This window comes from Salmo salar, unplaced genomic scaffold, assembly GCF_905237065.1.
Source record: "Salmo salar unplaced genomic scaffold, Ssal_v3.1, whole genome shotgun sequence".
Classification (NCBI taxonomy): Eukaryota; Metazoa; Chordata; class Actinopteri; order Salmoniformes; family Salmonidae; genus Salmo; species Salmo salar.
The window spans coordinates 63,296-129,028 of record NW_025550056.1 but is presented as its reverse complement, the minus strand read 5'-3'; the positions used below and the strand labels follow the sequence as shown (position 1 = coordinate 129,028).

General features: G+C 40.6%; 1 protein-coding gene across 1 annotated transcript; it reads left to right on the top strand.

Annotated features, from left to right (window-relative positions):
- Window positions 1-12,917: 12,917 nt before the first annotated feature.
- On the top strand, window positions 12,918-32,742 carry LOC106574951 (gastrula zinc finger protein XlCGF17.1-like). Its single transcript, XM_045713640.1, has 3 exons — window positions 12,918-13,005; window positions 29,912-30,160; window positions 30,672-32,742. The coding sequence occupies exons 2-3, from the start codon at window positions 30,058-30,060 to the stop codon at window positions 31,685-31,687; spliced, it is 1,119 nt and encodes a 372-aa protein (XP_045569596.1). The 5' UTR covers window positions 12,918-13,005; window positions 29,912-30,057; the 3' UTR covers window positions 31,688-32,742.
- The last annotated feature ends 32,991 nt before the right edge of the window (window positions 32,743-65,733 follow it).

Here is a 65,733-nt window from a genome sequence, read left to right as displayed (position 1 = left end):
TGAAAATACCAAAAAATGTGGAATTTTGTGACTGTACTATTTAGTGTCATTGTTTTATAGATACCATAGTGAGAAAGGATTCATTTCGCAACACCTACGTTTTCCACTAGATGTCAACGCATCTTTATAAAGTTGTTTGAAGGCCTATGATAAACAGAGAGCAAATTAGAATGCAATAAGTTGATATGTCATCACTTCATTTTTTAAGTACTTATAAATCTGAGAAGCGTGGAGTTTGTTTATTATTGTTTATCTAGACATAGGATAGGTTGTGTGAAAATGAGCACTGATGTTTAACGTTAAAAATGGACTAAAACATTAATGCTAAACAACGCTGATATATGAACGAACGTAAATAGATTATTTACTAGGTTTTTTAGCTGCTGCATTTTACAACCCCACCTCACGCTTTTATAATGAACGCTAACTATCATGTTATTTGACACAAATTATAAATCCTTGTCAAAGAAACCATTTGTTCGGATCTGGGAATTTTCGGCAGTGCCTTCTGATGACAACCAGTAAGGGATATTTTTACAATGTTATTATCGATATTAGATGATGCTAACTGTATAGCATAGCTTATTATAGCACCCGCTTATTGTGCTGTGATTTCCAAGTTATTTTGAGATCTAGCCATTCGTGGTAAATTACGAGATGATAATATATTATTCTATTTTGAATGACAATATTACATTTCACCAATGTTTCGAATATAATTTTGTTATGTTTCACCGGAAGCGATTTTCAGAAAGAAAAAATCTGAATTTCCGCTCTTTACCAAATGCTGTTGTTTTTTATAAATATGAACTTGATGTGGAACAAAAAATACTAAGCTGCATTATAACGCCGCCAATGTCCTAGGAGTGTCATCTAATTGAGATTGACGGTTATTAGTGCATAATTCTAGCTGGTTTTCTGCTTTTGGTGACGCCTGACCTTGAAATCATGAAAATGGATGTTTGTACTTTTGGGCTATGTACTGTCCCAACATAATCTAACTTTATGTGCTTTTCCGTAAAGCCTCTTTGAAAATCGAACAATGGGGTTAGATTAAGGAGATGTTCTCTTTTTAAATTGTGTAAAATAGTTGATTGTTTGAGAAATTGAAATTATTAGATTTTGATGTTTTGAATTTCCCCAGCCTTGTGTAGTAATCCCTTTAAAGGGGTTCATTGCTAACCCCAGCCCCGCCAGGTTTTAAACAACATTGGCTTAGGGAGAGGTGGAATCCACACAATTATTTTACTGGAGGAAAATAGAGTGTCATTCTTTTTGATTTCAGTCAAGGGGAGGGTTTAGTATTTTTACATTTGTTCAGGGGTGGGGTATCGCGGTGTAATCAATCAAATGTCACATTGCTCAGGGTTTTGAGGAATTAGTTGCTTATTATCTCATGATGCCCCTCGTCCCTGATTCTCTGCTGGGTCCGCTTATTATATCAAGTGTGCCAAGTGTGGTTTTAATGAAATGATTGTTAAGTTGCCAAGCACGAATAGCAGTAGAAACTCAAAGATAGACATAACTAAGTAAAAGCACAAACCGATGTATTCAACCCAACTGGATACGTGCCAGCTGCAAATACCAACATACAAGTCACACAATTTATTTACACCTGCCAACGTCTCTATTGCTAAGAGGACCTAAGTCTAGTTCTTCGTAATTGGCATTATCATACCTGCCTTGCCACTGAGTCCGGAGAGCAGCATTGGGGTGGTCTGGATTCGACGTGTAACACAGCTTTTCCAGTTCCTGACAATATTAGCAATCTTAACCGCGTAATGAGTCGAATTGGCCTAGAAGCGGTCCCTCTTCCAGGGGGCCGAATCGATCGAATCGGCCCGAATCGGGTTACGGATTCGGCCCGTAATCAAAATGAATGATGCTGAAGTATCGTGCACAAGCACATCAGGCTGTTCCTATCTACACGGAATTGAGCAGCTCTGCTGAATTCTTACCAGAATCCCCCCGGAAGCGGCCCGGTCGAAATTTAAATAAATGTATCACAAAATTACCCGACAGTAATTTTAACATATTACTATTATATATTTATGCATACAAATTATACCCATCCAGCCAAAAATTACTATTATGCATACAAATTATACCCATCCACCCCCCAAAAATTACATCAGAGGGAAACGCTGTATGGGACAAGAACATCCTGGCCGGCCAAACCTCCCCTAACTCAGACGACGCTGCCGCCCAATCATGGTCGCCTCATGGGTCTCCTGGTCACGGGCCGGGCACCGGCACATCGAACTTTTTATTTTTTTATTTATTTATTATACAGTAACATGTGCCACACATAAACATAACAGCCAGAGGGATTCCAAAGAGAATTGAGAATAATTTTTTTTTTTATAAAACTATTCCACATTATAACAAATCAAACACAGACATATAGAAGCGAATACATTTTTTTTGGACTTTGTTTTGTATACGTTTTAAAAGACTCTAAATAGTTTTCCACATCAGATAAAAAAATTAAGAAAGGGGGCTTTTTCTTCATAAATTTTGATTTGTGTATGAAACATTTTCCTAATAAAATAAAGAGATTTACATGACATACTCACGTTCAATTGTGGAATCAGTGTAGTATTAAAAAAAATATGTAGCAAACTTAGAAATTTACTAATGGTTGTATGCAATTTGAGGCCAAGGATAAAATCTTAGTTTTAGCATCAGTCCAGAACACTTCTACTATATAAACAATTACAGAAGAAGTATTCAATAGATTCAGTTTCTATTTCACAAAAACTGCATTCACTGGTAACATCAAGTATGTATTTAGAAATCAAACTATTACACGGATAGAATCTACTGGATTATCTTAAAGGAGATCTCCTTCACTTTATTGGTCACCATAAATTTGTGTGGAGTGAGCCAAGCACGGCGCCAGTTTACATCAAACGATGAAGCCCAACAAAATATCGCAGAGGGAATAGACTTCCTGCTGAAAATATCCCTTAATAAACGATTGTTGAATTTCGTATCTAGTAGACCACAATGCCATTCACCTGAACATTGCTTACAATCGGAGATATTCCAAAATATGTATTATTCTGAAGTAAAGTTTTTATCCCACTAGGTATAGCTTTAATAACAGTGTCATATTCCTTGCTTGAAACCTCAAAGTTGTATCTTTCCATAAATTCTCTCCGTTAAATAGATTCCCACTATTATCAACTAATTGGCTGACATGAACAATGTTTTTCGAGAACCATTTATAGGTTAAACAACATCTTGTTTCTATGTAATATCAACCCATTGTTCCATATAAAACATTTCTGAGGTGAAAAGTTGTGTTTATACAACAAAGCCCAGCACATTAAAAAAAACCTGCTTGTGAAAATCCGCCAGTTTCACAGGAAGTTTACCCACAATATATGGACATTGTAGTAAAAATTAAGCCCTCCAAACTTCTGAAAAAACAAAATGAGGTATAATATTCCAGAAACTATGAGGATTTTTTATGTACCTTTTAATCCAGTTAACCTTGATATCTGATTAAAGAGAGTGAAATCTAAGACATTTAGACCGCCATCACAAACCCCTGTTGGTGATAACATCTCTTTTATCTTATGTGGCTTGTTTTCCATATGAAGTTGTACAAAAGCCATCTAAGGTTACAGCAAGTGGATTTGGGAATGTCAATAGATGAAAAAAGATAGGATGCACGAGATAGCCCCTCAGCTTTGGATAAAAGCACCCTTCCTTGAAGACTTAAATCCCTCCCTAACCATGAGGATAATTTTTTGACAGATTCAGTTACAGGGTTCAAATTAAGATCATTCATAGCCTTAAGATTTTTGGTGATCTTAACACCAAGGTAGGTTACAGTATCTTTTCAGAGATGTTACAATCTGCTGGATTGACAGCTCCTTTCCAAAACAAACATCTCACATTTGGAAAGATTTAAAACCAAACCTGAGATTTTGGAGAACTGCCTTCACGATATCCAATGCTAATCTAGCTTGAGACACATTTTTCAAAAAAAGTGAGGTGTCATCCGCGTTGGGATATCTTGATCTCTCTGGCCTGGAATGTAATGCCTTCAAATGGACTTTCTTATTAACTAATGAGCATAGCATTTGAGATACTAACAAAAATAAAAAGGTGAAATTGGACAACCTTGTCGTATTCCTTTGTAAATGTTAAACCTCGAGGATGTTCCATGACAGAGTTTGATACAGCTATTGCCACCATTATACAGAGTTCTAATAGCATCAACAACAAAAAATAAAAAATTCAAATGCTTAAGACAATCAAAGATAAAATTGTGATTTACTGTATCAAATGCTTTCTGAAAATCCAAAAATAGGATAACAGGGAAGTCATCTAATAGATCACAATACTCAACCAAGTCTAACATTAGCCTGAGATTATTAGATATATGGCGACCCTTTCACAAACCCTGTTTGACATTCATCAATCAGATCATTTAAGCAAGACTTTAACCTTTTAGCAAAGATTAAGGCTATAATTTTGTAGTCGTTATTTAGGAGTGTGATTGGACGCCAATTATCAATACTTAGGATATCCTTGTGTGGTTTAGGTATAAGAGTAATAACCCCTTGCTTCAGAGAGGCAGGTAGTTCTCCCTTCTTTATAGCCTCCTTAAAGGTTTCCCAAGTAAAACATGTGCTATTTCTTCAAAGAAGGTTTTGTAAAATTCAGAGGTTAATCCATCACAACCTGGAGATTTGTTCTTTTTTAACTGAGCAACCCCGTACTGGATGTCCATAATGGATAAATCTTGGCAACAAGACTGATTGAGTTCTTCACTAATCGAATTAACATTCTCTATAGAATCAAGGAGATCCTTAGAGTCACTCAAATTGTTATCTAAGGAGTAAAGATTCTCATAAAATGTTGTGGTAAAGTCTGATAACAACTCTCTATCCTCAGTGGTAACCCCATTAATCTTAAGTTTCCGAAGTGTGTTGAGTTCCCCTCTCCTCTTCTCCAAATTAAAAAGTATCTACTGTTCTTTTCACCTTTTTCAAGCCATTGTTTTCTAGATCTTATGAAAGCACCTCTAGCCTTTTCCTCATACAATGTATCTAGTTGATTCTGTAAATCATTCAATTTAGCTTTCTCATTAAGATCAAGATGCTCAATCTCTGTGATATCGGCAATTGTTTTAGAGAGTTCAGCTGACCTCACATCTCCTTCTTAAAGCAAGCCGTTTTCCACAAGTAATACAGGCTGAACGGATTTTAAATTTCAGCAGTTCCCAATATTTCCCATATTCTGCATTAGATGTAGCTAAACTCTAGTAAACAGAAATTTGATTCTTAATCACATTTTTTAAATCATCATGCAATAACAATGAGTTATTTAATTTCCAGTAACCACCACTGTATTTCTTACCATCATTACTGCATATTCTTACAGTCAACCATATGACTTTATGATCCATCAGGACTGCAGGCAGTATTTTTACCTCTACAGTGTTGGGCTCAAGACTAGAGGTTATCGCCCACAAATCAATTCTTGATTGTAAGGAACGATCTCTATTACTCCATGTGTATTGTATCTCTCCAGGGTTTTTTTACTCTCCATATGTCAATTGAGTCCAGGCTTGGCAGAAATTCACCAACTTGTTCACACCAATGTTAGGCCTATGAGGCAATCTATCAGTCTCATTAGAATAAACCATTTAAAATTTCCACCAACTATAATCCGACTGGATGGATATTTTCTCAGAAGACTTAAGAATTTCTTCAATTTCCTCTAGAAGTAAGTTATTTGGAGGACTAGAACAGTATCCATATACATTACACAACACAGATAATCTGTCCATGTGGTTGATCACCGCTACTAGCCAATGTCCATTGGAGTCCATTTGAGTAAACAAAAATTTCCCTTTGAAAGTGTGCTAAAATTGCAACCCCAGCTGAATGATTTGTCCCATGGGCCAAAAAAAATGTCACTGCCCCACTGATTTTTCCAATAATTATAGTCTTCTTTGCATGAATGTGTTTCTTGAACGAATACAAGATCTGCGTTGCAGTCCTTACAAAACAGAAAAAAGCTTTTCTCTTCAACAGGTTTCGTATCCCCCTGGCATTGATTGACATAAACTTCAAGTCCATATCTATAGAATAGAAAGAAAAATCCTATGCAATCTCAACTTTACCCTCTCTATAAAAAGTTGCTTCATATATGTTTAACAGAAGTCTTAACTTGTAAAATAGTAACACCATGTTTCAAAAGTAGAACGTTCAGTTTGAAGTGGAAGGAGCTACCTTGTAAACCCTACCGACAGAACAAATCACCCTGGTCGTATTTCTTTACCATTGGCGAAAAAGGCTCTGATTCCCCTGTAGTATCCACCCTTTCTTTGATTTCGGGCCTGTTGTACGAGAGGCCACAATTTTGCCTTTGCTGCCTTGTCTGCTGCAGTCAAGTCCTCACCGAATCTAAGTTTTCTTTCTTTCAGAAAGGCGCTTTCCTTTGCTTTCTTCCAAACTGCATCTCTCGCTGTGCGAAAAGCAAACTGGATGATGATCGATCGGCTGACGATGACATCTTGTTTCTTCCCAATACGATAAGCGACATCCACAGCCATATCCATATATCCATTGGGAAGTCCGGTGCCACACGGTTACAGATGTCTCTTACTAAGCGCTTCATATTCTCATCCTGGTCCTCGGGGACACCATAAAGCTGTAGCCCCCACCTTCTCCGGTATCGCTCTGCTTCCGATAAGCGCTCTTGCATGTCTGCGATGGTCTTCTCCTGAGCAGTGCATTTCTCAGAAGTAGCAGTGTTTGCAAGTTTAAACTCTTCGATACTCTCGTATGCATGATTCAGAGAGGTCTCGAGGTCAACTATTTTTTATGTGTTTTCGCGTATCATTTTCTTCAGACCATCGGCTCTTTCGTTTATCTTTGCAGAGACAGCATCGATTATGTTGATCTGTAGTTCGCGCAAAGACAATTCTTTCTGTGACTTTTTGGGTGCAGGACTATTGACTGCATTTTCAGAATCAACCGAATGTCCAGAATCCTCCATTTCTTCTCCCGAGGAGTCAGGTGGCGGTTTTTCTCCAATGTATGAGTGCTCAGCTAGCAACTGCCTTCTCCTCCCTTTGTTTTTTTCGCACATTTTTTCCTTCCATTTCTCAAAGTTTCAGATCAAATTAGCGGTCAACTAAGCGTTGTTCTCTATTGTGTTCACTATAAGCCAAGTTCCGTTACATTTAAGTAAGTTTGAGAGGGATAAAAGTTAAGGTTACTCGGAGCAAGCTGAAATCTCGTCTGCACTCGGCCGCCATCTTCTCGGCCCCCACTGGCATCGAACTAGCATCTGTAGCAATGCAGTTTGCACTGCGACTGCTGCGTATGGAACGCCGTTTGGGTCTTAAAGCACGTGGTCAAAATGCGATATTGTTAATGCTGCATGTGTAAAGTAAGCAGGTGCAGACGCTAAATTAACTTCTTCACCCGCTAAATTAACGCCTACACACGTCAAATAAGCGCGTGCAAATGTGCTAAATAAACAGCTGCAAGCGGTCCTGCACAAGTCGAATTAACGCCTACAGCTGCTAAATATACACTTACACACGCTAACTTAATGCGTTCTTTAATATGCTAATTTTATTAGCCAATTTCCCTAGCTACTCCTTTCAACCAGATTACACAGTTTGAAGGAACTTCCTTTTCCACTGCATTGCAAGCAGGGTATGAACCTTTACAAGGTAACAGTTTTGTCTTTGAAAATTGTTGTTACTGAATCATACAGTTTATCAGCTAGTTTACAGTGGAAGGATCTGTTTCTCATCACTGGCTATAAAATTCAGCTAACATTAAAATATGGACAACAGGATAACTACTGTAGGGTAACGTAGTGTCTAAATTTCCATACATTCTTCTCTACCACAGATTTCCACAAGGTCTCAGACTCCAGCATGGGAAATGCTTACTAGAAAGAAACATATGCCGACAGAGACAGAGTTGTTGATTTCCATTGTTATTTGTAACATTAAAAAGGAGGACACAAAGACAATCCCGTTTTTCTAAATGAACTACAGGGCTTTGGAAAGTATTTAGACCCCTTTGACTTTTTCCATATTTTGTTACTTTATAGCCTTATTCTAAAATGTATTAAATAAAACGTTTTCCTCAGCAATCTACACACAATACTCCATAATACCAAAGAAAACAGGCTTTTAGAAATGTTTGTAAAAAAACACAAATTTAAACAGAAATACCTTATTTACATAAGTATTCAGACCCTTTGCTATGAGACTCGAAATTGAGCTCAGGTGCATCTTGTTTCCATTGATTATCCTTGAGATGTTTATACAACTTGATTGGAGTCCACCTGTGGTAAATTCAATTGATTGGACATGATTTGGAAAGGCACACACCTGTCTATATAAGGTCCCACATTTGACAGTGCATGTCAAAGGAAAAACCAAGCCATGAGGTCAAAGGAATTGTCCGTAGATCTCCATGAAAGGAAATGTTCACAAGCTGGTAAAATGGCGGCGACACTCGGTCTGCATCAACAAACTTCATCCTCAGAGAGAGACAATTTTTCGGTTGCACTACTGTGTTGTGTTTTTGAAGTAATACAGTGAATACAAGGAAGGTCATTAAGGAAAATAGCACATGGTGCTGCCTAAAACTAACTGGAACCTTGTACTAAATGGTTTTTGAGTCATTTATGCATTTCTCTACTACAGGTTAAGTATTAGCTCAAAAGTATTGTGGAGCTCCTGCACCTAAATATAAACAGTATCAGCACCCACAGTAGATGTCAGAGAGATTCTTGATGAAAACCTGCTCCAGAGCGCACTCAGGACTTCAGACTGGGGTGAAGGTTCACCTTCCAACAGGACAACGACCCTAAACACACAGCCAAGACAGCGCAGGAGTGGCTTCTGGACAAGTCTCATAATGTCCTTGAGTGGCCCAGCCGGAGCCCGGCCACTGCTCGGAGCCTGGTTCCTGTCAAGGTTTCTTCCTAGGTTCCTTCCTTCTAGGGAGTTTTTACTAGCCACTGTGCTTCTGCATTGCTTGCTCTTTGGGGTTATAGTCTCGGTACCTCCACCCTCAGCGGAGTCAACGAACACCGGAAACATCTGTTTTTCAGGGAAAAGGCAGAGAGGAAGCCAAAGCCTGAAAACCGTAAGCTTGTGGTGTTTCTTCTACGCCTGATACGTTAAGTTAGGGTATCTGTAGAACACTTTGTGACAACTGCAGATGTAAAAAGGGCTTTATAAAATACATTTGATTGACATGTATATCACACCAACTGACTTGTTCTTCTAATGTTGTTGAGACCATGTTGAGACATTCTCTACATCCAGAGAGCAACAACAGGAAGATCCCAGAGCTAAGAGGTCTCACCACTGCCAACATTGAGATTTTCCCAATTCTATCAAAGCCAAAAATACACACAGGAGGGAATCTGTATCCCTGCTCTGACTGTGGGAAGAGCTGCAAAATAGCAAGGGATCTGACAGTTCATAATTCAACACTAGAGAGAAGCCCTACTCCTGATCTGACTGTGGGAATATTTTCTCACAGCAGAGCAACTTAAGAACATTCCAACATGACTGTTGGAAGAGTTTCTCTCAACATGGCCACTTAGAAAACACTAACATACAGTGAGAGAAAAAGTATTTGATCCCCTGCTGATTTTGTACGTTTGCCCACTGACAAAGAAATGATCAGTCTATAATTTTAATGGTAGGTTTATTTGAACAGTGAGAGACAGAATAACAACAAAAAATCCAGAAAAACGCATGTCAAAATGTTATAAATTGATTTGCATTTTAATGAGGGAAATAAGTATTTGACCCCCTCTCAATCAGAAAGATTTCTGAGCTCCCAGGTGTCTTTTATACAGGTAACGAGCTGAGATTAGGAGCACACTCTTAAAGGGGAGTGCTCCTAATCTCAGTTTGTTACCTGTATAAAAGACACCTGTCCACAGAAGCAATCAATCAATCAATCAGATTCCAAACTCTCCACCATGGCCAAGACCAAAGAGCCCTCCAAGGATGTCAGGGACAAGATTGTAGACCTACACAAGGCTGGAATGGGCTACAAGACCATCGCCAAGTAGCTTGGTGAGAAGGTGACAACAGTTGGTGCGATTATTCGCAAATGGAAGAAACACAAAAGAACTGTCAATCTAGCCAGTCTCCAGACCTTAATCCCATAGAAAATCTGTGGAGGGGAGCTGAAGGTTCGAGTTGTCAAACATCAGCCTCGAAACCTTAATGACTTGGAGAAGATCTGCAAAGAGGAGTGGGACAAAATCCCTCCTGAGATGTGTGCAAACCTGGTGGCCAACTACAAGAAACCTCTGACCTCTGTGATTGCCAACAAGGGTTTTGCCACTAAGTACTAAGTCATGTTTTGCAGAGGAGTCAAATACTTATTTCCCTCATTAAAATGCTAATCAATTTATAACATTTTTAACATGCGTTTTTCTGGATTTTTTTGTTGTTATTCTGTCTCTCACTGTTCAAATAAACCTACCATTAAAATTATAGACTGATCATTTCTTTGTCAGTGGGCAAACGTACAAAATCAGCAGGGGATCAAATACTTTTTCCCCTTACTGTATGTCACAATGATTCATCAATACGTATGCTATGATGCTAGTTGTCTCGCGCACCTATGGTGCTGGTCATAAAAAAAAGCTAGCTAACTCATGGATGCAAACAATGTTCTTCCCCAAAAACATCGCAAACCGACATAATCTGTTTCGGTAGCTATATAGTTAGCTAGCTAGCTATATAGCTAGTGTTGTGGAATATTGAATCAAATATTTCACAGATACTGGAACTTGTAAATTCAATTAGACTTTATAACAAAAGTAACAAAGCCGAGCAATTCCATGGAAGAACCAACTTCTCTTGCCACAAACCTCAGGCTTTATAGGTTCACACTTTCAGATAATACACATGGTCACTCCCCTCTATGTAGATGATTAACACCCCTTGACCTCTTGCCACCATTATCTTTCTGTCTCAATTCTGTCTTGTTTACCGATTCATACACAAATGCATGTGTCTGTCCCATGATACTCATGGGTTTACAGAATGGCTCTCCCCAAGCCTATAATGGCACAGACATACATATACAATACAATCTCATGTCTCAACGCAAGTCATAGAACCAGGTAATTACTTCCTCATGCCTATAACAACAGCACGGCATACATTTTCCGCTTACATTCTTGTTTTTTCATGTGTAGTGATTAACTCCATGCTGACCCAGTCTGTACATTCTCCTGAGCTCAGCCTTTATTTTGCTTACACATGTCTATTAATTAACCCTATGTTTTCTGTCTCAATACTGCTGGAAGAACAGTCTAGATACTGGAAAATCAACCATTGTCATTAATTTTCACCTACACTAGGTGTCATCTAAAATAACCCTAATTTATAAGACAGTTCTTATTTGATTAATGGTGGTCGGGATCCATCTATGTGAAACTAGCCACAATAAGGATTAGCCACAACAGTGGAATTTGCGGTTAGCCTTCAAATCCTCGATTTCGGCGATGTCATCTACAAAATAGCTTCCAATACTCTACTCAGCAAACTGGATGCAATCTATCACAGTGCCATCCGTTTTGTTACCAAATCACCTTATGCCACCCACCACTGCGACCTGTATGCTTTAGTCAGCTGGCCTCGCTACATATTCGTCGCCAGACCCACTGGTTCCAGGTCATCTATAAGTCTATGCTTGGTAAAGCTCCACCTTATCTCAGTTCACTGGTCGCGATAACAACACTCACCCGTAGCACACGTTCCAGCAGGTACATCTCACTGGTCATCCCCAAAGCCAACACCCCATTTGGTCGCCTTTCCTTCCAGTTCTCTGCTGCCAGTGACTGGAACGAATTGCAAAACTCGCTGAAGTTGGAGACTTTTATTTCCCTCACCAACTTTAAACATCAGCTATCTGAGCAGCTAACCGATCGCTGCAGCTGTACATAGCCCACCTGTACATTGCCCACCCTATCTACCTACCTCATCCCCTTACTGTTTTTATTTTATTTACTTTTCTGCTCTTTTGCACACCAGTATCTCTACATGCACATCATCATCTGCTCATTTATCACTCCAGTGTTAATCTGCTAAATTGAAGTTATTCGCTCCTATGGCCTATTTATTGCCTACCTCCTCATGCCTTTTGCACACACTGTATATAGACTTTCTTTTTCTACTGTATCATTGACTTGTTTATTGTGTTATTGGCTTGTTTATTGTTTACTCCATGTGTAACTCTGTGTTGTTGTCTGTGTCACACTGCTTTGCTTTATCTTGGCCAGGTCGCAATTGTAAATGAGAACTTGTTCTCAACTTGTCTACCTGGTTAAATAAAGGTGAAATTAAAAAAAGTAAAAGTAGGGCATAATTCTACTATTTGTATTCATTTGCATCACTATCAATGGCATACTTTTATTTTGAAAACAAATCGCAAATTCCACTTTTGTGCCTAATCCTTATCGTGGCTAGCTTCACAACACATAACCCGGTCCTGTCGAGCCTCACTAGCCAGATGAAGCTAGCTAGCTGGCTGCTTATAATGGAAGCTTTGGGCAACAGGGTTAAGTAGCTGGCTAGCTGTTTATGTTCATGAACTGAAGTTCAATTTCAATAGGCGAACAACAAGTGGCATCCTAGCTAATACTTACTCACAAGGATTGCTAAGAATAATGAAAATGACTGCAGTTTCTACTGGTCATTGTTTTCAGGCTGGTTGTATTGGTGCTAGCTAGGTACCAAGCTAAAGCTAGCTACCCAAGAAGTTGCGGTCGAACAAATGAAGCTTCATTACCAACGCGGTGTTGTAAACACATAGTTCGTGGCCAGTGTTTGCTTGTTTGCCTACTTTTTGTACAGCTTTGACAGTGCTACTGTATCTTTTTGACAAGCAAAGACCCAAACGGCCTTCCATAAACGCCGTTCCATAGAAATCCTGGTTGAGAATGAAACGACTGAACAAGGAAACAGCACAGCAAGTAAGTGAAGAAATTGGTTTTGATTATGTTTCACTGGTAATGGGGACATACGTAAATGCCAACAGTAACTTTTTGGTGCGTGTGTGTAACCTTTATTTAACTAGGCAAGTCGGTTAATAACAAATTCTTATTTACAATGATGGCCTACCCGGGCAAACCCGGACGACGCTGGGCCAGTTGTGTGCCGCCCAATCACGGCCTGATGTGATACAGCCTGGATTCGAACCAGGGACTGTAGTGACGCCTCTTGCACTGAGATGCTGTGCCTTAGACGTGTGTGTGTGTGTGTGTGTGTGTGTGTGTGTGTGTGTGTGAACTATTTAACTGTACTAGAATGCATAAAAGGCCGCAAAAATTTTCAGTATCGGTATCTGTTTTTTTTTTTGTCAAGGAAAATATCGGATATCAGTATTGGCAAAAAATGTCATATCGGTGCATCACTGCTACTGACACTTGCATGGTTTGACACCAGTATTGCCAGCATTTGTTTTATTCACTGGGTTATCTGGAGTGATCAGAGAGTAGACTAAAGAAGTGAAGTAGACAAACTGCCAGTGTTTTACAGTTCTATGAAATGAGCCTGTGTAGTTACTAACCCTTGTGATAGTGAGAGGAGGATGATATGAAATGAGTCTGTGTAGTTACTAACCCTTGTGATAGTGAGAGGAGGATGATATGAAATGAGTCTGTGTAGTTACTAACCCTTGTGATAGTGAGTGGAGGATGATATGAAATGAGTCTGTGTAGTTACTAACCCTTGTGATAGTGAGAGGAGGATGATATGAAATGAGTCTGTGTAGTTACTAACCCTTGTGATAGTGAGTGGAGGATGATATGAAATGAGTCTGTATAGTTACTAACCCTTGTGATAGTGAGTGGAGGATGATATGAAATGAGTCTGTGTAGTTACTAACCCTTGTGATAGTGAGTGGAGGATGATATGAAATGAGTCTGTGTAGTTACTAACCCTTGTGATAGTGAGTGGAGGATGATATAGGTCATAATTTTCATGACTTATGAGATACTTTTAGAATAGTTTTATTCCCCTTTTGCATTAGTGTTGGGCCAGTAACCGAAAGGTTGTTGGATTGAATCCCCGAGCTGACAAGGTAAAAATATGTAATTCTGCCCCTTGAGATATTTCTACTACTTGAGTGTTGTCAACCTGTGGTAAATTCAATTGATTGGACATGATTTGGAAAGGCACACACCTGTCTATATAAGGTCCCACATTTGACAGTGCATGTCCGAGCAAAAACCAAGCCATGAAGTCGACGGAATTGTCCGTAGATCTCCATGAAAGGACTAATTCACAAACTGGTAAAATGGCGGCGCCCACTCGGTCTGCGTCAACGGACTTCAGTGCAGGCAGAGAGAGAGAGAGAATTTTCATGGTTGCAGTACTGTTTTTATCGGTTTATCGGTTATCAGTTTTCTACATGTGTAATAACATTCAGACACCATTCTCTGTAGAGCTCCATAAAAGGATTATGTCAAGGCACAGATCTGGGGGAGGGTGGGAAAACATTAATGCAGTGTTTATTTTATTTTTTATTTAACCTTTACTTAACTAGGCAAATTGGTTAAGAACAAATAATTGTTTACAATGACGGCTTAACCCGGACTACACTGGGCCAATTGTGCGCCGCTAGTTTAGGGATTAGTGGTATTGGGGTAGAAGTCATCTCAGACATATAGCGCAGTACTGAGCTCTCAGCACATTCCTCCAGGCAATGATACAAGGTGCCTAAATGTGTGTTACATTTAACACACAGGTCTGGGGAATTAGGGGCAAATTTGTGGAGCTTAACAAGGGTGATATATGTTCTCATTATCCAATTGTATTGCAACAATCTCAGGGGGGTGTTTGTCTGTATCTGAGCTCTACAGCATATCATACCCCAGTCCTCTGCTGAAATGTATATGATATATATACCCCATTACACTGTACATATCCAAAAGTGGACCTAGAAGTTTGTCCTTAAATATCTACTAAATATCTATTGGGAGCCCATCTGGACCTGCCTCTTTACCTCCCTTCATATTGAAAATAGCATCAGATATTTCAACACCATCCAATTCCTTTTCCAGATCCAATTTAGTGTCTTCTGAAATAGAGGAAACATCAAGACCTGATTAGTTCTCAGGAGATTGAGTTGTAAAGTGTGTTGTAGTAGGAAGCAAATGTTTGGTTTATTTCTACAGGATCCATTGATAATTGTCCTGTTAATTATGAATTGCATTAATGGCTCTGGCTGAATTGAACTTCTTAATGCGCCAGGCCAGCAATATACCAGGTTTTTCACCTTGAACATAGGACTGTTTCAGCCTAGTTAAGCTGTTTGCAGCGTTTGAGATGGAAAGTTCTTCATACTGAGCTTTTTTTTTATATATACTTTTTTTTTATTGAGGAACACAAAGAAAGTACCAATACAGTAAAACAACAACAAAAAGATCTGGCAGTTACAGTGCACATCATACCTTCATCATATTAGTTACATTGACATCTTTGAATTAGAGCTTTTCCAAGTACAAAACCTATTTTTCCCCAGTATTCCTGACCTCTCTCCTCTTGTGTTCTTAAAGCAAAGGTCATACGCTCCATGTGGTTTACTGATTTTACAATGACTATCCATTGTGTCACTGTGGGAGGGTCTTTTTGTAGCCATTTCCCAGTGATAGCCTTTTTACTGGCTGCCAGAAGGACCTTCAAGAGGTACTTTTCTCTATTGTGTAAGTTATCAGGTATTTCACCCAAGTACAAAGAAATTAATGTTTGTTCTATGTCAAATCCCATTATTTTCCCAATGTTAGATCTTATTTCTCCCCAGTAGGTTTCGATTGCGGGGCAGGTTCAAAAGATGAGTGATATATCGAAACTTATAACATTCTTCCAATAGAATTCTCTCCATGACCTTGAGATGGAGTTTTATTGAGTCTCTAATATGTTCAACCATGTTTCATCAGTTATTTCAATGTTAAGTTCCACCTCCCATTTCTTTTTAATCTAGTTTGTAGAATGTTTATTTGAGGATTGAATACCCAAGTAGAGATTTGAAATAGTTTTCTTGTCACTCCCCAAGTTGTATGCGTTAGTGAATACTTGGATTCATTTTTGAGGTGCTCGAGGGTCAATCGCTTTTATCTCCCTTCAGAAATAGTGTCGAACTTGTAGGTATCTGTAAAAAATCTTGTTTATCCAAGCCATGTTTTTTTTACTTAGGTCCTGGAAGTTATCTAGGTCCCCATTCCTTATAATTGTACTGAATGATGTGATGCCTTTCTGCATCCGTTGTTTAAATCTGCTGTCCTGAGTTGCAGGGATGAAGCTGGGGTCGTATGCAGGCCAACTCAGCAGTTTGATCTCTGTCTAAATTATTTTGCTTAACTACCCTAAACCATGTGTTCAGAGAGAAATTAATCCACTGATTTTGTCTATTGTATATTTCTATTACCATGTCCATATTTTGTCCTCTCTGTCAAAGTAGCCTCAATGTCTTTCCATTTGGATTCGGATTCTGAATTGCACCAACACACCAGAGGGTTCAATTGGGCTGACACAAAATAATCTTTTAGGTTTGGTAAGGCCACACCCCCACAGTTGTTTGGTAATTGTAATGTTGTATATATAATTGTTGGTCTCCTACTGTTCCAGATAAACCTTGATATCCGTTTATCCCTAAACTGTTTAGGTGGGATTTCTATGGGCAGTGATTGGAACAAATACAGTAACCTCGGCAGGATGTTCATTTTGATTGTTTCAATTCTACTACTAAGATCTAAGGGAAGTGAATTCCACCTGTCTAGGTCATCATATATTTTCTTGATGATGTGATCATAATTCATGCAATAAAGTTTGGGTGTATTGTGGGAGAGTTTCAGTCATCTGGTGATTCTCAGTAACTATACTGTTCTCTTTGAAGCAGAAAGAAGAATCGATACAAGGTAAAATATTAAACATGTGTAAGCAGAATGAAGGCTGAGCCCATTTGAATGTACAGAGCTGGATCAATATCGAGTTAACCATTAGACATATAAAAAACAGTAAGCAGAATCCGTGTGGATGAGGCAAGGTAGATCAACACAGACGTGACTGTTCTGGGCCATATCTGATCTTGTGAAGGCTACTGGACATGGGTTAATCATACATAGACAACATCGGCCTGAACTTGTGAAGCCCTTTGGACAGGAACATTAGCTAATCAGTGATAGGCACCAGTAGGAGTATGCATGTCACGCCACAAATAGAATCTATGCCCCAATGTCTGAGCCAATAAGAGAATGGAAACTAAGCAAGACAACAAGATTCATAAAGTGGAGTGATGTTATGTAAGGGTCAGACTGTATAAAAGCCAAGTACTAAGAATGAAGAGTCAGTTCTTCCATGGAATTGCTCGGCTTTGTTACTTTTGTAATAAAGTCTATTTGAATTCACAAGCTCCGGTATCTGAGAAGTATTTGATTCAATATTTTCCACAACAGTATCTTTTGGTAGATATAATCCAAGATATTTAATGGATGAAGAGGTCCAGTGGAAGTTATACCTACTCTTCAGCTCTTCCTGTGGGGTATAATTATATACTAGAGCTTGGGTCTTGTGTACGTTAAGCACATACCCTGAAAATGTTTGTAAAACATCCATCAATCTAGGTACAGCCTGGGTCTTTAAGGAATAACAGAACGTCATCAGCATACATGCATATCTTATGTTCACTGCCTCTTATTGTTATTCCCTCTAAAGTTGGGTCCTGTCTTATTGCCTGTGCTAATGGTTCGAGGTACAAGGAGAAGAGCGTGGGTGAAATACTACAGCCTTGTCTTGTTCCTCGCTCGTGACAAATGTCCATTTATCTTTATTCTAGCGGTCGGACCTGAATACAGTGTTTTGATGCACTGTATCACTTCTTTGTTGAAACCAAATCTTTCCATAACTTGGAATAGGTAATCCCATCCCACTGAATCAAATGCTTTTTCTGCATCTAGACTGATTAATATTGCACTTGTCTTATTCTGAGTAATGTGGTCCATGACATGTAGTGTTCTCCTTATATTGTCCTGTGTCTGCCTATTTTGTATGAAACCAGTTTGATCTCCGTCAATCAACACCATATGAACTGGAAATGCAATTGGTTTTTGATTGAAATAATACAGTGAAGACAAGGTTCAAACAAAACTTGTACTAAATGTTTTTTCCCATTTATGCATTTATGTGAATTTGGGAAATCTACTATAGTTTAAGTGCACTAACGTTGTGTAGACTAATTTAAAGTGTATACTTTGTCTAATATGAATTAATTCATGTTTTGTTGTCAATGCTTACCTACCAGATCTATTGAAATGAGAACAGTGCTTGACTTAGACAGGAGCTCACCGGAGCTGAGAACCGTCACCTCAAATGTCTACTGTTTGAGCTCATGGTCCTCTTATAGAATATTAGTTCAACAGTATTGTGGGGCTCCTGCACCTAAATATAAACAGTACCGGTACATTTCATGTTGTTGCCTGTGATGTCTGGTGAGGACCTGCCTTACAACAGGCCTACAAGCCCACAATCCAGGACCCTGCGCATCTTTCTTTTGGTGTTTTTCAGAGTCCGTAGAAAGGCCTCTTTAGTGTCCTAAGTCTTCATAACTGTGACCTTAATTGCTTAAGCTGTTCATGTCTTAACTACCGTTCCACAGGTGCATGTTCATTAATTGTTTATGGTTCATTGAACAAGCATAGGAAACAGTGTTTAAACCCATTACAATGAAGATCTGTTTAGTTATTTGGATTTTCAAATTATCTTTGAAAGACAGGGTCCTGAAAAAGGGACGTTTCTTTTTTTGCTGAGTTTATAATCGGGCGCCATCTTTAAAAACCACATGAGTACATGCATCCATCATGCCTCGTGTTAACATTGCAGGCTGGTGGTGATGGTGTGGAGTGTGTTTTCATGGCACATATTGGGCCCCTTGATAAGTGGAGCAACGTTTGAATGCCACAGGATATCTAAAACATCATTGCCAATCAGGTGCATCCCTCAATGGCAGCAGTTTATCCATCTGCAAATTGATTTTTTTCAGCAGGATAATGCCCCATGCCACAAGGCTAGGATTGTCCAGGAATGGTTTCATGAACATGACAGTGAATTCAGCCAACTACCAGCCAAATTGACACAAGTGTGGGAGGCATTGGAGTCAATAAGGGCCAGCATCCCTGTAGAACACTTGACACCTTGTAGAGTACATGCCCCGATGAACTGAGGCTGTTCTGAGGGCAAAGGGGGTCCAACTCCGTATTGTGTTTCTAATGTTTTGGACATTCAGCGTCTATTGACACACATTACAGACAGTAGCCAGCCTACAAGTAGCAAAATAGAACTCACTTGATTGAACATTACATTGAAATAGGCCTATAGCCAACTGATTATACACTACATTACCAAAAGTATGTGGACACACCTTCAAATTAGTGGATTCGGCTATTTTAATCACACCCGTTTCTGACAGGTGTATAAAATGGAGCACACAGCCATGCAATCTCCATAGTCAAACTATTAAGGCTCAGGAGAAGACCAGGATGCAGACATTTTAGAAGTAACAAAAGTGTATTACTAAAACAGGGGGGCAGGCAAACGACAGGTCAAGGGCAGGTAGAGGTCAGTTATCCTGGGTGGTGTGACAAGGTACATAACCGCAGGGAGGCAGAATGGTCAAAACCAGGAAAACAGGGAAAACAGGAACTAGAAAAAAACAGGAGCACTGGGAAAACGGTGTTACGCTTGATGAGACAAATTGAACTGGCAACAGACAGAGAACACAAGTATAAATACACTGGGGATAATGGTGGAAGATGGGTGACACTTGGAGGGGGGTGGAGACAAGCACAAAGACAGGTGAAACAGATCAGCGTGTGACACAAACATTGGCAGTAGAATGGCCTTACTGAAGAGCTCAGTGACGTTCAACATGGCACCCTCATAGGATGCCACCTTTCCAGAAAGATAATTCCAATAGACGCCACCATAGAGAAGGAAATTCGTTATCACCTTTGTGCAAAACAAATCCATAGAATTTTTTCATGAATTGTCTTCGAGACCGATTTTTTTCCTCCACCAATCACAGCCAAAGTTATTAGCGTTTTATATTCATGCTATTACATGGAAGAGCTTGTACCACATGCAGAAGGAAAAACAATGGAAATCACTCACGTGCTCTCATCCAGGACCTGCTCATTCAATGTGATTGGTTACTGACATTGGAAGATGAGACAGACTGACTGAAGTGAATGGATAATCCAGGATCTGCTGTTTGTATGTGGCTGCTTTGAAAGTGAACTGTGTTTGTGTGTGATCAGGGGTGTATTCATTCCACCGATTCTGTAGAAAACGTTTCTTAAAACGGAAGCAAACGGAATGAAACTGGGATAAACATACCAGAATTTGTCCAATAGAAACTCTTGGACTAATGATTACACCCTAGATCAGATAGATACAGGCAAGAGTGTGCAAGGCGGTATTGAATGTGTCAATGTCTGTCTCAAATTTCTCTCTACCTGTGCACCTACGTTGTAAACTTTCCTTCATAGGCTAAGTTGTAGCAAGCACAGGATGGGTATGGGGAAAATTAGAGTACCATGTAGTAGCCTAAACCTATTGATGTTACATTGAGCTGGTTGAATGGCATATGAATGACAGTCATCCAACATATTCTTTTAGAAATAAGGCCGTGGTCATGAAAAAAAAAAAAGAACGTCCCTCCCTCATCTTAAACTCCACCGACCGCCACTGGCATTTACTAATGGGCTCCTGAAACCGGAACTAGCAAGATGTCAGCCTCCATGAACAGGCATATGCAACCGTGAGTAGATTACGTTCAAAACAACGGTCGGCCATCTTGGAGGCTGTCTCTAGTTCTTATTATAACTAAATGCATTGTGGGCTTCCACCATTTTAATGTAGTCAACTGGGTGGGACTTCCAGATTCATTGGCTGAGATCTCCTGGTGACTCCGTTGGAGTCATGTCCAACTGGGTCATCAGGAGGGATAAGCCAATTGTGAAGAAGAAAATGTACCACTTCGAATGGAGAATGGGCAGATTCGATTATGCTGAGCCACAGGGCACCGTTTTATGGCCTGTGGTGTAAACGGTGAACAGGCAAATGCGGCAAGGGAGGAGCGCTCTTCTCAAATAGAAAGGTGCAGATTACGGTTCTGTCATTTAGTCAACAAGGTGCATCATCCAGGAACATACATCTCTTCCATAAAATATTTGCTCGAATTTTTTCATGTGAAAACACAGAATCCTACTCATTGCGCCAAGTGCTTAATTACAACACTTTTGTTTTGAGGAGACTTCCCTGTGGGCTTTGAATGTGGCACCTGTCTCCCGCCTGGAAGGCAGCCCAGTTCCAAAACGAATGCCATCAATTTTCACCCCTTGCAAAAACAAGGCCAGATTAATCGAATCCCCTCAATGCCGCTGCATATTCTGTCACAGACGCTATCATGACACAGATACAAAGATGAGTCCTCTATCCATCTCTATGGATGCGCACCATTGTTCAGAATAAAGAAAGCAGCAGAGGTGAAGACGATCATTTTTGTCTCCGTTTCTATTCATTACTACAGGTTGGTAATAGCACGTTTACACTTCCTAATATCGACATAACATGATAGGTAACAAATCCGTCAAGGGATTACCAGATTTTATGTGTTATTTTTGTGTCGTGATGAAGACGAAGTCATATAGCTTGAGATTTGGGGTTTGTCTGAGTTAATGTACACAATTTTGTCAAGGTAATTTAAAAATAATCAATTTATTTGAGATTTCTGAGTTCGTTTTATATGGTTATTGGTTGTGTAAAAAAATAAATCTCACGAGCTGGTAAAATGGCGGCGCCCACTGTCTGCGCCCACTGTCTGATCATACATTTATGTAGTTGGTACAGTATATTAACTAATATACATTGGTTCTAACTTATACCATTATTTATTCGTTTATGCTCCCCTCATATATAAACCACGTACACAAGATGGTAATTTTGATGACACATGGTGAGCTTACTGCCTATTGTACATGGTAAAATGGTGCGCACCAAATTGTAGTTCACATTTTGGTATGGAAAACGGCTGTGATGATTTTTCTTCAATATTCATCAGATATGAACACAATTACAATCTTTAGAGAATACAAATCTCATTTAATGTATGGAAAAACGTATTTGAGTGAACATTATCAAGCCAGCAGCAGACGAACAGAACCTGAATTATCTCCCCCTCTCCCTGGTTTTAGCTTGCTGCTATCACTGTCTAGGTTTAGGATATTTAGCCCATACCAGTGACAAACAAACGATGTTATTGACACATGGCGGGATCAAACATAGTCTAGCTCACTTATTTCGCCAGCTAGAAAGAAACGGACACAAATTAATTCCGAATCGGAGCAAGCTAAGGTCAGCTAATGCCTCTTCAACAAGAAGCAACTGTGACAACATTGATCCCAAACTCCCAAAATAAACTTTCCCATTGAGCAAAATCCACTCTTCTAAAGAAAACCTGGCTCCTGGACTACTCCAAAATGCCAACCGATCCACGATGGAATACATGGCCACATCTTGGTTTAGCACACCATCCACACACACACAGTTTCGACCCCAGCCACAGGGCTCTATACAGAGCCATGCACAGACCTTTTGGGGAGCATGTGCTCAAGCTAAAAAAGGACAGCCCCCAAAAAAGAATTCCCAGCAACTGTGGTCACAGACTCATAGAGTACCTAGTGGTTAGAGCGTTGGGCCAGTAACCGAAAGGTTGCTGGATCGAATCCCCGAGCTGACAAGGTAAAAATGTGTCGTTCTGCCCGAGCAAAGCATTTTAACCCACTGTTACCCGGGCGCCGAAGATGTAGATGTCAATTTAAGGCAGCCCCCTGCACCTCTCTGATTCAGAGGGGTTGGGTTAAATGTGGAAGACACATTTCAGTTGAAGGCATTCAGTTGTACAACTGACTAGGTATCCCCCTGTCCTTTCCTAATACCCATAAAACCTAGCAGTTAAACATGAAATGGTTCCAATCGTTTTTCCATCATTCATTTTTCCCCATAGGGGATTTTAGAATCACTTAAAATAAGGGATGTGTTTCATGTAGACTTACCCTGGCATGACATTTTGATAACATTGTAAATCTCTCTAGGACACGGTGACTTTTATCAATATACACTGCTCAAAAAATAAAGGGAACACTTAAACAACACACCCTAGATCTGAATGAATGAAATAATCTTATTAAATACTTTTTTCTTTACATAGTTGAATGTGCTGACAACAAAATCACACAAAAATAATCAATGGAAATCCAATTTATCAACCCATGGAGGTCTGGATTTGGAGTCACACTCAAAATTAAAGTGGAAAACCACACTACAGGCTGATCCAACTTTGATGTAATGTCCTTAAAACAAGTCAAAATGAGCCTCAGTAGTGTGTGTGGCCTCCACGTGCTTGTATGACCTCCCTACAACGCCTGGGCATGCTCCTGATGAGGTGGCGGATGGTCTCCTGAGGGATCTCCTCCCAGACCTGGACTAAAGCATCCCCCAACTCCTGGACAGTCTGTGGTGCAACGTGGCGTTGGTGGATGGAGCGAGACATGTTGTCCCAGATGTGCTCAATTGGATTCAGGTCTGGGGAACGGGCGGGCCAGTCCATAGCATCAATGCCTTCCTCTTGCAGGAACTGCTGACACACTCCAGCCACCTGAGGTCTAGCATTGTCTTGCATTAGGAGGAACCCAGGGCCAACCGCACCAGCATATGTTCTCACAAGGGGTCTGAGGATCTCATCTCGGTACCTAATGGCAGTCAGGCTACCTCTGGCGAGCACATGGAGGGCTGTGCGGCCCCCCAAAGAAATGCCACCCCACACCATGACTGACCCACCACCAAACCGGTCATGCTGGAGGATGTTGCAGGCAGCAGAACGTTCTCCATGGCGTCTCCAGACTGTCACGTCTGTCACGTGCTCAGTGTGAACCTGCTTTCATCTGTGAAGAGCACAGGTCGCCAGTGGCGAATTTGCCAATCTTAGTGTTCTCTGGCAAATGCCAAACGTCCTGCACGGTGTTGGGCTGTAAGCACAACCCCCACCTGTGGACGTCGGGCCCTCATACCACCCTCATGGAGTCTGTTTCTGACCGTTTGAGCAGACACATGCACATTTGTGGCCTGCTGGAGGTCATTTTGCAGGGCTCTGGCAGTGCTTCTCCTGCTCCTCCTTGCACAAAGGCAGAGGTAGCGGTCCTGCTGCTGGGTTGTTGCCCTCCTACGGCCTCCTCCACGTCTCCTGATGTATTGGCCTGTCTCCTGGTAGCGCCTCCATGCTCTGGACACTACGCTGACAGACACAGCAAACCTTCTTGCCACAGCTCGCATTGATGTGCCATCCTGGATGAGCTGCACTACCTGAGCCACTTGTGTGGGTTGTAGACTTCGTCTCATGCTACCACTAGAGTGAAAGCACCGCCAGCATTCAAAAGTGACCAAAACATCAGCCAGGAAGCATAGGAACTGAGAAGTGGTCTGTGGTCTCCACCTGCAGAACCACTCCTTTATTGGGGGTGTCTTGCTTATTGCCTATAATTTCCACCTGTTGTCTATTCCATTTGCACAACAGCATGTGAAATTTATTGTCAATCAGTGTTGCCTCCTAAATGGACAGTTTGATTTCACAGAAGTGTGATTGACCTGGAGTTACATTGTGTTGTTTAAGTGTTCCCTTTATTTTTTTGAGCAGTATATTTGCCTGTATTTACCCCCCCCCAAAAAAGAAATGCTAATTAGCGTCTAAATGTGGCTATCATAAAGAACTACAAATGCCATGTTGATCTGGATGAGACTGCTGAAGTGAGGAAAAGTAAGAGTCTCTGGATTAACTATTTAATGTTAGCTAAATGTAGTAATGAATAAATTGGCTACATTTATTTAAATGACCAATTCTGTGTACTGTCTTGTGCAAGTTTTACATTGACACAATACCTGTTAGTAAAGGTGTCAGCTAGAGATGACGTGCAGGCGCTTCCAGGAAATTGTAGTTTTTCATTATGTCTACTTTGACTCTAATTAGCATTTTCAAATCTGAGAGGAAATAGAGCCAAATATATTGGAGAAAAAAGTTGCCTCGTCCGAGAGAGATTTACATGGTTATCAACAAATCCCCTATGATCTGGCCACAGTTCCTGACATATCGTACTGCTCTTATTCTGTCATTTCTGGATTTTTTAAAATAATTTCTGTTTTTCTGTGGCTTCATCCAAATTGTATTCTTATTCAGACTCTTGAAATATTTGCTCTATACAGGCAAAATGTACCCTTAACATGTGAATGCAATTCCGCTCCTTTGTAAAGACAGCAAATATATGTTGTGCATGTATGGTACATGTTATTTATGTGCTCTTCAATGCAAATGAATGACAAAAATCATAATAGAAATCCCCTATGGATTGGAACCGTTTCCTTTCTTGACCGCTAGGTTTTATGGGTATTATGACACCTCCACTGTGGGGCTCTGTTGAGCTATTATTACAAGAAGAGGGGAAAGCAGCACCATCTGAGGAGTAAAGTATTCAGATAAACTATTTAGAACAGGAAATGCACAACTTCAAGTGTAATTGAGGTTTAAAAAGGCTTCTGAATTCCAGACATTGTAAGACATACTGTAGCCTACCATGACTATAGCCAACCCAACTCCATTTGTTACCACTATCATGTATCCTACCATGACTATAGCCAACCCTACTCCATGTGTTGCCACTATCATGTATCCTACCATGACTATAGCCAACCCAACTCCATTTGTTGCCACTATCATGTATCCTACCATGACTATAGCCAACCCAACTCCATTTGTTGCCACTATCATGTATCCTACCATGATTATAGCCAACCCAACTCCATTTGTTGCCACTATCATATATCCTACCATGATTATAGCCAACCCAACTCCATTTGTTGCCACTATCATGTATCCCAGTGGTTTGCAAACTTTTTTGACCCGTGACCCACAAAAAGGAATGGTACAATATTGTGCAATATGCGTGCACACGCAAACATGAGCGCACAATTGCTACGCAAATGTAGCCTGTCATTACAGCCATAAAAGGCAAGATAGGCTACAGAAACAAACTGCATTTTACACCTGCATTTGGAGCTGAAAGTCATTCATGTTAGCAGGCAGAATCAACTAGGGATTTATCATGTCACTTCTTCTCTGGAGTCTAGAGCAGAATCAACTAGGGATTTATCATGTCCCTTCTTCTCTGGAGTCTAGAGCAGAATCAACTAGGGATATATCATGTCACTTCTTCTCTGGAGTCTAGAGCAGAATCAACTAGGGATTTATCATGTCCCTTCTTCTCTGGAGTCTAGAGCAGAATCAACTAGGGATTTATCATGTCACTTCTTCTCTGGAGTCTAGAGCAGAATCAACTAGGGATATATCATGTCAGAATCATACAGCTACATGTAGCAGAGGAGGTTGCAGGATCAGATGGAAAGCATGTGCTGTCTGCACCAGCCATCACTGTGGAGGGCAGCCTGCCTGCAGAGTGCATATGCTTGTTGCCAGCCGGGTAGCCCTGTTCTTCCTCACAAATATCATAAATTCACCATGTTAAATCTTCATCCTATGATATTGAAGGCAGTGTGATGTAACAGCTGCTTATCTATAGACATATAGCCAGTAGGCACCCAAACAAGGCTTGTATGAAATAGGAAAATTATCAATCAAATCACCAGGTTTTGGCAAAGACGAGTCGGTAGTAGAGACGAGTCGGTAGTAGAGACGAGTCGGTAGTAGAGACGAGTCGGTAGTAGAGACGAGTCGGTAGTAGATTGCTAAACTGTATTCTATATGGATGATAAACGTAGGCTTACTCTGTTTTTGCCAAACTAGAGGAAATGAAAAGCTTACTTTTTTTTACTGACTGTCATTGAAAGATTAGTGGAATCTGTGTGGGTAGCTGGACAGGTAGGATGACTGACAGTGAAGGTGAACAGGTGGTCACGGGTCAGGTGACAGAGGAATGGATGAGACTGAGGCAGGAATTCCTTTAACCATAAAGTGGTATATTTACTGGGTAGTCTGTGCTGCATAACAAAGGAAACAGAATAACATGTATCCAAGCAAATTCATAATCACAAAGACCAAATCATAACAATCATTCATTATTAACATAATTAGATAATTCAGCTCAATAAGAAGTCAATCGGAATCATCCTTGAGTCATTTAGGCTCTTAACTATTCATCATAATCATAAGAATATAAATAATTCAGTCAGTGATCGGTTATTCAGTCTATAATCCCCATCAGTTTGATATCAGAATTGATCAGTTCAGCAAACAATGACGTTTCATATTTCACACTTTCAAGTTTGTCCTCATATGTACATATAATTTCATAGCATATTAACCATATATCGATGGCATAATTGGCCTGTTATGATCTGTAGGGCTGTGATCATTGATCATTTACATTACACAATAGGTTTGAAGCGTGCGCTCCAAGCCGCGCTCCGCGGTAATAACTATAAACAATAACTGATGGTCCGCTCTCCCTGTCGCTACAGATAGTTCAGATGAAAGGTAACAGATTCGGTGGATTCATGGACGCACAGAACGTCTGGATTAGACAGAGTTAAGGAAGAGGAAGCAGCGAGATCGGGCGATGGCGATTTCCTCCTTTTAATGAGTTGACATCTGTCGGACATTTCCACCTGATCTAATTAAAGCGCCCCTGGCCCAGCTGAGCAAGTGGCCATGAATTAAAGGATTCTTCCACCAACTCCATGGGCCTTTTCTACAGTCATTGATCAACAATCAAGACATGCAACGTTTTGGTTCTGAAACATAGATGAGCATTTATAAAAGACTTGCGGGCAGTGGGTTCAGAACAACAACAATATATATAACACACCACCGCCGAAAAGGGCATTTTGGAGACTGGAAGGGCAAATGGGAATGTGCTCTGCAGAGGGAGAGCCCGTTCTGTGCACGTACCTGGCTCTATACGTAAACATTAACCTCCATCGTGACCAAAACTATTTTATCCCGTATGTTTGCACGATTTATAGTATGACAGCGCCGGAAATTAGCTACCAACATCTAGCAGACATGTTACTTTAGCGTTAATCAGTGTGGTTAGGGGTTAGGTTTAAAATCACATTAAGAAGAGATGGCCAAGTTGATTTAGATGGAAGACGTGATCTGAATGCGGTAGCTCTGTAGCTAGCTAGCTAGCATAGTAAACTAGCTCTTTCACTTAAGTTACCTGGTGAAGCTATAATGCTCGGTCTTTGCTGCTGCTGTCTGTTTCTGATACTTTCTAACCACGTTGTTGGTATGGACAGCATCCACTTTGAAATGGAACGTTTTGCTGAAGCCCTCCTTCCATTGTTGATAGCCATGAAAGTGAAATGCCCCACAGATTGACGAGTAGATGTCAAATTCGCCAGCATTGTGGCCACAAATGTATCCCGCTTTTTAAAGTGTTTCATTTGCGTGGCCATAGTCACATTTGCACAGCAAGTGTTGCTACAACCTGCTACCACACAAAGCTCGGCCATCTTGATGAATAAAAATGCAATTGCTAGCTAGCTCTATCCATAATACTAACCCACAATGTTGTTTTGTTTACCCACGAGTACAGTGCATTCGGAACGTATTCAGACCCTTTTTCTTTTTCTACATTTTGATACGTTACAGCCTTATTCTAAAATTGATTAAATAAAATGTTTTCCTCATCAATCTACACACAATACCCCATAATGACAAAGCGAAAACATGTTAAGGAATTTTTGCAAATGTAAAATCAATAAATAACAGAAATACCTTATTTACATACATATTCAGACCCTTTGATATGAGACTCGAAATTGAGCTGTGGTGCATTCTGTTTCCATTGATCATCCTTGAGATGTTTCTACAACTTGATTGGAGTCCAGCTGGGGTAAATTCAATGCATTGGACATGATTTGGAAAGGCACACACCTGTCTATGTAAGGTCCCACAGTTGACAGTGCATGTCAGAGCTAAAGCCAAGCCATTTGGTCGAAGGAATTGTCCATAGAGCGCCGAGACAGTAGATTGTATAGTCATAATTTAGGCAAATAATATAACTCAATCGCTGTTTGCAAATGTTCAATGCATGTCTGAGCACGTAGTTGCGTAGAATAGGCGATCTATATCGGATACGTTTCTTGGCCTTTTAAAAACATATTTAATGCTATTCTACTACACTCTATATGACTGGAGATATTAGCAGAATATTTGTTAGATCGAAAAAAAATCCAGGGTAGTCTAGTCTACTCTGCTAACAATGACCAACAGATCCATAAAAATGATGTCTCCATAAAATGGTCCTACGAGAAGGGGAGACACACAAAGTTGTCAATTATGTCTGAGTGTTGGAGTGTGCCCCTTGCCATCTGTAAATAAATACATAAAAAACTAGAAAATCATCTGGTTTGCTTAATATTAGGAATTTGATGTATGACATTTACTTTAACTTTTTACTTTCACTCAAGTATGCATATGTAGTACTTTTTCCACCACTGACCAATGGGTTTTAAGTGAAACAATACAGTGTAGACAAGTTTATTCAGTAAAATAGTACATAGTGCTGCCTACAACATACTGCAACCTTGTACTAAATGTTTGTGATTCATTTATGCATTATTTTAATGTAGGGAAATCTACTATAGGTTAAGTGCACTTATGTTGTGTAAATTAAAGTGTGCACTTGTCTAATGTGAATTAATGTTGTCAATGCTTAGTTGAACAATAAAAAAAAATATATATATTTTGAATAAAGGAAGTGCAAGAACTGTCAAGAAAATAACTGTTGTGTCCGTTTGTCTTTATTACTACAGGCCAACTCAGATTAAGTCTGAGGCCGGTAACATCAACAGTGAGGGCAAACCCAGCCTGCCTCTCTCCTTCCACACTGAGTCCAATCCTACAGTCACTGGGTCCTGATTGTGACAGTGGAGCCCAGTTTGCACTGCAGGATCCAGAGATGGCATCAGTGAAGCTGGAAGACTGCAGTCAAACACTGGAGCTGAATGTCAACATTAAAGATGAAGAAGAGGAGGAGAAGATTGGGACATCTGTTTCTTATGGTAAGAGCGGTTTCTATCTATCTATAAGTTATCTTCATAAGCTAGACCTCCATAAGTTATCACCCAGTCTATTGCTAGGTAGAATTCTGTATCTGACTCACACATGACCCCTGACATTCTATTGCTTGTGTTGTTTGTTCCAACTCCCCACTGTGCATGAAATGTTACAGTAGAACTGTTTCATGATGAACTGTTTCTGTGAGAAGGTAGATGTTATTTCATTTTACTGAGACTTGCATAGTTTGACACTAGTATTGTCAGAATTTGTTTTATTAAATTCCAGTTATTTCAGGAAGATCACTGAAATTACAATTATCTTCAGTGCTTTTCAAAGAGGAACATTTGAAATAGAAATTTGGTTCATTTGAATTGAGTGTAATTAAAAATTGAATTGACCCCAACCCTGGTAGTTACTAACCCTTGTGATAATGAGTGGAGGATGATATGGCATGTATACATTTGACATGTATATCACACCAATTGACTGGTTCTTCTGATGTTGTTCACACAGGAGACCATGTTGATACATTATCTACATCCAGAGAGCAACAGCAGGAAGATCACAGAGCTAAGAGGTCTCACCACTGCCCACATTGTGAGGAGATTTTCCCATTTCTATCAAAGCTAAAAATACACCTACAAATACACACAGGAGAGAAGCCTTATTCCTGCACTGACTGTGGGACGCGCTTCACAACATCAAGGGCTCTGACAGTTCATCAGAGAGTGCACACTGGAGAGAAGCCTTACTCCTGCTCTGACTGTGGGAAGAGTTTCTCAGGATTGGGTCACTTAAAAAGACACCAACGTATACACACAGGAGAGAAGCCTTACTCCTGCTCTGACTGTGGGAAGAGTTTCTCTCAACAGAGCAGCTTAAACTCGCACAAACATATACACACAGGAGAGAAGCCTTACTACTGCTCTGACTGTGGAAAATGCTTCACAGCATCATTTGAGTTAAAAGTTCATCAGAGAACACACACAGGAGAGAAGCCTTACTACTGCTCTGACTGTGGGATGAGTTTCTCTCAACAGAGCAGCTTAAAGTCACACCAACGTATACACACAGGAGAGAAGCCTTACTCCTGCTCTGACTGTGGGAAGAGTTTCTCTCATCAAAGCAGCTTAAAATCACACCAACATATACATAAAGCAGAGAAGCCTTACTCCTGCTCTGACTGTGGGAAGTACTTCACAACATCTGCTGAGGTAAAAGTTCACAAGAGAACACACACAGGAGAGAAGCCTTACTGCTGCTCTGACTGTGGGAAGAGTTTCTCTCAACAGAGCAACTTAAAAACACACAAACTTATACATACAGGAGATAAGCCTTTCTCATGCTCTGACTGTGTGAAGTGCTTCACAACATCATCTGAGCTAAAAGTTCATCAGAGAACACACACAGGAGAGAAGCCTTACTCCTGCTCTGACTGTGGGAAGAGTTTCTCTCAACAGAGCAACTTAATAACACACCAACGTATACATAAAGGAAAGAAGCCTCATCAGTTCTCTCAGGCCAGTTAAGATTAAAGTCACTCCATCACTTCATTCTCATCTCATAAAGGAAGTGGTAAGAGTGCATTTGATAACATTAAGAGAGTAACACACTATTGTAATCCTATTGTTTCTCACTGTGAGAACTTTACAGAGGAAAAGGAGCGTTATAGAATGTTAGCCTCTCTTTACTTTAGGGATCAGTATTCACCTTGTCAGTTCTGGTGTGTTTTGTTAGCTTCTACTGTAAAGATATTGAGATTACCTTGGATTTGCCCTTAGCGTTGAAAACCCTCTGAGGGATCTCTTGTTAAAAACAATGGAGTGTGATGGTTGACTGGGTGGTACTGCTTCCCTCTGCAGTTCTCTGTGGGAATGAGTTAGTAGATACAACATGTATCAGATAGAGATGATGTGATGATCAGTGTTCTGTGGGAATGAGTTAGTAGACACAACATGTATCAGATAGAGATGGTATGATGATCAGTTTTCTGTGGGAATGAGTTAGTAGACACAACATGTATCAGATAGAGATGGTGTGATGATCAGTTTTCTGTGGGAATGAGTTAGTAGACACAACATGCATCAGATAGAGATGATGGATCAGTATCCTGTGGGAATGAGTTAGTAGATGATCAGTTTTCACCATTAGTTTGGGTGGATACTTTTATTTCTACTAAATGGCTTTTGTTTAATGATACACAGGTTATAAAACAAATACATGTGTTTATTAAATTGTCTTTTAAAACTAGATTCACTATTTTAGTCATTGATGATTAATGTATTTGGATAACTGCAATGAATGTAATTGAATTACTAATGAAAAATAAATGTTGTACATGCATTTTTGCTGGTCAACCTCTGGGTTATCTTTACAGAAAATACAATGTTTTTGTTTAAATCATGGCATTCAAAATATATTTACATTTATCTACTCAAAAACATGTCACTACACATCACCACAGGGACAAGCCATTTTGCTAGCCACCTGTATTTTTCTACAATGCATACAAATATGTTAATCAGTATAAAGGACTTACATATGTTTCCTTATGTAAAACCAGTTAAATAAAATGAAAAATGTATTTGTCTGTATTCATTTTGAATAGTTTTCTAAGGTGCCACAGTCCAGGGACAGCATTACCACAACAATTCAAGAATGGCCCACTTACTATTGGGGAATTAGAATTCAAGAATTCTTAGAATTCTATTTAGCATTTTGGGACAAAGTAGCTCTCGTGTTTACACATGACAACACATGACACTTAATTCAGTGCTTCCTAGTTCCATGTATCAAACTGTTATTTCAGTTATATTAAAATCAGTAAAATCTGTAGGGTCCCCTGCTGTTTACAAGGTTCAGCTGTGTAATGATCATGCTGTTTAATCAGCTTCTTGATATGCCATACCTGTCAGGTGGATGGATTATCTTGGCGAAGGAGAAATGCTCACTAAACAGGGATGTAAACAAATTTGTGCACAACATTTGAGAGAAATAAGCTTTTTGTGCATGTGGAACATTTCTTTACATCTTTACATGTTGCGTTTATATTTTTGTTCAGTATAGTTTGAACATGTAACCTTTTTTCTATGGAAAAGAAATGCATGTTTCTGGTCGATGCACCTAGCTGCCTTGTTGACAACATGACAGAGAGGCAAAGATTACTGTTTGGAGGGCTCCTCCCTCCCTGCTTTTTGCACTCAGTGAGAGCACACAATTAAAAAAATTGAATAACCTGTTAGGGACACCAATATCCAATGGTAGAGTGTGGCGCGAAATACAAATACCTTAAAAATGCTATAACTTCAATTTCTCAAACATATGACTATTTTACACCATTTTAAAAGACTCGTTAATCTAACCACATTGTCCAATTTCAAAAAGGCTTTACAGCGAAAGCAAAACATTAGATTATGTCAGGAGAGTACCCTGCCAAAAATAATCACACAGCCATTTTCAAAGCAAGCATATATGTCACAAAAACCAAAACCACAGCTAAATGCAGCACTAACCTTTGATGATCTTCATCAGATGACACTCCTAGGACATTATGTTATACAATACATGCATGTTTTGTTCAATCAAGTTCATATTTATATCAAAAAACAGCTTTTTATATTAGCATGTGATGTTCAGAACTAGCATACCCACCGCAAACTTCCTGTGAATTTACTAAATTACTCATGATAAACGTTTACAAAAAAACATAATTATTTTAAGAATTATAGATACAGAACTCCTTTATGCAATCGCGGTGTCAGATTTTAAAATAGCTTTTCGGCGAAAGCACATTTTGCAATATTCTGAGTAGATAGCTCGGCCATCACAGGCTAGCTAATTTGACACCCACCAAGTTTGGTGCTGACTAAACTCAGAATTACTATAAGAAAAATTGGACTACCTTTGCTGTTCTTCATCAGAATGCACTCCCAGGACTTCTACTTCAACAACAAATGTTGTTTTGGTTCGACATAATCCATAGTTATATTGAAATAGGTCTGTTTTGTTCATGCGTTGAGGTCACTATCCAAAGGGTGACGCGCGGGCGCGTTTCGTGACAAAAAAAAAAATCAAAATATTCCATTACCGTACTTCGAAGCATGTCAAACGCTGTTTAAAATAAATGTTTATGTTATTTTTCTCGTAAAATAGCGATAATATTCCAACCGGGCGACGTTATTTTCATTCAAACACTGAAAGAAAAACATGGAGTCCTCTCGTGGACGCTCACTCCAGTGTCATTGTTCACCGCCTGACCACTCACAAAAACTCCTGCTGTTTTTCGCCCAGAGACTGCTGAGACGTCATTCCACTTTCTGGCGCCTTCTGAGAGCCAATGAAAGCCTTAAAAAATGTCACGTTACAGCAGAGATGCTGTATTTTTGATAGAGATGCCCCAGAAGGAGAACAAATTGTCAGACAGGGCACTTCCTGTATGGAATCTTCTCAGGTTTTGGCCTGCCATATGAGTTCTGTTATACTCACAGACACCATTCAAACAGTTTTAGAAACTTTAGAGTGTTTTCTATCCAAATCTACTAATTATATGCATATTCTAGTTTCTGGGCAGGAGTAGTAACCAGATTAAATCGGGTACGTTTTTTATCCGGCCGTGAAAATACTGCCCCCTATCCCAAACAGGTTTAAAGTACTTTCAATTTAACAAAATTATGAATACACTTGGTTTGATTGCACAATTTTATTTCAATATGGTTCCATAAGGATAGAGGATAGATTAGTAAAACAGGGAGCAACCAAAATGGAGGTCTGGTGAGGTGACCAAACAATAGTGACACTACATGGGTCATACATTCTTGAATTGAGGTGGCCTTCCAACTTGTAAACGCTTTCAACACCCCATTGTTAGAGTTTAATATACTGTATCCCCAGTACTATATTGAGGGTCAGACTGTTGAAATGCCCAGTTGATTATGTAAATAGTCTTGTAGAACTCTGGTATTGATGGTCCATTTGAGGGTGAGTCATTGATATGAATGTTCAGAGTGAAAGAGCTGTGAACTCACCTGTGATGGTCCACATCTACCACAACCTTTCCTATTGTGTTAGTAAACACCACAGCATTTTAGGAAGCCATTGTTCAAAATGTTTTCATACACACAGTAACAATGGGAGGGGATGTAGCATGCACAGGGGAGGACCAGGAAGTTGATCTCAGACTTCTATTTAGAACTGGGATCCTATCCAGGGTTGACAGATTAACAGTGAGGACAAACCCAGCCTGCCTCTCTCCTTCCACACTCCAAACCTACAGTCACTGGGTCCTGATTGTGACAGTGGAGCCTAGTTTGCACTGCAGGATCCAGAGATGGCATCAGTAGAGACAGGTTTCCATTTAGACAGGTTTCCATTAACCCAGGTTAATTAAACAAAAAAAATCAACAACCCCCCCCCCCCCACAAAAAAAAAAAATCTGGAAAACATTGAAGAACCACAGCACAATGAAGTGAAGGTGAAAGAATGGCGCTGCTAAGATCAATCATTAATCTCCTGAGTACACACCATTGAATCTTGAGTACATACCTAGTCCCCTGAATACAAACCTAGAAATCTTACATACAGGCCTTCAAATAGTGAACTACTCTTGTAATGGACCGGTAAGTGCTATGAAAGGGATGTTTAAAAATGTACTGCTATGTACTGCAGTGTTTCCTAATCCTGGTCCAGGGGACCAAAGAGATGTGTTTTTTGTTTTTGCCTTAACACTCACACACTGGGTTCAACTAAGCAACTCAAGCCTTTGAGTTGAATAAGGTATGTGAATGCTAGGGCAAAAACACACATGTACACCCCTTTTGGACAAGGATTGGGGAACACCTCTGTACTGAAAGTCCTCAATCTTCAGAACTTCACTGTTGACGTGCACATTATTTGGATTGTATACAGGGTGATGAAAACAGTCTGTACATTAGTAATTTGATTGAACTATCCCTTTAATTGGAGTTCCATTGGAGTTTCATTTAGTTAGAGGTGCATTTGCTCTAAGCATGTGCTATCAATAAAGATTCATTTATTTTATAAAGAAAACTGCTTTTGTCATCTCTTAAGGAGGCTAGGTGAACCTAACGAGTCTGCTCTCATACTCCCTTAAAGACCTTTGCTTAAAAAATAAGAAAAAGCGGCAGCTGTATGTCCACTTTGAGACGCCATAGACCCCTTTCTGCATTTACAAACATAGGTCACAAAATGTCATCATAATATATGCAAATAATTCTTCCAAACTCTTTCGGATGGGAAGCATGCTTGCACCTTGACTAACAAAAAGGATGTGTTACAAATGATTTCAGTAGTCCTACATTGTCACAAGGTAGGGTACAAGGGGGAATTACTGACACAAAAAAGCAGCGTTTGGGAAAATGGTATGTAGATTAAGGTCATGCTTAGGTGAATAAACTGTAAAGGGAAATAAATGGCTACAGTTACCCCGGTAGAAGACTATGGCATAGGGTTTCACACAGGTGTGTTAATCTATTTTATCAGTTTTATTTAGAAATGATTTAGTAAGTAATACTTCAAAGCTAAGTCTAGTTGTCTTATTTTAATTATATAAATACAATATGTGGGGGGGATTGCACATGTCACCATTAATATCAGCACTACCTGCACATTCATTTTCATTGTACTTTCTTTGTGGTTCCTTTTCCATACAATCCATTATGTACAATTGCACTAAATATTATTTGAATAATGCAAGATTTAAAATCCCAGCAGTCTTTAAAATGACATTCAGGAGCAAAAGTTTTTCAATAGTTGTTTTAAATTCATGAAACAAATTGGAATGGAATAGAACATTAAATAACACTGGAATATAACATTTTTACAACAATAACTTAACTAATTAATTCAGTGTAACATTGATGTGGCAACTCTCTTATGCTCTGCTATTGCACAATTCTAATTTGAATATAGGTCAAAAATAAAGCTATCCCCAGTAAAATTGGAGCACAACTCATGAGCCCACCTCCTGCACTGCTCAGACCTAATCTAGTCCCCACTGAAATAGGGGGAGAGATGCCAATTTAAAAGCTCTCTCAAACACTTAGCTAGCTATCTAGCTACATGACATAAAATGCTGTGTAAAATATCTAAAAGGCTATAAAGTAACATTAACTCTAAAGCTGTCAGTCACTAATGCAAGCATTTACAACTGCAATTAAGTTTTGCTATCTTTTTAATGTATTTTACCTCAGACGATCTGGTAGTAAGGTTGCTAGCTAGTACTCCTTGCAGCTTTTGCTAACTAGCTAGCATTTACTGCTAATGAAGTTGCTAGCTAGCAAGTTAGAATAAACTAGTGCTAACTGGGATAGTCATTAACTGTGTTCGAATACTAACATACTGTGTTCGAATACTAACATACTGTGTACTACGTACGTAATGAGTATATACTACATACTATTAGTTAATTTTAGTATACTGTAAATGAACAGTATGCTCTCAGTTGAGCGTACTAGCTCTTTGCATGTCTAGCTAGTTAGCATAACAAATTACTAGTTAGACACTTTACGACTTTGGGTGTGTTCTTAAATTCAATCTGGAGTGCCAGAGTGCACTCGTAAATTCAGAGCATTGTCAGATTGTCCGTTTGTAAATGCAGAGCGTACACTGGACACTCGGGCTGAGGAATAAGGTTGATTTGAGCATTTTGACCTTACAACAAAATTCAAACACCCAAGCTAACATTGGCTAGCTACTGCCAGACACAAATGAGACCACTCTGACCATTTTACTCACCCTAGCAGAGCTGGTTAGGCAGTTTTCATGTTATCCAGAGCGTTGGTGACTGTAACTGTGCTGCTGGCAACAATTTAATTACGCTTTTTTTCCAGACGTTTACTGACAGCGGCCATATTCAATGGGTGTTGAGCGCTCGTAAGTTCCTTATTCTGCGTTCTGGTACACTCAGATGAGAAAAAAAATCGGAGTAGATAGCTCTGAAATCGGTGTAGATAGCCAGAGCAAATTTATGAAAGAACCCGAATGTACATTGAGATTGCACAACGACTATACCATTTAGCTAAGAATGACGGAAATAATCAAGTCAATAAACGTTGGGTAGTTAGTTAGATAGCCTATAGTTAATGTACTGGCAAGTTGGATGTATATTTTGCCAACTAATGTTAGGTAGCTAGCTAAGAACATACCGGCACATACTGCTGTAATGATACGCTATGTGGTTCGTAAGGACAGCGTAGCTAACGAATTGTCAGCTAATATAACGTGTAAGGTAACTTATTTGAAAAGTCACTACTTTAACTATATCCATACTATGACGAATAAGAATACTATATACTCAATTCACATCCCAAATAGTACGGTTAGTATGAGTATTCGAACACAGTTATTGTCTAAATGACAGGTCGAAACACATTCATAGCCATTAAGGGATAACTAGCCCCCAGGGGCCAGTTACCCCCAAGTAGGGCGAGTCTAACACACTCATCCAACATATTACAACTTTACTCAAAAATTATCCAAATGTTCCTCTCTAAACAAGTTATTATTTATCTTAAGGCTTTCCTACTTGTATGTTTAAAAAACTATTATAGATCTAACTTCATTGAAATATATCTACAACTTTTTCTCCATAATTAAAAAGAAAATCGATTTACCACAAAATAATTTTGTTTAAATATCTCCAAAAGTTGTGATGACACAAAGGAAATTGGGAAAATAATTTGGTGAAATCTTGTTGTCCAAATGTGAATTACAGGGGGTTAATTACAGGGGGTTGAACATCTCTGGAGAGACCAGAAAATAACTGTGCAGCGACATTCTCCATCTAACCTGACAGAGCTTGAGAGCAGGGGCGGAAATCCCGGGGGGGACGGGGATATATCACCCAATATATCACTAAAACATAACTATGTAATTTAAATAATATTAATAATACGCAATGAAAGCAATTGTGCTGATTATAGACTTAATAGTGCGTTTTTAAGTTTCAAAAGATTGCGACCCCCCCCACCCTTTGCCTCACAATGGTTTGATCCACTGCCAGTTCCTTAGCTTACTAGGTAACAGAGAGGTCGTATCTACTGTCTGAAAGGCACTCAATGCACGTAACTGACGTGAGGTTAATCCAGTCAATCGCGCACACACACTAGCTGAATATGCAGAACTAGCGCGCAAATATTAACTATTAAGCTAGCTAGTACCTATTCCATTTATGTGGCGTCGTCAAAGATGGAATCTTTGCTATCGTCAATTTATTCCAAGATCAGCATGCAGATGATGTAAGTTAGTATTTCAAAGTCCCTGTGATAAGGTTAGCGATAAACTGAAATCCAAACTGAACAGAACTACACTCTCTTCTACCATTGTCTTAAATATATTTAATGGTCTCGTTGCAAAAGCTAAATTGTCGCAAGGGAACTTTTATTTATGTATTTTATTTCACCTTTATTTAACCCGGGTAGCAAAGATTATAGCAAACACCACTGAAACTGAATTGGTGCTCGCTAGCTTTGCAAATTCAGCTATTGTTGGAAGCCAGCCAATATGAAACAAACTATTAAAATTACAAAAGGTTGCAGCATATGTTGTGTAAATGGTGAACTCATACAGCTGTCAACTCTTGTCATTTTAATCCGTTTCACATTTGCTAGCTACCTTTTAGATCGAAGCCCAAATAGAATGATTGAAGATGATAGAAGCCCATCTCCTACTGTAAATAACCTACACACTGTGTGTGTGTAGCCAGCCAGCCAGCCAGGTAGAAAAATGGCAGAAAAATAAAAGACGGACATCAGAGTACATTTACATTTAAGTCATTTAGCAGACGCTCTTATCCAGAGCGACTTACAAATTGGTGCATTCACCTTATGATATCCAGTGGAACAACCACTTTACAATAGTGCATCTAAATCTTTTAAGGGGAGGGTTAGAAGGATTTTTCAATACCCCAAAACGCATAGTAAGAACCCTAGTAGCCTAATATCTCAAAGACTAGTTGATAAAATGTTCATAAGAAAGAAATGAAATTCTAATGGAAATGTTTCACAATGATGTCTTTAGGCAGAGCAGGCAACAGATGGCACACAGACAGCAGAGTTGGGGACAGATATGCAGGGGCAGACTGGCAGAGACAGGGAGTCTCAGGTAAGTTTGTTGAGTCTTTGTTTGGCAACATTATGAAAGGTTCTCAATTTTTTTGACTTGTAAAATAGGAACATAATTGGAAAATGCCATGGATACCCCCACTCTCAACTTAAACTGGTGACTGAACTAAGATTTGTTAAAGGCAATGGTATTGCTGTTGTGATTAGTTGTGTAGTTTTGGGTACCGGTAGTTAGGAGTACAGCAAACACCTTATTTCTTTGGTTCCTCAATATACATTTACCATATTACAATGTAGGCTATGTGTTACAGCACTACTTTTGGTGTCCCCCTCAGGAATTGCTCTTGAGAAAATATCATGTAATTGTCCCCTCCAAAGTTGATATCAGATTTTCGCCCCTGCTTGAGAGGATATGCAGAGAAGAATGGGAGAAACTCCCCAAATACATGTATGCCAAGCTTGTAGTGTCATACCCAAGACGATAAGGCTGCCAAAGGTGCTTCAACAAAGTCCGGAGTAAAGGGTCTGAATACTTACGTAAATGTGATATTTAAGTTTTTTATTACATTTGCAACAATTGTGTCATAAAACCTAGCGGTCAAACAGGGAAATGGTTCCAATCATTTTTCATTTTCATTCATTTTATAAACACTTAAAATAAGGGCTGTGTTTCGTGTAGGCTTACCCCGGTGTGACGTTTTGATAACCATGTACATTTCTCTCGGACAATGTAACTTTTATCAATATATTCGACTTTATTTCCTCTCAGATTATAAAACGCTGATTAGCATCAAATCACTGCAAGTAATCTCTAGCTGATGCTTTTGCTGTTGCTTTTGTTGTGTCAATTTACAACTTGCACAAGACAGTTAACAGAATTGTCAATTTAAATAAATGTAGTCTACTTATTCATTACTACATTTAGCTAACATTATATAGTTAAATCAGAGATCCTTACCTTTGACTGGAATCGGCAGTCTTGTCCAGATCATCATGGCATTTGTAGTTCTTTAGGATAGCCACATTAGCAGCTAATTAGCAGTTCATTTTGGAGATGTAAATACTGGCGAATATATTGCTCAAAGTCACCTTGTCCTGGAGAGATTTACACGGTTATCAAAACGTTACACCAGGGTAAGCCTATCTACCACCCTATGTAAAACTGGGATATAAAAGATACACGTAAGAAAAAAAAATTGCACTCTAAAATGTCCTCCACTAAATAGGAATGGGACAACATTCCACAGGCCACATTCAACAGCTTGACCAACTCTATGCAAAGGAGAAGTGTCCCGGAGGAAGAGGCACCGGGAGCTACCTGTTATATCTAGCCTAGCTGTAGAAGAACGCACGTCTGCACGGTTTCACATTGTACATCACTCTGTCGTTTAATGACATGTCCCACTCATCCTGACAACCCATTCATCCATAAAGCAGCACACTGTCGTAAACCATAACAACGTACAGTATGACGTACAGCACGTCGTACCATACATAACATTTCCCCCCCCTTTCCAAAACCAGGGACTGGTACCATATATAAAATGTCCATAGGGCAAGAACCTAGAGTGATACCTGTAAGAAATAAACATTAACCCTTAAACAGAAGGACTCTCCAAACTAACCAGTTCAGTCCATTAACCTGGAGGTTGACTAAGACACCTACCGGAGCCTAAGAATGAAAAGAGGTTAAGTAGTCCCCCAGATGAGCGGGGCGAGTTCGTGCCCGCATAGGCCTTTCTTCAACCGCCACCGCTTGTGGCTCTGGCCCTTGGGGGAGCCCGTAGAGGCTGGGGCTCGGGTGGTAGTGGTGGGGGAGGTCCATCCGGTGGCGTCTCTGGCCTGCATGTCTGTTCTGTGTGCATTCGTATTCCTTGAGAAGCAGGGACTTTCCTGAGGCGGCTGGCGTGCCAGCGTGATCCATTGCTCAACATGAATGTGGCGGGCACCAGTTGTCGACTGACCTGCAGGGGGTCCGACCAGAATGAGGCCATTTTGTTGCACCGCTGAGGCCGTCGGGCTCGGACCCAGTCAGACACTTGGATGATCGACTTCTTCACCCTGTGTGCCTTGTCAAAACGCTGTTTCATTGCTCTTTGGTGCCTGGTCAGTGCCTGCTGTTCTTGGGTGCACCTAGTCGCCGGTTCTGCAACTCTCTGTGTTCTGAGTCTGTCCAGTGGCAGTTCCATCTCACGACCTAGCATGAGGGATGCCGGGAGGCCTGTATTGTTGTGTGTTTGCTTGCTCTGTAGTGCATTAGCGTTTGATTCAAAGCAGTTTGGAACGTGCACCCCTGGACCAGGTGCGCTCTGATGCCGTTCTTCAGCGTTTGGTTGAAGCGTTTCCACCCCTCCGTTAGCTTGTGGGTTGTAGTAGGCCGTGCGGATGTGTTTGATTCCCTTGTTGCTGAGATATGAGGAGAACTCGGCAGAGATTAGCTGGGGCCCATTGTCCGTGGTAAGGGTGAGGGGCAGGCCCCACCTTGTGAACAGGCTGTCTAGGATGTCCACGATGGCCTGTGCTGTGACAGTTCCGACAGGAACCACTTCTGGCCACTTAGAGTGGAGGTCATACACCACCACCAGGAAGCGCTGATGGTGAGGGACTGCGTGACCATGGATCTCGCCACAGATGTCCAGTTGGATGTGCTCCCAGGGGCGGGACGGCCATGCGAGAGGCTGCGGGGGGGTGGGGCGGACTGTCCTGTTTTCCCACTGAGGCGGCATGCAGCACAATCCCTGACCAGGGCTTCAATGTCGTGGTCGATGCCTGGCCACCACACAAGGTCTCGACATCGCTGTTTGACCTTCACTATGCCCAAGTGCCCCTCGTGCGCCATGGATAGAACACGCGCACGCAGACCACTTGGGACCACAGTGCAAAACCCTCGAGAGACACAGACTTCTTCCCAGCAAGACAGTTCGTGCTTCACCCTGGCGAAAGTCGCCAGCTCTTCCGGCACGTGTGCTGGCCATCCAGTGCGTATGTAGGTGCGCAGGGTAGACAGTGTGGGATCCTGTTCCGATGCTTGCTTCAGCTCCTCCAGTGAGACGACTGACTGAAGAGGAGCGTAAAGCATTTGTACGAGCTCTGTTTCGTTGTCGTCTGGCAAGACGGTCGGAGTAAGAGCGTCAAAGGAGCGTGAGAGGAGGTCTGCCACCACGTTATCCCTCCCTGGAGTGAACTTCAGCTGATAGTCGTACTGTCTGAGGCGGTCGGCCCATCTGTGCAGCCGAAGTGGCTTGTGGCCAGTTCCTGATGCCGACAGTAGCGTTGTGAGGGACTGGTGGTCGGTTCGGAGCATGAACAGACGGCCATAGAGGTAGAGGTGCCACCTTTCGCACGCCCAGACACACGCCAGTGCTTCTCGTTCGCCCACAGAGTACCGTTGTTCTGTGGGGCTCAGGGCCCTTGAGGCGAAGGCGACGGGCCTCTCAATGCCATTCTGCAGCTGTGAGAGGACAGCTCCTAGTGCTCCAGCTGAGGCGTCACATGTGACAATGGTGGGGCAGACGGGGTCAAAGTGAGCCAAGACTGGGGCTGTGGTGACCTGGCTCTTCAGTGAGCGGACCGCATCTGAGCAGGCTGCCGTCCAGGTCCATGGCTCATCCTTCTTGAGGAGCTGGCGAAGGGGCGCTGTGGTCTGGGAGTAGTGGGGCAGAAACCGGAGGTAGTAGGCTGTCATGCCCAAGAATGATGCCACCTGAGAGGCTGAGGTCGGTTCCGGGATCCTGTGGACGGCTTCAATGTTCGACATGAGTGGGGCAATGCCTTTGGCCGACAGGCGGAACCCCACAAACTCGACGGCTGGAGCTGCAAAGGTGCACTTTCCACCGTTAAGGGTCAGGTTGTTCTGCAGTAGAGCGCTGAATACTCTGTGGAGTCGATAATCATGGATGTGGAGGTCAGGACCGTGGACCACGATGTCATCCAGATAGACCGCCACCCCAGGTATTCCAGCGAGGATGGTGCTCATCACCTTCTGGAAGCAGCTGGGGGCGGAGTTAAGTCCAAAAGGCATGCGTGTATATCTGAACACGCCAGCATGTGTGACAAAGGTAGTGAGATCTCTGCTAGCTGCATGGAGGGGTACCTGAAGATAACCCTGACGAAGGTCAAGCTTCGTGAAGATCTTGGAGCCATGGAATTGTGCGGTCAGCTCCTCAGCTGTAGGCAACGGGTACTTATCCGGGACAACGGCCTTGTTCACAGCACGAAGATCCACGCAGGTCCGGATTCCACCTGACTTTTTGGTTGCAATGACTAAGTTTGAAATCCAGGGGGCAGCGTTGACTGGCTCAATGATGCCTGCATCCAACTGTGCCTGGAGATCTTTTGTGACGTCATCACGCAGTGCAAAGGGAATGCGCCGCAGGGGCTGCATGACTGGGGTCACTTCCGGATTCACTAGGGGCCTGTGAGTAAAGGCTGTGAGGCAGCCCAGTCCATCAAAAAGAGTTGGCCAGTTCTGTTGCCATGTGCAGGTAACCTGGTGGATAGCTGACCCACTGTCATCTCTCAGCGTGAATCCCAAGCCTGTGAAGAGGTCGAGGCCCAAGAGGTTGGCACCCCGCTTTGCAACATGAAATGTGAATGATGGCAGATGCTTGGTGCCGTAGTGTACTGGGACCTGGAGGGTGCCTACAATGTCTATCTTGGATCTACCGTACCCACACAGGGCAGTGGAGGGCTGTTGGAGTGGTAGGTGACTGAAAAACTTGTAGTAAGTGGCAAGGTTGAGCAATGACACCGCAGCGCCAGTATCCAGCAGCAAAGGCAAACCCACCTCACCCAGCTGCACAGTGCATGTCCTGAATGACACATGGTTGGTGGAGACAGTTCGAATTTCCGTGCGTTCATGTTGAGAGTGAATGAAACTAAGGGCCTGTGCTGGGTGGAGCTAGTAGCTGGGGCAGAACGACACACTTTTGCAAAGTGATTGTATTTTGAACAGTTCTTGCATATTTTCCCACGGGCTGGGCAGTTTGAAGCCCTTGAAATGTGAGAGCTAGCCCCGCAGTTGCCACAGCTACTTCTGTTCGTTTGTCTGTGTGCCTGCTGCACGGGCATGCCGGTGTCTGTGTCCATGCAGCTATCAACGTGGGAGGCCATGCACAGCGCGTGATCGTTGTAGTGCGCCTGCTCCGGCTGAAGCTGCTGTGTGAGAATGGCTGGGGGCCGAGTGTATGCTGCAGATCTGTCTGTTAGCATAGTAGAGCATTCCAACGCCGCTTCAACCTGGAGTGCTATTTTAATAGCTCCATCTAGTTGTAAATTATCCGATTCCAAAAGCAGTTTCTCCCTTGTCTTTTCACATAACGTCCCCTCTATCAACTGATCCCTGATGATCTCGTCCTGAAGTGTCCCATAGTTACAAGAGCTAGCCAAATCCCTCAGATTAGCCACGTAGCTTTGAATGGACTCACCCGGCCGTTGGTGTCTCTTCCGTAGCCGGTAGCGTCGGAGGAGCACTCGCTCTTTCCCGGCGAAGTGGTTCCGTAGGAGGCTGACTGCAGCAGTGAATGTAGGAGCCGATCCAAGCGCTCTGAAAATCCTTTGTCCCTCTGTACCGAGGCAGTGACGGAGCAGTGCTGTCCTCCGCTTGGCGGAGATTGTAGAAAAGTCCATAGTTTCGATATAAGTGTTAAAGCTATCAAGCCAGTTATTCCACGGGACTGGAGGTTCGCCAGGCACGGCGAGGAATGGTGCCGGCGGTGGTAAACTGAATTCAGCCATCTTCGTCGCCAATTTTATATCTAGCCTAGCTGTAGAAGAACGCACGGTTTCACATTGTACATCACTCTGTCGTTTAATGACGTGCTACTCATCCTGACAACCCATTCATCCATAAAGCAGCACACTGTCGTAAACCATAACAACGTACAGTATGACGCACAGCACGTCGTTCCATACATAACACTACCCCCTTCTCATCCCAAGGATCCCGGAATGCACGGACCGTTGGACTGTGGTAGTGGGGGAACAGGAAGTTCCAGACAGGCGCGCAACATTCTTCAGAAAAAAGGCGTCAGAACTGTGCAGTCAAGATAAACTTAGTGTCCGTTTCAATTTATTACGACAGGTATGTAATAACAACTTTCTAATGTCGAAAGAACATGTCATACCATGCTAGGTAACAAATCCGTTAACATGTGATCACGTTTGGTAAAGGTACGTGATTAAAAACTATTTTACAAGTCACATAGCTAGAGACTCTGGGTTTGTCTGAATGGATGTACATAATTGTCTCATGGTCATTTCATAAATAATCAATGTATTTGATATTTCTGAGTTCGTTTAGCATGTTATTAGGTTTGTGTAAAATTCACAAGTTGGTAAAATGGCGGCGCCCACTCGGTCTGGGTCAACGGACTGTTTATGCATGAAATGTATTGATTATCGGTTTTCTTCATGTGTATTAATATCAGACACATTAAGTTGTTTCTGCCTTTATCTATAAATGTTACTATGGTGTGAACAGGAAATACAATTCTTTTTTGATTGAAGTAATACGGTGAAGACAAGGTTATTATGGAAAATAGCACATAGTGCTGCTTAAACAAACTAACCTTGTACTAAATGTTTTTGAGTAATTTATGCAGTTATCTACTATAGGTTAAGTATTAGCTCAAAAGTATTGTGGAGCTCCTGCACCTAAATATAAACAGTATCGGCACTTATTTCAGTCCAAGTCAGGCATTGAATTAGATAATTGAACAAGAAAAAATTGAATATATTTTATAGAATAAAGAAAGTGCCAGAACTGTCAAAAAACGTTTGTTTCCGTTTCTCATCATTACTACTGGCCAACTCGGGTATGAGGCCGGTAACATCAACAGTGAGGACAGACCAAGCCTGCCTCTCTCCTTCCACAATGTGTCCAAACCTATGGTCACTGGGTCCTGATTGTGACAGTGGAGCCCAGTTTGCACTGCAGGATCCAGAGATGGCATCAGTGAAGCTGGAAGACTGCAGTCAAACACTGGAGCTGAATGTCAACATTAAAGATGAAGAAGAGGAGGAGAAGATTGGGAAATCTGTTTCTTATGGTAAGTGCAGGTTCTATCTAACTAAGTTTCAAATCAAATTGTATTGGTCACATACATGTGTTTAGCAGATGTTATTGCGGTGTAGCGAAATGCTTGTGTTTCTAACAATATCACCACATGTGCCCGATACACACAAATCTAAGTAAGGGAATGGAATTAAGAATATATACAGTTGAAGTCGGAAGTTTACATACACCTTAGCCAAATACATTTAAACTCCGTTTTTCACAATTCCTGACATTTAATCCTAGTAAAAATTCCCTGTCTTAGGTCAGTTAGGATCACCACTTTATTTTAAGAATGTGAAATGTCAGAATAATAGTAGAGAGAATGATTTATTTCAGTTGTATTTCTTTCATTACATTCCCAGTGGGTAAAACGTTTACATACACTCAATTAGTATTTGGTAGCATTGCCTTTCAATTGTTTAACTTGGGTCAAACATTTAGGGTAGCTTTCCAAAAGCTTCCCACAATAGGTTGGGTGAATTTTGGCCCATTCCTCCTGACAGAGCTGGTGTAACTGAGTCAGGTTTGTAGGCCTCTTTGCTCACACACACCTTTTCAGTTCTCCCCACAAATTTTCTATAGGATTGAGGTCAGGGCTTTGTGATGGCCATTCCAATACCTTTAAGGACTTACCTTTAAGGACTTTGTTGTCCTTAAGCCATTTTGCCACAACTTTGGAAGTATGCTTGGGGTCATTGTCCATTTGGAAGAACCATTTGTGACCAAGCCTTAACTTATTGACTGATGTCTTGAGATGTTGCTTCAATATATCCACATAATATCCCTTCCTCATGATGCCATGCATTTTGTGAAGTGTACCAGTCCCTCCTGCAGCAAAGCACCCGCACAACATGATGCTGCCACCACCGTGTTTCATGGTTGGGATGGTGTTCTACGGCTTGCAAGCCTCCCCTTTTCCTTCCATACATAACGATGGTCATTATTATGGCCAAACAGTTCTATTTTTGTTTCATCAGACCAGAGGACATTTCTCCAAAAAGTACAATCTTTATCCCCATGTGCAGTTGCAAACCATAGTCTGGCTTTTTTTATGGCAGTTTTGGAGCAGTGGCATCTTCCTTGCTGAGTGGCCTTTCAGGTTATGTCAATATAGGACAATAACAAAAAATTCTGCAGTGTAGAAGGTTCCCAAGAACACAGCCCAATTTCGAGTCTCATAGCAAAGGATCTGAATAGCCATGTAAATAAGGTTTTTCTGTTTTTAATTTCAAGTACATTTGCGAACATTTCTAAACCTGTTTTCACTTTGTCATTATGGGGTATTGTGTGTAGATTGATGAGAATTTTTTATTTTATTTAATCTATTTTAGAATAAGGTTGTAAAGTAGCAAAATGTGGAAAAGATCAAGGGGTCTGAACACTTTCCAAATGCACTGTAAACATCCAAAAGTGGACCTAGAAGTTTGTCCTTAAATATCTATTGGGAGCCCATCTGGACCTGCCTCTTTACCTCCCTTCATATTGAAAATAGCAACAACACCATCCAATTCCTTTTCCAGATCCAATTTAGTGTCTTCTGAAATAGAGGGAACATCAAGACCTGATTAGTTCTCAGGAGATTCAGAGTTGTAAAGTGTGTTGTAGTAGGAAGCAAATGTTTGGTTTATTTCTACAGGATCCATTGATAATCGTCCTTGTTAATTATGAATTGCATTAATGGCTCAGTCTGAATTTAACGTCTTAATGAGCTTAATGCGCCAGGCCGCCAATTTACCAGGTTTTCCACCTTGATCAAAGGACTGTTTCATCCTAGTTAAGCTGTTTTCAGCCTTTGAGGTGGAAAGTTCTTCATACTGAGCTTTAAGAGCAAATAATTCCTTGTTTACTTCTACTGAGTTATCTCAAAAAGTTTCCCTCTCCAATTCTCTGATTTTGCTGTCCAGCTCTCTCATTTTCAGATCGAATTGATTTAAAACTGGTAAAACGTATAAATTGCCCCCCTAATATATGCTTTGAAAGCCACCCATCTGGTACTCGCTGGCGTTTGGTCAGTGTTCAATGTAAAATAAACATCTATATGCACTCCAACGTATTGTAAGAAGTCTTGGTCCTGTAACCATCTGGGATACAAACGCCATCTAGAGGGTCTTTTTACTCGTTTTGTATCCCTATAGAACAATGTCTAAACCCAGAGGAACGATCTAGATGAGGATCAAATAATATTCTCTGCCATTAGAACTTAACCTTTCTTCCTGGTTATCAGTATAAATAAATTCTCAAATATTTTAGGATTTCATCATTAGGACCATAAACATTAACCAGATGAATATGCTCATTCAAGGAGTTTCCTGTATGAAAATGTATCTACCAGATGTATCAGTTATAATAGTATCCACTTGAAACAGAACAGATTGTGAATTAAAACCATATCACCATGAGAATGAGAGGAGAAACAGGATGCTATTACTTGCCATCTCCTGCATACTTTCAGTAGCTCAGCCTTCAACAAGTGAGTATCTTCTAGGATCACAATAGATTAAGTTGTTAAGCCTAGTAATAACCTGTTTAAACTTGGATAGTTTACAAACTCCACAGACATTCCACAAAGTACATTTCAGTTTTGCATTTGAAGTCATTTAACCAAGATGTAAACATGGAATAAGCTATAGCATAAAGACATGTCTAAAATATGTTTAGTAACCACAAGGAATGCAGGAATATTTTGTAGTGAGAAAAAATATGTAAAGATCTGTTGGAACAAACAAAAAATACATCTATCCTAACAGTAAAACACTGAACCCCATTCCACTATCTCCTTAACTGAGACATCCAACGCTTCCTCTCCCACCTCCCTCTAATCATAGAGTGTAGCCTGGTGGACGACTGATCCATTAAAGGGAGCAGTCTAACATAAGCGACACAAAACAAAGTGTCTCCAGCGTTCTCTCTGCCATTTACTCCTCACGAACAAAACAAAAGGCATATATTGCTAGATGTTATGTGAAATATCAAAACAAAAGGCATATCTAGCAAGATATGTGAAATATCACATAGTATTTGTTTGAAAAGTAGCAAAGAATAGCTCCACCTAAAACAGTAACGCTAGTTAGTGAAGCCTGAGACTAACGTTATAGTATGGACAGTCCAAAATAGTTGTAGATGATCCACAACACAGGGTCTTTAGCTAGTAGCTACCAAGTAACAAAATGGCCCTCACATATAGCGTTAACGTAGTATACCATTTACATTTACGTCATTTAGCAGACGCTCTTATCCAGAGCGACTTACAAATTGACCACCATAACCACAGCACACAGATTGGCTGGTACTTGCCTCCTGGTTCTTGGTCATGGAAGCAACATAACAGGGAGAAAGAGAAAGAACACAGACTGACCAAATCATCATCATTTGTCTTGAGGGACAGATTTATTTTGTATCTGGGGAGAATCGTTATGTCCAGCTGGCTAGGAGGTTCAGATGCAACCTTTCAGGATGACATTTATAGAAAGGCAACCGAACAAACAGCATGACAATCACTGGATTTTACAAAAGGAAAACAACTGGAAAGGAACGATGAGTTAGTGTCTGAACAGTGACTAGAGAAGAGATGAGGAAAGATGCTTCAGGGAGGCTAGACGTGACTACAGACCTGTCAGAGTGGATGAGAGCTCTGTGAGAGAGGGAGGCCGAAGCCATTCAAGCAGAAGAGAAAGAGAGGCACCTTTCCTCTTTTGACTATACTTCAACCAAAACATATCACTCCCCTTATACAAATGCTTCAAAGCAGCGAAACAATGGCAGTTTAGATTTCCCATCTTCTGCCCTTCCTTTAATTTCCTCTTGAACGTTAAGGAAAAATTTAGATTTCCGCCTAAATAGACATACCCAAAAGTTATTATTTTTAACGGGATGGCCATAAACACTAACTTGTAATGCTGCATAGTTATAGAAAGGATTGGAACTCACCTTTTTGGTAGAAATAGTTCTAAATTAATCCCTTTTGACGACACAAGCTCAAGTACATAGTACAAATATTATAAAAATATAAAAAATCATATGAATATAAGGCTTGAAATGACTGACATGTTTTCTAAATAGAGTAACAATCAAATTATAAACAATTTACTATAAGATTTCACCTTTATTATAACTTTAAAATAAATATTATAGTATTAAGGGACTACAAATTTGGCCCCATTTCATATAACAGACGACAGAGCATTTTCTGCCAAGCGTCCTCTGAACGACACAGAGACAACATTCAAATATTTGAAGAATCGTTACAACTTCAGCTTTCCGCACAAAGTGATTTCGTACCTCTGTGACCAAAATAAAGTGGTCGTGTTTCAATTCTACAAATTGATTTTGTATTTTTTCATGTTGAGAGCTCTAAATCCGGCAGAGAATATCACTAGACTGTCCCCTCTCCTATGCCGTCTCCCAGGCTGGGTTCCATCGCTCAGAGGCAGAGCAAATCAATTATTTGTCTGGATAGGCCAGAAAATGTGACACGCCACTCCCTATGCAAATGACAGGTGTGACACTGCAAGTCAGCTCTGCTGAGAGAGTGGTAGCGGAAAGTGTCTGTAAGCTTTCTGCTCCTATAAGGCAGTGGTTCCCAAACTGTGGGGCACGATAATTTTTTTTTTTTTAAACATTTTTTAAATGTTTTATTTATTTTAAACTCAATCGGGCATTCAACTTACTCTTGAAAGTTGTAATAGTAGAATGCTAAAGGTGCAATTTCGAAATCCGGTAGTGCATCAGCAGTTTTACTCTTGTCATTGCAGACGTTAGAGAGCTATTTATACAGTAAGTTGTCAGGAATGTTCAGATCAACTAGCCCATGTCAGGTAACATTTTTTAGCTTGGTTTTGTAGCCAATTGATTTTGTTGTAATGTCTGAGTCACTCAGATATCACATGAACACACATAGGATATGACAAAATGTGTAGAAAGCAGGAAATTTGCTTTAAAATGGCAACAACAAAAAACACCTCATGCGGGATGCACCCCAATTATGGAAAAGGCGACCCGAGTGAAAAAGTTTGGGAACCATTGCTTTGTACACATATTTCCCATCTACCATGATACGTTTAGAAACTACAAAAAGTATCAACGATCAGAAATGAACAGCCTATGTAAGGAAAAGGGATACCGTTGAATATGTGCTTCGTTACCCAAAGGCCCTTTGCACATGATGTTAGTGTGCAAGCCGAACATCATGTGCAATCATTTTAGTCCAAGGATATGATCGAAAGGCCTCCATCATTCTTAAAAAGTTTGGAACCACCAATACTTTTTTTAGAACTGGCCGCCCGGCCAAACTGAGTTATCGGGGGAGAAGAGCCTTGGTCAGGGAGGTGACCAAGAAGCCGATGGTCACTCTGACAGAGCTCCAGAGTTCCACTGTGGCGATGGGAGAACCTTCCAGAAGGACAACCATCTCTGCAGCACTCCACCAATCAGGCCTTTATGGTAGAGTGCCCAGACGGAAGCCACTCCTCAATAAAAGGCACATGACAGCCTGCTTGGTTTTGTAGCCAATTGATTTTGTTGTAATGTCTGAGTCACTCAGATATCACATGAACACACATAGGATATGACAAAATGTGTAGAAAGCAGGAAATTTGCTTTAAAATGGCAACAACAAAAAACACCTCATGCGGGATGCACCCCAATTATGGAAAAGGCGACCCGAGTGAAAAAGTTTGGGAACCATTGCTTTGTACACATATTTCCCATCTACCATGATACGTTTAGAAACTACAAAAAGTATCAACGATCAGAAATGAACAGCCTATGTAAGGAAAAGGGATACCGTTGAATATGTGCTTCGTTACCCAAAGGCCCTTTGCACATGATGTTAGTGTGCAAGCCGAACATCATGTGCAATCATTTTAGTCCAAGGATATGATCGAAAGGCCTCCATCATTCTTAAAAAGTTTGGAACCACCAATACTTTTTTTAGAACTGGCCGCCCGGCCAAACTGAGTTATCGGGGGAGAAGAGCCTTGGTCAGGGAGGTGACCAAGAAGCCGATGGTCACTCTGACAGAGCTCCAGAGTTCCACTGTGGCGATGGGAGAACCTTCCAGAAGGACAACCATCTCTGCAGCACTCCACCAATCAGGCCTTTATGGTAGAGTGCCCAGACGGAAGCCACTCCTCAATAAAAGGCACATGACAGCCTGCTTGGACTTTGCCAAAAGGCGCCTAAAAGACTCTCAGACCATGGGAAACAAGATTCTCTGGTCTGATGAAACCAAGATTGAACTCTTTGGCCTGAATGCCAAGCGTCACGTCTTGAGGCATCCTGGCACCATCCCTACGGTATAGCATGGTGGTGGCAGCATCATGCTGTGGGGATGTTTTTCAGCAGCAGAGACTGGGAGACTAGTCAGAATCGATTGAAAGATGAACGGCGCAACGTACAGAGATCCTTGATGAAAACCTGCTCCAGAGCACTCAGGACCTCATACTGGGGTGACGGTTCACCTTCCAACAGGACGACGACCCTAAGCACACAGCCAGGAAAACGCAGGAGTGGCTTCGGGACAAGTCTCTGAATGTCCTTGAGTGGCCCAGCCAGAGCCCAGACTTGAACCCAATTAGCATAAAAGTAGACATCATGGAAAACAACAAATCACTGCAAGCTCTTGAACGTCATCTCTAGCGCACACCTTTGCTAACAGGTATTGTGTCAATTTAAAACTTGCTCAAGACATTTCACAGAATTGTCCATTTAAATAAATGTAGCCTATTTATTCATTACTAAATTTTGCTAACATTAGTTAACCCAGAGATCCTTACCTTTGCCTCGATTTGGACAGCCTTGTCCAGATCATCATGGCATTTGTAGTTCTTTATGATAGCCACATTAGCAGCTAATTAACATTTCATTTTTGTTGTTGGTAAATACAGGTGACTATATTGATACCGCACCTTGTCCTAGAGAGATTTACACGGTTTTCAAAACGTCACGCCAGGGTAAGCCTACACGAAACACAGACCTTATTTTAAGTGTTTCTAAAATCCTCTATGGGAAAAGTGAATGGTGGAAAAAGGATTGGAACCATTTCCCTGTTTGACTGCTATGTTTTTTATGGGTATTATGATTCATACTGTGGTACTCTATTGGTATGGAGCTACCCGACGCTAGAGGGGTGTGGATGAGCTGAGACACGTGGTAAGATGGCGAACAAGCCGAAGAACATCATCCCAACCGTGAAGCACGGGTGTGGCAGCACCATGTTGTGGGGGTGCTCTGAGGTCTTGGCTGATTTCTTTTGATTTTGCTGTGATGTCAAGCAAAGAGGCACTGAGTTTGAAGGTAGGCCTTGAAATACATCTACAGGTACACCTCCAATTGACTCAAATGATGTCAATTTGCATATCAGAAGCCCTTAAAGCCATGACATAATTTTCTGGAATTTTCCAAGCTGTTTAAAGGCACAGTCAACTTACTATATGTAAACCTCTGACCCACTGGAATTGTGATACAGTGAATTATAAGTGAAATAATCTGTCTGTAAACAATTGTTGGAAAAATTACTTATGTCATGCACAAAGTAGATGTCCTAACTTGCCAAAATTATAGTTTGTTAACAAGAAATTTGTGGGGTGATTGAAAAACAAGTTAATGACTCCAACCTAAGTGTATGTAAACTCCCAACTTCAACTGTGTGTGAAGTTGGGGTGATTGATATATATATATCAGAGTTTTTTATATATACATACACACACACACAGTTGAAGTTGTGAGTTTACATACACTTAGGTTGGAGTCATTGAAACTTGTTTTTCAATCACCCCACAAATTTCTTGTTAACAAACTATAATTTTAATTCAAATATAACTTGTCTGTCTAAGCAGTATATATATATACACACTGCTTAGACAGACAAGTTATATTTGAATGATTTAGATTATTCATTAGTCATAATTAATTCATCATTAACGTTTGGTTCCTGCATGTGATCAACCAGTACCTCACGAGGCTTCTTCTTTCCAAGCTGAGACTTTGAAACTGAGATATCCCTTTTGGTTCCCAGAACAATGTTCCGGGCGTACTGACTATTGGTCTGAGGAGGTGGTCACAATCTCCTGAACGAATCAAGAACATTTTTCACATTATTTTAGAGGGCTAATAGTTGGCAAGGCATCTCTGTATTAATTACTGTATCTATGAATTGATGATATGCAGGCTGTGAAATCCCTCACACCAGTACAGTAGGTGGAGGTGTATGCAGCTAAAAAGTTGGATGCGATCCTCCAATCAAATCCCAAAGAAGGACGAAATTGCACGTCACTTGACCCATATGGAGAATGTGAAAAAGGAGCAAAGTTCATCTCTATTATTGATGTTTGATGAAGAGTATCTACCACCCTATGTAAAGCTGGGATATATAAAGTACTCCATAAGAGAGTTGGTGTAAAACCCGACCCAAAGCAAGACATTTTAAAGGTTTGGCCACATGTCAAGTGTTTGCAGACAGAAGGAATATGTTATTGAAAAGTATGTGAATGTTGCAACTGTGGAGGGGGTCATATTCCTGAATTCCCAGAGTGCCCTGTTAGGGTAAAAGAGGTTGAGGTGTCAAGGATCAGGACTGTACAGCAAATCTCCTATGTGGTGGTGGTGAAGAGTTATAGGGGCAAGAGGCCACAGTTCTGAAGAAGATATGGTGGTGGATGCACTGCAACCAGTTGCAAATGTTGTACGTCAATCAAGTGTTATGGATACACTTATTGTGAAAAGGTGGATTTTGTAGCATTTATAGCCACAGTTATGAATTGTACTGCACAATAAGTCCAAGAAGCTGGACATCATATCTGCAGTTGAGAAGTTTTTGGGCCTCCAAGACTACAAGGACTACTGTCACCAGATAATGTTCTGCTCTTACAGGATCCTTCTCAGTCTGTGTAGGGACCTGAGTAGAACAGAAAAGCCTGCTGATTTAGTTGAATAGTTTTATGGTTTTTGGCTGATTTGAATTAATTTTGTTATTGATAGTTAGATTTTTTTTACATACTGTATACACTGAACAAACATATAAATGCAACATGTAAAGAGTTGGTCCCATGTTTCATGAGGTGAAATAAAAGATCCCAGAAATGTTCCAAATTTCTGCACACATTTGTTTACATACCTGTTAGTGAGCATTTCTCTTTTGCCAAGATATGCCACACCTGTCAGGTGGATGGATTATCAAGAAGCTGATTAAATAGCATGATTATCATTACACAGGTGCACCTTGTGCTGGGGACAAGAGGAGCTGAGTAGGTACCTTGGCAGCAGCTAATGGGGATCCCTAATTAATGCAAATACAAAAATGCCACTCAGAATTGGGCTGTTTTGTCACACAAAACAATTCCACAGATGTCTCAAGTTTTGAGGGAGCATGCAATTGGCAAGCTGACTGTAGGAATTTCCACCAGAGCTGTTGCCTGAGATTTTAATGTTCATTTTTCTACCATAAGCAGCCTCCACTGTTGTTTTAGAGAATCTGGCAGTATGCCCAACTGCAGACCTGTGGAAAAATATGACCTTTTATAAATGGATTTCATGCAATTCTACATCATTTTAGATGACTGGAGACTTTCTGAGAATCTTTTTTTAACACCTCACCAATGACCAAAATGACAGGCTACTTTGACACTGAGATCAATAAAAACGACCTTGTCTCTAATCCATCAATAGCCTAGGCCAGGTGTGAGGAGAAACACATTGTACAATATGAGAAGGAAGTTATAGTCCTTAACAAGCTTTCCAGTTTCACTGACTCACCCAATGATGTTCAGCTCACTCACCGGCCAAAAGCTCATCTCTCTCTTGCTTTACTTTGTAAAACATGCTGGTTGCTCAATAGACCTATTTGGAAGTTGATAACTTCTTAACATACAGACAGATTAGTATTTTATTTTCAGCAGGATCCATTTGCTTTATGATTTGGCTACACACAATCCACAGCTAGGCTATTTTATTTAAATTATCTATTGATCCTCTGTAGCTAAATACTCCTGGTGTAGTTTTGGGAATTATTTCATTTCTTTCTGAACAGACTGCATAGTGCTGCAGCACCTCAACACACTTCCCACAGCTATTATTCTATCAGGAAATAAATGAAGTGCAATGCTGGAGAGATGAGTTGCTGGCTCATGTCTATAACAGCACAGAGAGGGAGAGAGATCATAGAAAGTGAATCTCATTTTAGTTCTGTGAGAGATACAGGCGTGCTTCTCTCTCACTACAGCAATGGCCACGCCTTGTTCTAAATAGGCTACAATGTTGCACAAACCATAAACCTGGGACGGCCCAACATTAATACATTCTTAGAATATCAGGCACGTTTTCACATTACGTTTTTTAGGAGGCATGACAATTACAGAGGAATCCAAATGTAATTACTCTCGTTTTAATAGGATTTTTACCTTGCAAACAGTGGAAATCATTTGGAAATCAACCTGATCCTGGCAAATGGGTTCTGGAATGAAAGACTACAAAACTGAGAGATGCTGGAGGATCCGGCTCAAATTAAGCACCGCCCTTCTCATATAATGTGGTAGGTCCATCCCAATGATCTCTGAATGCATGGATGGTTGCATCAAAGATTTTTTTATAACTAATCCAAGATAGACAACAGCCGGTCGTTTCCAATAGGAAGAGATGAGTCATACTGGGCAGAGCCAAGCACGAGTCAGCGAGATCTTATTGGCGCGTTCTAGCAAACATCTGCATATTTCTGTTTGGGAACGCCTCCTTTGATGCGCTCGTGTGCAATAACTACATTTGTGTTCCTTCTAAACAACGTGATAAAAAAATTGTTGCAACGGGTAAAGTCTACAAAACTTTGTCCACTCTGTTCACAACAGATTTTAGTTTTGGGAACAGAAAACTATATTAAAATCATTTGTTTCATTGATTAGAACATCTGCAGAATGTTGGCCAAAATCCATCTTCTCCCACTGCCGGCCAGTGGGCTTCCTCTCACTACCATATTTGGTATTGTCATGTCATTCCATGCTAAATAACACAACTATTATCATATTTATCATATTTGGTAGTGAGTGGAAACGCTAAACAGATGCTTCACATTTATACATCTGGTGAAATATCTGTCTCGTTGTTCTACCTGTGGCTGCACTGTGGTCGTGGGGGAACAGGAAGTTCCAGGCAGGCACACACCATTCTTCAGAATAAAGAAATCACTAAGAACTGTGATGTCTAGAAGAGAACCTTTGTGTCCGTTTCTATTTATTACTACAGGTATGTAATAGTAGGTCAAAACTTCCTAATAAAGAAAAAACATGTCATTCCATGCTAGATAACACAACTATTATCACGTTTGGTAAAGGTTTGATGTGTTATTTTTGTGTAAAACGAACTGAAGAACGTGATAAACTGTTTTACAAGTCACATAGCTAGAGACTTTGGGATTGTCTGAGTGGATGTACATTATTTTCTCAAGGTCATTTCATAAATAATCCATTTATTTGAGATTTCTGAGTTCGTTTTGCATGTTATTGGTTTTGTGTAAAATTCACAAGCTGGTAAAATGGCGCTGTCCACTCTGTCTGCATCAACAGACTTCAGTGCGGGTGCAGAGAGACGATTTCACGGTCGCACTACAGTTTTGAAGCTTAATGTAATGATTATCAGTTTTCTACATGTGTACTAATATTCATATAAATTATATTATTTGAACGGGAAATACAAATTGATTTTTGATTGAAATAATACAGTGAAGACAAGGTTATTCAGGAAAATAGTACATAGTGCTGCTTAAAACAAACTGCAACCTGGTACTAAATGTTTTTTGTAATTTATGCATTTATCTGAATTTGGGAAATCTACTATATATTAAGTTAACTTACGTTGTATAGACTAATTTAAAATGTGTACTTTGTCTAATTTGAATTAAGTAATGTTGAGATCATGTTCCGCTTATAGAATATTAGCTCAACAGTATTGTGGAGCTCCTGCAACCTAAATATAAACAGTACCGGAACCTATTTCAGTCCAAGTCAAGCACTGAATTAGATAATTGAACAAGAAGAAATATAATATATTTTTAGAGAATAAAGAAAGTGCCGGAACTGTCAAAACAGTCACTTTTTGTCTGTTTCTCATTGTTACTACAGGACGACTAGAATTTAGTCTGAGGCCGGTAACATCAACAGTGAGGACAAACCCAGCCTGCCTCTCTCCTTCCACACTGAGTCCAAACCTACAGTCACTGGGTCCTGATTGTGACAGTGGAGCCCAGTTTGCACTGCAGGATCCAGAGATGGCATCAGTGAAGCTGGAAGACTGCAGTCAAACACTGGAGCTGAATGTCAACATTATAGATGAAGAAGAGGAGGAGAAGATTGGGAAATCTGTTTCTCGTGGTAAGAACAGGTTCAATCTAACTAAGTTTGTGTTATTCATTCCAACTTCCCACTGTGCATGAAAAGTTGCAGTAGAACTGTTTCAATGAGAAGGTAGGTGTTATTTCATGCTACTGATACTTGCATGGTTTGACACCAGTATTGCCAGCATTTGTTTTGTTCACTGGGCTATCTGGAGTGATCAGAGTAGACTAAAGAAGTAAAGTAGACAAACTGCCAGTGATTTAAAGATCTATGAAATAAGCTTGTGTAGTTACTAACCCTTGTGATAGTGAGTGGAGGACTCTTACCCACTTTTAGAATAGTTTAATTCCTCTTTTGTGTTGTACAGACTACTGATATGAATAAATATGTCACCCGGTACAGCCAGAAGAGGACTGGCCACCCCTTTGAACCTGGTTACTCTCTACGTTTCTTCCAAGGTTCCTGCTTTCTACGGGGGTTTTCCTGGCCACTGTGATTCTACATCTGCATTGCTTGCTATTGGGGATTTCAGGATGGGTTTCTGTAAAGCACTTTGTGACAACTGCTGATGTAAAAAGTTGGTATATCACACCAACTGACTGGTTCTTCTGATGTTGTTCACACAGGAGACCATGTTGAGACATTCTCTACATCCAGAGAGCAACAGCAGGAAGATCACAGAGCTAAGTGGTCTCACCACTGCCCACATTGTGAGGAGATTTTCCCAATTCTATCAAAGCTAAAAACACACCTAAAAATACACACAGGAGAGAATCCCTATTCCTGTACTGACTGTGGGAAGAGATTCACAACATCAGGGGTTCTGACAGTTCATCAGAGAGTGCACACTGGAGAGAAGCCTTACTTCTGCTCTGACTGTGGAAAGAGTTTCTCTAAACAGAACAACTTAAAATATCACCAGCGAATACATACAGGAGAGAAGCCTTACTCCTGCTCTGACTGTGGGGTGAGTTTCTCTCGACTCAATACCTTAAAAACACAACAACTTATACATACAGGTGAGAAGCCTTACTCCTGTTCTGACTGTGGGAAGAGTTTCTCTGTAATGGGCAACTTAAAAACACATGAACGTATACATACAGGAGTGAAGCCTTACTCCTGCTCTGACTGTGGAAAGATTTTCTCTCAACTGGGCCACTTAAAAAGACATGAACATATACATACAGGAGTGAAGCCTTACTACTGCTCTGACTGTGGAAAATGCTTCACAACATCAACTCATCTTAAAGTTCATCAGAGTACACACACAGAAGAGAAGCCTTACTCCTGCTCTGACTGTGGGAAGAGTTTCTCTCGACTGGGCCTCTTAAAAACACATGAACTTATACATACAGGAGTGAAGCCTTACTGCTGCTCTGACTGTGGAAAATACTTCACAACATCAACTGAGCTAAAAGTTCATCAGAGAACACACACAGGAGAGAGGCCTTACTCCTGCTCTGACTGTGGAAAGAGTTTCTCTGTAATGGGCAACTTAAAAACACATGAACGTATGCATACAGGAGTGAAGCCTTACTCCTGCTCTGACTGTGGAAAATGCTTCACAACATCAACAGAGCTAAAGGTTCATCAGAGAACACACACAGGAGGGAAGCCTTATTCCTGCTCTGACTGGAAAGAGTTTCTCTGTACTGGGCAACTTAAAAATACATGAACATTTACATACAGGAGTGAAGCCTTACTCCTGCTCTGACTGTGGAAAATGCTTCACAACATCAACTGAGCTAAATATTCATCAGAGAACGCACACAGGAGAGAAGCCTTACTCCTGCTCTGACTGTGGAAAGAGTTTCTCTGTACTGGGCAACTTAAAAACACATGAACGTTTACATACAGGAGAGAAGTCTTACTCCTGCTCTGACTGTGGAAAGAGTTTCTCTCAAATGGGCCAGTTAAAAAGACACCAAGGTAAACATAAAGGAGAGAAGCCTTACCACTGATCCAACTGTATAAAATGTTTTAAAACAACAGCTGAGTTAAAAGGTTATCAGAGAATAGACACAGGAGAGAAGTCTTACTTATTGTCCTAATGTGGCAAGAGTAACTCAAGTGAAAGTCACCAAGTAAAATACTACTTGAGTAAAAGTCTAAAAGTATTTGGTTGTAAATATATTTATGTATCAAAAGTAAATGTAATAGCTAAAATATACTTAAGTATCGAAAGTAAAAGTATGAATCATTTCAAATTCCTTAAATTCATCTCTATGGGATGGGTGTCCCTAAACCGGACGGTTGTTGCTAACTTGCGCTAATGTGACTACAATGACCTTGTATTCAACAGCCAACTTTCCAGGACATTGACAAGCTTAAATTCTTGTTAATCTAACTGCAGTGTCCAATTAACAGTAGCTATTACATTGAAAAATACCTTGCTATTGTTTGAGGAGCGTGTACAACAACAACTTGTATCACGGCAACTGGTTTGGTACCTTCACCTCTGAAGGTAAATAATGTACTTGCATTCAGTAATCTTGCTCTGATTTGTCATCCTGAGGGTCCCAGAGATAAAATGTAATATAGTTTTGTTTGATTAAAATCTATTTTCATGTTCAAATGTAGGAACTGGGTTCTACATTTTGAACCCCTGTTGTCTCTGGCTCCACATCCACCCCGCCCGGCCCGGCCATGTAGATGTGTGAAAGTTAGTGTGTAAGCTAATGATCCATCGTGTATGACATTCCTGAGTGTGTAATCTTACATTTTTTTATTACCATAGCATTTGTATATTTTCTCTATAGTTATGTACACAAATGTATCAATTGACCAATTCGGGACGTTTTGGCAAACTCCTGGCAGACTTGATAAGGTGCAGTAATGTGATTCTTCACTGCATCAGTCAACTGTGCACACTGCTGCCATCTGGTGGAACAAAATATAAATTACACCTAGACTCCTATCTGAAAGTATTGACTTTCTCTTGCATTTCAAAGATGATGAAAAAGAAAAACAGTTGTTTGTTTGTTTGGATTATCTTGTACCAGATCTATTGTGTTATATTGTCCTACATTAATTTCACATTTCCACAAACTTCAGTGTTTCCTTTCAAATTATATCAAGAATATGCATATCTTTGCTTCAGGTGCTGAGCTACCGGCAGTTAGATTTGGGTATGTCATTTTAGGTGATTTTTTTTTTGTTGTTAAAGGGTACGATCCTTAAGAGGTTTTTAAGCAAATCAGATGGCACAATTGTGTTGTTTTTATATTGCAGTAATTAAATAATAAAGTTTGATTGTTTTGAAGAAATGTAAAAGGCTCTCGTTTTGATTACAATAATTCCACCACAATATCTAAACATCATTGCCAATCAGGTGCCTCCCTTCACGGCAGCAGTGTATCCATCTGCAAATAGATTTTTTCAGCAGGATTATGCCCCATGCCACAAGGCTTGTCCAGGAATGGTTCCAAGAACATGACAGTGAATTCAGCTTACTCAATTCACTGTAATTGTGCATCTGTGGGAGGAGATGGAACAAGCAATTCGGAGTAGATCCACTCCCAGCCAACTTGTAGGAAGCATTGGAGTCAACATGGGCCAGCATCCCTGTGGAAGGCTCTCAACACCTTGGACAGTCCATGCCCCGACAAATGTAGGCTTTTCTGAGGACAGAGGGGTGTGCAACTCAATAATATGTTTCTAATGTTTTGTGCACTCCGTGTAGATCAGATAAAGATGGTGCGATGATCAGTTTTTTGTATTCTTCTGGGTGGATTATTTTATATTACTAAACAACTTTTGTTAAATGGTAAACAGGCTATGAATTTATTAAATTGTATTTTAATACTAGATTCATTATTTTAGTCATTGATGATGAATGTATTTGAATAACTGTATTGAAGTTAATTGATCTGGTGGCAGGTAGCCTAGCGGTTAAGAGTGTTGGGCCAGTAACTGAAAGGTTGCTGGTTTGAATCCCAAGCCAACAAGGTGAAGAATCTGTCATTGTGCACTTGAGCAAGCCAATTAACTTATTTGTCCTTTAAATTGCTCTGTATAAGAGCATATACTAAATGTAATGAAAAATGTTTGTACATTCATTTAACCACTTTTTTCCTCTTGTGTATAATTAAATTAAATAAACTGAAGTGAAATACTGTATATACAATACACAACATTACCTCTTTGTTTACCCTGGCCAGAGGTACAGGACCATAGTAGGCTAGACTATGTAGCTGCTGTTGTTCGTAGCCTACAGTTTCCATGCAATACAGCATGTCAGATCACTAATGATTAGGTGTATAGGCTGCTACATTTATGCAAGAGTTTTAGCTGGTGTCTATCAGGAGTGATGTATTATCAGGCTAAATAACTACCAGAGGGAAGTGGAGAGCCGCCTTGAGCTTTGTGCCCGACCTGCCCGACATGGTCAAGAGAGACAAAGGACATGCAGCAGCACTCCGATGTGAAGACCTGTACTAAAATGTACGATTGTAATACAATGAAAAAATATAGGATGGTATTTTTGTGGAATGGTAGTGACCAAAAAATATATGTTTTTTATTGTACTAGAACTAGGAACATAGAAGAAACTGACAGATGTGTCATAATAGCCTGGAAGTAAAGCTGCACTGGGAGACACATTTGAAATGGATTACATAGAATACATGCAGCAGGGTGGAGACAATCACAGTAAAACACGATTGAAATGTATTGTTGGAAGGACTGTGGTGACCATTCATGTAATACATTAAATATATACATCAGATGGTATTGGGGAGCTATTTCATAGGGTTTTCATGGGTACATTATTTTCCCATTTCAATCTTTTACCAACCAACCCTATGCTTGGTGTGACTGTTATGGTCAGAGCAGACCATCTGATATGCCCTTAAATTTTGTAATACAGTGGGGGGAAAAAGTATTTGTTGATCCCCTGCTGATTTTGTACGTTTGCCCACTTACAAAGAAATGATCAGTCTATAATTTTAATAGTAGGTTTATTTGAACAGTGAGAGACAGAATAACAACAAAGAAATCCAGAAAAACGCATGTCAAAAATGTTATAAAATGATTTACATTTTAATGAGGGAAATAAGTATTTGACCCCTCTGCAAAACATGACTTAGTACTTGGTGGCAAAACCCTTGCTGGCAATCACAGAGGTCAGACGTTTCTTGTAGTTGGCCACCAGGTTTGCACACATCTCAGGAGGAATTTTGTCCCACTCCTCTTTGCAGATCTTCTCCAAGTCATTAATGTTTCGAGGCTGACGTTTGGCAACTCGAACCTTCAGCTCCCTCCACATATTTTCTATGGGATTAAGGTCTGGAGACTGGCTAGGCCACTCCAGGACCTTAATGTGCTTCTTCTTGAGCCACTCCTTTGTTGCCTTGGCCGTGTGTTTTGGGTCATTGTCATGCTGGACTACCCATCCATGACCCATTTTCAATGCCCTGGCTGAGGGAAGGAGGTTTTCACCCAAGATTTGACGGTACATGCCCCCGTCCATCGTCCCTTTGATGCGGTGAAGTTGTCCTGTCCCCTTAGCAGAAAAACACCCCCAAAGCATAATGTTTCCACCTCCATGTTTGACAGTGGAGAAGGTGTTCTTGGGGTCATATGCAGCATTCCTCCTCCTCCAAACACGGCGAGTTGAGTTGATGTCAACGAGCTCCATTTTGGTCTCATCTGCCTACAACACTTTCACCAGTTGTCCTCTGAGTCATTCAGATGTTCATTAGCAGACTTCAGACGGGCATGTATATGTATTCTTGAGCAGGGGGGACCTTGCGGGCGCTGCCGGATTTCAGTCCTTCACGGCATAGTGTGTTACCAATTGTTTTCTTGGTGACTATGGTCCCAGCTGCCTTGAGATCATTGACAAGATCCTCCCGTGTAGTTCTGGGCTGATTCCTCACCGTTCTCATGATCTTTGCAACTCCACGAGGTGAGATCTTGCATGGAGCCCCAGGCCGAGGGATATTGACAGTTCCTTTGTGTTTCTTCCATTTGCGAATAATCGCACCAAATGTTATCACCTTCTCACCAAGCTGCTTGGCGATGGTCTTGTAGCCTATTCCAGCCTTGTGTAGGTCTACAATCTTGTCCCTGACATCCTTGGACAGCTCTTTGGTCTTGGCCATGGTGGAGAGTTTGGAATC

Excerpts from the sequence above, each read along its gene's own strand:
- LOC106574951 (XM_045713640.1), top strand. The coding sequence starts at position 30,058 with ATGGCATCAGTGAAGCTGGAAGACTGCAGTCAAACACTGGAGCTGAAT. Across the intron at positions 30,161-30,671 it reads TGGGACATCTGTTTCTTATG|GAGACCATGTTGATACATTA; the intron begins GTAAGAGCGGTT and ends TTGTTCACACAG.